Below are 60,948 nucleotides of genomic sequence, written 5' to 3' on the forward strand. Positions count from 1 at the left end.
ACTTTTGTGACAGTTGGGGAATCAAGATGATAACATCAACACCAGTTCATCCACAAGCCAATGGTCAAGCAGAATCATCCAATAAGATCATCATCAACAATCTGAAGAAAAAGCTAGGATCCAAGAAAGGGAAATGGGCAGAAGAATTGCCTTATGTGCTATGGGCTGATAGGACAACTCCCAAAAACGCCACTGGTCAAACACCTTTCTCTTTAGTATTTGGGGCAGAAGCAGTGATCCCAACAGAAATGGTGATCCCAACTGCTAGAACAAGTGCTCGTGATCCTGAAGAAAATGCTACAATCCTAGCTCAGGATTTGGATACTATTGAGGAAAACAGGGATCTAGCTAGGATAAGGATGGCAAGCTACCAACAAAGGATGGCTGGTGCCTACAACAAGAATGTCAGGATAAGGAAGTTCCAAGTCGGAGATATGGTGTTGAGAAAAGCATTTCAGAACACCATCAATCCTGCTGACGGGAAGCTAGCACCAAAATGGGAAGGTCCCTACTTGATTGAAGCTGAAGCAGGAAAGGGGGCATACAGGTTGCTAACCATGGAAGGAAACTTGTTACCAAGAGCCTGGAATGCTGTTCACTTAAAGAAATATTTCATGTGAACATGATCCTTCCTGCATGTGATCCTTACATTGAAATATCCTTGAAGGATCCTGGAGATATCGGTGATCCTTACTCAGGTAATATGCTTATCCTAAAACTATTGCATTTTCTAACTTTTTGCCTAAGGATAAGGATCATGTATCCTTCATCCTCTACTCACAAACCATTTGAGTTATGATAGTTCAGGTATCTTCAGCATATCATCAAAGATCTTCAAAAGCATCACAGATCCTCGGGTCCAACCCCAGTTATCCTTGGGATTATCCCCAGTTTCCGCCAGCAGCGCACGATGATCCTGATATAGTTCACGTCTTTGGGATCAGTACCCACTTTCGGGGCTGGCGACCTCATCGTACTGGCTATACTTGGGATCCTACGTATAATGGTGGACGCACCATACATCCGTTCCTAAGGTTTCTAACGTTTTCACGTTAGCTAAGGTTTTGACATTTTCATGTCACTAAGTTTGGATAGTTGCCAGAAAGGGCCATACTCCAGTTTACATACGATCCTTTGGGCTTGTCCCCAGTTATCCTTTGGGCTTGTCCCCAGTGATCCTCCGGGATCATCCCCAGTTATCCTTTGGGCTTGTCCCCAGTGATCCTCCGGGATCATCCCCAGTTATCCTTTGGGCTTGTCCCCAGTGATCCTCCAGGATCATTCTCAGTTATCCTTTGGGCTTGTCCCCAGTTACTAACTTATCTTTTATATTGGCTTAGTCCCAAGTTATATTCCATTTTTTCAGGTTTTCGAAGTTAAACGATTAAGGATCCTTAATCCTTATTATCCATTAAAGTTTTACCTACGGTTGTTCCAATTAAAGGTTAGGATCCAAACTTGGATCCTCAGGTATGATCCTTAACTACTTTTAATTTCATTATTCATTTGAATAACCTTTAGACCTTGACAACTGAACCTATGATCCTCAAAATAAACTATCTTGGAAACTTTCGATTATAGGATATTTGATCCAGGATCATATCCTAAATTTCTTAAACATAATTTGCTCAAACTTTTCAAACAAACATGTGTCAAAACAATTGAAAATCAAAAAGGATAACAATACAAGATAAGCCAGAAAGAGTAAAGTTATATTATTAAACCAAAGGATCATTAACCCTTTCAAAAAAAGTTGTCAAAATTACCTACCCAAAGCTTCTACCAGCAATACGTGGCCCGTCCGCTGGGGTAGGTAAAGGGTGTCCATGATAATAGGTTCAAAAGTATTGCAGGGAAATTAAAAGGCGGCAGGATCACAACGGCTTCATCCCCCAAACAGAGGATCCCTCCACCATGTGTAATCCTACCTATTGTTCAAAGGATCCAGGATCCTTAACCCTAAAGAAACTACTGTTCGGAAATTACAAACCATCAACCACAAACCACTACCAAAAAACCTAAAAAATTGGGCTCCGGCCTAGTCAACAATATCCATCATCGCCCAATCATGCAGCTTACTTCTCTGCTGCTCCATCTCCACCAGCATCTTCACCTTGATCCTTGCCAGCATCACCTCCCTCCAGCATTGGGATGTCCTCAGCATCATCGTCATCTTCCAATTCTGCTAGCCTTGCCTTCCAACCTTCAACATCCCATGTGCTCCTGTCAAAGGAAGGATCCTGAGCCTCCGTAGCCATCTGCAGTTGTATCTTGTACATGGTTACCGCAGCAGAGACCTTAGCGTCTTGGGTAATGTCATGCTTCTCATAATCAAACTTGATCAACGCTTTAACAGCCTCATCTTTGACTGCCCGGATCTCCTTCTCAAGATCGGCAATCTTAAGATCCTTCAGCCCACACGTCTGTTGAAGGTCAGCAATTTGACGATCCTGATCCTCAACCTGATTGACGTAAGTCTCCATTTCGGAGAATTTCTAAAGAAGACAACAGGAAAGCAACATCAGACACATGTGATCCTCGGACTTGTCGAAGACAATTAACAGGGGCAGTGATCCTAACCTCATCAAAATAGTCAAGGAATTGCTGACGAAGAAGAGGAAATCCTTGAAGGTCATCTGAAGCCTTCCTCTTTTTCCCTTTGCCTCGGGCAGGTGCTTTAGGGGCTGAGACTGAAGGGCTGGCAGCAGGAGCCTTCTTCTTCTTAGAAGACGTGACATTGGCAAGGTCACTTATCCCAAACATGGAGGCAGATTTAACAGACCTGGCAGACTTTCCGGCACCTACACCATTCAAAAACAAGATAAGTTCCCTTGTTAAATTAAATACTTTCACATAAAACTTATTTTCTATGAGGATACTTACTTGACATTGTGGCAGATGCAGAGGATATCTCTTGAGAATCTTGGATAATAACCTGGAAACTTCGAACTTCAGGATCAAGCTTCTTGAAAGCTAACACTCTCTCTTTGGCAGCAGGGGTCAAGTTTAAATGAGCAACGGAGATAGCTGCATAAAAAGACAAAAAAGAAAAGACATCAGTGATCCTCATCATACGAGACAGGACTGATAGTGATCCTTCAAGGATCCTCTACCCTACCATGAGTGACCCATTCCTCGGGCAGATCCTTCCCATCCGGGATGGAATCCCTCTTAACAAAGAAAAACCGACGTTTCCAGTTTTTATCATTCTTGGTAACTTTGAAGATAGGGTGATCCTCCCCAGATTTCCGTTTCAACAAGTACCGGTGAGAACCAAAGGTGGTGAGATCATAGAGCTCAGCTAACTCTGACATCCCCAAATCAATCCCTTCTTGCTCGATGATCCTCTCAAAGGTATATAGAACCCTCCAGATCATCGGCATAGCTTGGATAAATGAGATGCCGGTAAGAGAAAAGAAAGATTGGGTAAATGTCGGAAAAGGATATGAATACCCGATGAGGAAAGGAGTAGCAGGAAAGGCCACCCAAGTGTCCGAAACAAAATCACTCAGAGCAGTAGGGTCAAAAGGCTTAAAAACAACATTCGCCGGGAAGCAATGGCGAATCTTGTCTATCTGGATATCGGTAAAACAGCACCTCTCCATAGGAGAATCCTTGATAATCCCCTGGCTTTTCAAGGAACTATCCTTCTTAGAGCCTTTGAGCGGTGAATTCCGAAGAAGCATGTTCGAGACAAAAAACAGAGTAAAAGCAAGAAAGAACAGAGCAAAGAAGAGAAAGAGGAGGATGATACCTGATCAAGAGTCTTCAATGATGGTTATAAAGGGAGATACTTCGAATTTAAATACAAAATGATCCTAACCCTATCTCCTATTTATAATGATGATTTGCAGGGATCGTCACATCAGTGACGTAAATATCACAACGGCTAGTCCATATGTAACGGCTAGTAACCCGGAATTGTCCGTTAGAGATAAGCTCAAAACAAAATATAACTCATCTATTTACAATTAACTCCTTATATTTTGGGGGCAATTGTTAGGGCTGGATTTTTACTATGAATGATCCTTATACGTGATCCTAACCAGTGATCCTTATTTCTTTGGCAGGCAGTGATCCTCAGCCGGACCTCAGGATCAGGATCACGGGACATTGAGGTGATCCTTATACTAACGGTCATTTTCGATTACTACAATATTATTTTGCAGGAATATCTAGCAGGATATGCCCTACATATCATGATCCAGGGACGCGCTTTTACAAATATGGCAAGAGCTGAATTGAAGATGAACGTTGTGCCGGATATGGAAACATGGCTTGATCTAAGGGCAGCAATTTAGGCTAGATTATCTTTATTTCTAAAGGGGTAATGAGCTGATTAGTGGTCTATCTACCTAAAATAAGTTACCTACACATGTATAAATACCCATCTTCCTCATTCGGAAGAACACACACAACATACGACACAACTCTCAACACTTAGACACTCAGTGATCCTTGTACTCAGCTCATTATCATCCGAAGTTGTAACTACATTTTTATTATATTGAAGTTGGTGATCGGTAGTTGCCATCACCCGAGGTTTTTTATGCCGGAGATCATACATTGATCAAGGGCTTTTTCCTCGTATAAATCGTTGTGTCTTTGCATATTCATCACAGACGTGATCCTTTACTTTCATAGCTAACCAAGCATCATACCCCGTTTACATATAGTTTGGTTACATTATCCTTGTGTGATTTTTGACCAAAACAGTTCTATCGGCCCATAGCACATAAGGTAACTCCTCTGCCCATTTTCCCTTCTTGGATCCTAGCTTCTTCTTCAGATTGTTGATGATGATCTTGTTGGATGATTCTGCTTGGCCATTGGCCTGTGGATGAACTGGTGTTGATGTTATCATCTTGATTCCCCAACTGTCACAAAAGTTAGTAGTTCTGCTTCCAATGAATTGGGAACCATTATCACATACAATTTCAGAGGGAATGCCAAATCTAGTTATAATGTTTCTTTTGATAAAGGATATAACTTCTTTTTCTCTGACTTGAGCAAAAGCTTCAGCTTCTATCCATTTAGAGAAGTAGTCAGTCATGGCAAGCATAAATACTTTTCCACCAGGTGCTTTAGGGAGCTTGCCAACTATATCCATCCCCCATCTCATGAATGGCCAAGAGGATGGTATAGGGTGTAGCAGTTCAGCTGGTTGATGAAGGATATTGCTGTGTCTTTGACAAGGATCACATTTCCTAGCATATTCTACAGCATCCCTTTTCATGGTTGGCCAGTAGTATCCTGTTCTAAGGATCCTTGAGAACAATGCCCTGCCCCCAGTGTGGTTTCCACAATCTCCTTCATGGAAGTCTCTCAATACTTCTTCAATTTCAGGATCCTCGATACATCTTAAATATGGTCCTGCAAGAGATCGTTTATATAGCACATTATTTAAGATTGTGTATTGAGATACCTTAATCCTGAAAGCTCTAGGATTTTCTCCCATCGGAATCTCCCCGTATTGCAAGTATCTCATGATTGGTGAGATCCATGATCCTGAATAAGATTGAGCTTCTTCACTAGGGATTACTGCAGTATCCACTTCTATTTCCATGGCCACCTGATTTTCAATAGCAGGAGCCAGGATATGGATGATAGGGATACTTATGTCTTCTGGAATTTTTAAGGATGATCCTAAGTTGGCCAATGCATCAGCTTCCGTGTTATCCTCCCTTGGTACCTGTGTTAAGCTGAAAGAAACAAAAGAGAGTGCCAATTCTTTGACTATCTCTAAATATTTGGTTAGTTTTTCACCTTTAACAGCATAGGATCCATTAAAGTGATTGGTGATCAATAATGAGTCTACATATACTTTAAGATATTTTACCCCCATATCCTTAGCAATTTGCAAGCCAGCAATTAAGGCTTCATATTCAGCCTCATTGTTAGTTGCTTGGAACTCACAGGCTATGGAGTGGGGTATTATGTCCCCCTGTGGCGATTTTAGTAGTATCCCGAGCCCTGTGCCCTTGACATTTGAGGATCCATCAGTGTGTAGTATCCAAGGATCCTTGGTCTCATCCAGCTGTTGGACTTCCAATTCTGCTTCTTTTTGTAGATCACTACTGCAATCAGCCACAAAGTCAGCTAGTGCTTGGGATTTAATGGTTGTTCTTGGCTCATATCTTATATCATGGGCACTAAGCTTTACTGCCCACTTAGCCATTCTTCCTGACATCTCTGGTTTCCTGAGGACATTCTTAATTGGAAAGTTAGTTCTAACAACGATAGTATGGGTTTCAAAATAATGCCTTAGCTTAGTTGATGCCATGATTAATGCAAGAATAAGTTTTTCGAGGTGTGAGTACCTGGATTCGGCATCAAGTAAACTCTTACTTACATAGTAGATAGGGTATTGTGTACCTTCGTGATCCTTAACAAGGACAGCACTTACAGCGGTTGAGGATACCGCCAAATATAAGGATAACACATCTCCTTTTTCGGGCTTTGATAATGCTGGTGCTGAGGACATATATTCTTTAAGGGCTTGTAAAGCATTCTCATGTTTCTCAGTCCATTCAAACTTCTTGTTCTTCCTTAGGATATCGTAAAATTCTTTACATTTTTCTGAGGATTTTGATATGAACCTGTTCAGAGCTGCTATCCTGCCTGTTAGCCTTTGCACATCCTTAGCATTGGCAGGGGACTTGATGTTTACTAGTGCTTTAATTTGCTCCGGACTTGCCTCAATGCCCCTCTGGGTTACCATATATCCTAGGAATTTACCTGCCTTAACACCAAAATGGCATTTTGAAGGATTAAGCTTCATGTTGTAATTATCCAGGATATCGAATGCTTCTTCCAAGTCCCTTAGGTGATCCTCAGCTTTCTTTGATTTGACTACCATATCATCTATGTATACTTCCATAGTTTGTCCAATTTGATCTTTGCACATCATATTCACCAGCCTTTGATATGTTGCACCTGCATTTCTTAATCCAAAAGGCATGGCAATATAACAATACAAACCTGTTGGGGTCATAAAGGCTGTATCCTCTTGGTCAGATGGTTCCATCTGAATTTGTTGGAATCCAGATGATGCATCCATAAAGGTTAACAGTTCATGCCCCGCTGTTGCATCCACCATGGAGTCAATGTGGGGTAATGGGAAAGGATCCTTGGGACATGCCTTATTTAAATCAGTGAAATCGACACATACCCTCCACTTTCCGTTTTTCTTTTGGACAACGACCACATTGGCTAACCATTTTGGATACTTTACCTCTCTGATCATACCTGCTCGAAGTAGTCTCTCTACTTCTTCTTGGATAATGGCATTCCTTTCCGGTGCAAACTTCCTCCTTTTTTGATGGATTGGTTTGATAGACCTGTCAATGCCAAGTTTGTGAGTAATAATATCCTTAGATATACCTGTCATATCTTCATGTTTCCAAGCAAAGGTAGATTTTCTTCTTTTGAGGAAGGATATTAAGTCTTCTTTCATCTTGCCAAGGATCCCTGATCCGATATAGATTTTTGATTCAGGGTCACTAGGATCCAAGAGGATTTCGTCCACATCTTGTTCCCTTGCCTCCAAGACATTCCTCGGAGGATACTGTAATTGTTATTGCTCCCTTGGCTTCGAGGTTGGCTTCATGGATGAGGTATAACAATCCTTAGCCTCCTGCTGATCACTGTCGATCTTGATTATTCCCCATGGGCTAGGGAGCTTCTCACATTGATGGTAGGTGGATGGGACTGCTTTCATATCATGTATCCAGGGCCTGCCAAGGATAACATTGCAACAAGATAAACAGTCAATAACGCAAAATTTTTGATAATTATGTAATCCTTCCACGTAGATTGGGAGTTTGATGTCCTCCAGAGTTTTCTTCGTTTCTCCACTGAATCCTACAAGCACGGAGGATCTTGGTGTGATGTCTGATTCTGGGATACCCATTTTCTTCAGAACATCAAGCTGGATAATGTTCACTGAGCTTCCTCCATCGATAAGGATCCTGCGGACAAAATGGTTAGAGATGAAGAGAGTAATAACTAAACTATCATGATGAGGATCCTGAATGTTAATGCGATCATCCTCATCAAACGTTATCATCTTCCCCTCTGAGACACTTGATGTTCTAACAGGTCTTTCTCCATTATCCATTTTTGACTCCTTTGCATGCCTTTTGGCCGCCGAGAAGGATGTACCACAGATGTCTGATCCTCCGGAAATAAAGTTGATCACTTGTGCATTTGCCGGAGGTGCTGGAGCCTTTTCAGGGATCCTTTCAGGATCCTGAGTCCTTTGCTTTTTTCTTCCCAACAGTTCTTTTAGGTGCCCCTTGCTTAACAGATATCCAATCTCTTTTCTTAAAGCTATGCATTCTTTGGTTAGATGCCCGAAATCCTCATGGTATGCACACCATTTTGACTTGTCTTTAGTTCCGGATGGTTTATCATTCTTCCTGGGCCACCTAGCTTTTTCACCTAGATTCTGCATTGCAAGGATTAGTTCCTGATTATCAACGGAAAAACAATATTCTGAGATTGGAGGATAATCTTCATCATCCTCTTCTTGGTCAACAGCATGCACATTCTGGTTCTCATTTCTATGGTAGGATTTGAATTTGTTGTTCTTGAAGGAGGATCCTTGCTTCTCCTGTTTTGAGGATCCTACTTGTCTCTCCTGGATCCTCTTGTCATCCTCTAGCTGGATGAACCTGAGTGCCCGAGTTCTTACTTCATCTAGGTTCCTGCACGGTGTCATAACAAGATCATCATAGAATAATGAATCCTTAAGCAGTCCCATTTTGAAGGCTTCGACAGCCGTAGCCATATCCAAGTTGGGAATGTCCAAGGATTCTTTACTAAATTTAGTTATGTAATACCTTAATGATTCATTATGACTTTGAGTTACTCTATATAAATCACTGGTTAATCTTTCAAATTTTCTACTACAAGAGAATTGGTTATTGAATAAATTAACTAAATTAGCAAATGAAGTAATAGAGTAAGGGGGAAGACTTAGCAGCCACTTAAGAGCTGATCCAGTAAGAGTGGATCCAAATCCTTTACATAGGCATGCTTCCTTCAGCTTTTCTGGGATAGGATTGATCTCCATCCTCTCCCTGTATTGTGCTATGTGCTCCTCTGGATCCGTTGTACCATCATACAGCTTCATAGTAGGGATATGGAACCTTTTGGGTACCTCTGCATCACAAATTGGTGGTGCAAAGCGAGATACCTTGTGGCTTCCATCTGCAATCTCTGGGATAGGTTTGACTACCCCTGGAACACTTGAGATCATATCTTTTAGCTTCTGCAATTCCCTGGCCATAGCATGATTGACACCTGTATCCTGCATGAATCCATGGTTAGTAGTAAGATGATTATTTAAAGTGTTACCTCCCATTGAGTTCAAGTTAGTGAATCCATATTGCTGGGATTCGGGGACAACGGAGGGACCAGTGGAAGCAATGGTTTGCATTGGAATGAAGTCCCCTTGATGGACATCTAGACTTCCTGTTTGCAAACTTTTTAGGGATCCTGGCATCTGGAAGGATCCTGGTATCTGGAAGGATCCTGGTATCTGGGATGATCCTGGAACGAAGGGGGATCCTTGAACCTGGGATGATCCTGGAACAAAGGAGGATCCTTGACCCTGGGATGATCCTGGAACAAAGTAGGATCCTTGAAACTGCTGTGTTCCCGGATAGGCTCCTGAATTCATGAAGGATCCCATATGCTGGGGATAGGATCCTGCCGGCTGAAAGTGTGAGCTTGATGCCTGACTCATTGCTGTCGATCTGAGGTGCAATCCTCTTGATTCTCCCACAATTTGCACGTCTGGAATTCCCGATGGCTGAGAAGTGATCATTGGAGTATCAAAGCTCAAGGATTTGGGCATCAGTGGGGAATGATCCTCTGCCGTTCTCTTTTGTCTTTTGAAATCTCCAATTTCCCTGAGGATCCTATCATTAGTTTCATCCTGCCGCTGCATACGATCCTTCATCTGCAAAATCAAAGTAAATACATCACTAGTACTGGGAATATAGGAATTCATAGCAGAAGGAGATGGAGGTTTAGAGTTAGTAGGAGTTTGTCTCTTCTCAGCATTCTTCTGGGATCCTGCCGGTGGAGGAGGCAGAGTGTTCTGAGACGAGGTGACTGCAGACATTGCCGTGGACATGTTTTTCAATGATGAAGCCATGTAATTCTTTGAAATGATTTCGAACAAAAGGTTTTCTTATGAATGAAGCACCAATGGCCCCACGGTGGGCGCCAAACTGTTTTGGTCAAAAATCACACAAGGATAATGTAACCAAACTTTATGTAAACGGGGTATGATGCTTGGTTAATTATAAAAGTAAAGGATCACTTTTATGAGAAATATGCAAAGACACAATGATTTATACGAGGAAAAAGCCCTTGATCAATGTATGATCTCCGGCATAAAAAACCTCGGGTGATGGCAACTACCGATCACCAACTTCAATATAAGAAAAATATAGTTACAACTTCGGATGATAATGAGCTGAGTACAAGGATCACTATAGTTTCGAGTGTCTAAGCGTGTGAGAATTGTGTTGTGTGTTCTTCCGCATGAGGAAGAGTGTTATATATACAAGTGTAGGTGACCTATTTTAGGTAAAAAGACTAATAATCAGCTCATTACCCTTTAGAAATAAAAGTAAATCTAGCCTAAATTATCGCCCTTAAATCATGCCAAGTTTCCATATCCTTCACAACGTCCATCTCCGATTAAGCACATGCCATAGTTGTTGTTTTGGTCAAAAATCACACAAGGATAATGTAACCAAACTTTATGAAAACGGGGTATGATGCTTGGTTAACTATGAAAGTAAAGGATCACTTCTGTGATGAAGATGCAAAGACACAATGATTTATACGAGGAAAAAGACCTTGATCAATGTATGATCTCCGGCATAAAAAACCTCGGGTGATGGCAACTACCGATCACCAACTTCAATATAATAAAAATGTAGTTACAACTTCGGATGATAATGAGCTGAGTACAAGGATCACTGAGTGTCTAAGTGTTCGAGAGTGGTGTCGTATGTTGTGTGTGTTCTTCCGAATGAGGAAGAGTGGTATTTATACATGTGTAGGTAACTTATTTTAGGTAGATAGACCACTAATCAGCTCATTACCCCTTTAGAAATAAAGATAATCTAGCCTAAATTGCTGCCCATTAATCAAGCTAAGTTTCCATATCCGGTACAACGTCTATCTCCAATTTTGCTCTTGCCATATTTGTGAAAACGCGTCCCTGGATCATGATGTGTAGGGCATATCCTGCTAGGTGTTCCTGCAAAACAATTTTGTAATAAGTGGAAGTGACCGTTAGTGTAAGGATCACCATATCGTCCCATGATCCTGATCCTGAAGTCTGGCTGAGGATCACTATCTGCCAAAGAAACAAGGATCACTGGTCAGGATCACGTATAAGGATCATTTATAGTAAAATCCAGCCCCAACAATTGCCCCCAAAATATAAGGAGTTAATTGTAAATAGATGAGTTATATTTTGTTTTGAGCTTATCTCTAACGGACGACTCCGGGTTACTAGCCGTTACATATGGACTAGCCGTTGTGATATTTACGTCACTGATGTGACGATCCCTGCAAATCATCATTATAAATAGGAGATAGGGTTAGGATCATTTTGTATTTAAATTCGAAGTATCTCCCTTTATAACCATCATTGAAGACTCTTGATCAGGTATCATCTTCTTCTTTCTCTTCTTTGCTCTGTTCTTTCGTGCTTTTTACTCTGTTTTTTGTTCGAAATATGCTGCTCCGTAATTCTCCGCACAAGAGTCCCAAGAAGGAGAGTTCCTTAAAGAGCCAGGGAATTATCAAGGATTCTCCCGTGGAGAGATGCTGCTTTACTGATGTCCATATAGACAAGATTCGCCATTGTTTCCCAGCGAATGTTGTTTTCAAACCCTTTGATCCTACTGCTTTGAGCGATCTTGTCTCAGATGTCTGGGTGGCTTTTCCTGCTACTCCCTTCCTCATTGGGTATTCATATCCTTTTCCGATGTTTACCCAATCTTTCTTTTCTCTTACCGGCATCTCATATATCCAAGCTATGCCGATGATCTGGAGGGTTCTTTATACCTTCGAGAGGATCATCGAGCAAGAAGGGATTGATCTGGGAATGGCAGAGCTGGCCGAGCTCTATGATCTTACTACGTTTGGTTCCCACCGGTATCTGCTGAAACGGAAAGCTGGGGAGGATCACCTTATTTTCAAAGTGACCAAGAATGATACCAACTGGAAACGTCGATTTTTCTTTGTTAAGAGGGATTCCATCCCGGATGGGAAGGATCTGCCCAAGGAATGGGCCACTCATGGTAGGATAGAGGATCCTCGAAGGATCACTGTCAGTTCTGTCTCATATGATGAGGATCACTGATGTCTTTTCTTTTTTTGTCTTTTTACGCAGCTATCTCCGTTGCTCACTTAAAGTTGACCCCTGCTGCCAAAGAGAGAGTGTTAGCCTTCAAGAAGCTTGATCCTGAAGTTCGAAGCTTCCAGATTATTATCCAAGATTCTCAAGAGATATCCTCTGCGTCTGCCACAATATCAAGTAAGTATCCTCATAAAAAAAATAAGTTTTATGTGAAAGTATTTAATTTAACAAGGGAACTTATCTTGTTTTTGAATTGTGTAGGTGCCGGAAAATCTGCCAGGTCTGTTAAATCCGCTTCTAAGTTTGGGATAAGTGATCTTGCCAATGTCACGTCTTCAAAGAAGAAGAAGGCTCCTGCTGCCAGTCCTTCAGCATCAGCTGCTAAAGCATCTATCCGGGGCAAGGGAAAAAAGAGGAAAGCTTCTGATGAACTCCAAGGATTCCCTCTCCTTCGTCAGCAATTTCTTGATTATGTGAACGAGGTGAGGATCACTGCCCCTGTTGGTTATCTGTCTCTAGTATCCTTCTTGAGGATCACCTGATTCTGAGCTTGTCTTTTTTTTTTTTGTTGCAGAAACTTGCTGAGATTGAAACTTATCTTGGCCACGTTGAAAATCAGGAGAGCCAGATTGCCGACCTTCAGCAAATGGGTGTATTAAAGGATCTTACGATAGCGGATCTTGAGAAGGAACTCCGGGCCATGAAGACTGAGGCTGCTCAAAGGTTGATTGATATGGATAACGAGAAGCAGGAGATCACCCAAGATGCTAAGGTCTCCGCGGCAATCGCTATGTATAAGATACAACTTCAGATGGCCGAGGAAGCTCAGGATCCTACCTTTGACAAAAGCTCGTGGGATGTTGAAGGTTGGAAGGCAAGGCTGGCAGACCTGGAGGATGAAGATGATGCTGAGGAGATCCCCATGCTGGAAGGTGGTGATGCTGAGAAGGATCAAGGTGGAGATGCTGGTGGTGATGAAGCAGCGAAGGTGTAGGCTGCATGATTGGGCGATGATGGATATTGTTGACTAGGCCGGAGCCCAATTTTTTTTAGGTTTGTTTGTGGTTGTGGTATTTGGAACAATTTATGGTCTGTAACTTAAACAATAGTTTCTTAGGGTTAAGGATCCTGGATCCTTTTAGACAATAGGTAGGATTACAAAAGGTGGAGGGATCCTCTGTTCGGGGGATGAAGCCTTTGTGATCCTGCCGCTTTTACTTTCCTGCAAAAATGCTAAGACCGCATAGACAATGGACACCCTTTGCCAACCCATGTGGACGGGCCACGTTTTGCTGGTAGAAATGTGGGTTGGCAATTTTGACAACTTTTTGAAAGGGTTAATGATCCTTTTGTTTAATAATATAACTTAACTTTTCTGGCTTATCTTGTGTTGTTATCCTTCAATAATCCTCTTATTTCTTAATTGCTATATTTGTTAAAATAACGAGAGTTGAAAAAGTGTTTGATAAACTTAGGATATGATCCTAGATCAAATATCCTCATATTGGAATTATTCAAAGTATTTTAGTTCAAGGATCATAGGTTCGGTTGTCAAAGTATCAGGGTTGGTTATGATAATGAATAATGAAATTAAAAATAGTTAAGGATCATACCTGAGGATCCAAGTTAGGATCCTAACCTTTAATCGGAATCACCATAGGTAAAACTTTAATGGATAATAAGGATTAAGGATCCTTAATTGTTTAACTTCGAAAACCTGAAAAAATGGAATACAACTTGGGACTAAGCCAATATAAAGGATAAGTTAGTAACTGGGGACAAGCCCAAAGGATAACTGAGAATGATCCCAGAGGATCACTGGGGACAAGCCCAAAGGATAACTGGGGATGATCCCGGAGGATCACTGGGGACAAGCCCATAGAATAACTGGGGACAAGCCCAAAGGATCGTATGTAAACTGGAGTATGGCCCTTTCTGGCAACTATCCAAACTTAGTGACATGAAAATGTCAAAACCTTAGCTAACGTGAAAACGTTAGAAACCTTAGGAACGGATGTATGGTGCGTCCACCATTATACGTAGGATCCTGGGTATAGCCAGTACGATGAGGTCGCCAGCCCCGGAAGTGGGTACTGATCCCAAAGGCGTGAACTATATCAGGATCATCGTGCGCTGCTTGGCGGAAACTGGGGATAGTCCCAAGGATAACTGGGGTTGGACCCAAGGATCTTTGGTGCTTTTGGAGATCTCTGAAGATTTGCTGAAGATACCTGAACTATCATAACTCAAATGGTTTGTGAGTAGAGGATGAAGGATACGTGATCCTTATCCTTAGGTAAAAAATAGGAAAATATAATAGTTTCTAGGATAAGCATATTACCAGAATGAGGATCATCGATGGCACCGGGATCCTTCAAGGATACTCCAATGTAAGGATCACATGCATGAAGGATCATGTTCATATGAAATATTTCTTTAAGTGAACAGCATTCCATGCTCTTGGCAACAAGTTCCCTTCCATGGTTAACAGCCTGTATGCCCCCTTTCCTGCTTCGGCTTCAATTAAGTAGGGACCTTCCCATTTTGGTGCTAGCTTCCCGTCAGCAGGATTAATAGTATTTTGAAATGCTTTTCTTAATACCATGTCTCCAACTTGGAACTTCCTTATCTTGACATTTTTGTTGTAGGCACCAGCCATTCTTTGTTGGTAGCTTGCCATCCTTATTCTGGCTAGATCCCTGATTTCCTCAATAGTATCCAAATCCTGAGCTAGAATTGCAGCATTTTCTTCAGGATCACGAGCACTTGTTCTAGCAGTTGGGATCACCATTTCTGTTGGGATCACTGCTTCTGCCCCAAATACTAAAGAGAAAGGTGTTTGACCAGTGGCGTTTTTGGGAGTTGTCCTATCAGCCCATAGCACATAAGGCAATTCTTCTGCCCATTTCCCTTTCTTGGATCCTAGCTTTTTCTTCAGATTGTTGATGATGATCTTATTGGATGATTCTGCTTGACCATTGGCTTGTGGATGAACTGGTGTTGATGTTATCATCTTGATTCCCCAACTGTCACAAAAGTTAGTGGTTCTCCTTCCAATGAATTGAGAACCATTATCACATATAATTTCAGAGGGAATGCCAAATCTGGTTATAATGTTTCTTTTGATAAAGGATATAACTTCCTTCTCTCTGACTTGAGCAAAGGCTTCAGCTTCTATCCACTTGGAAAAATAGTCAGTCATGGCGAGCATAAATACTTTTCCACCAGGTGCTTTAGGAAGCTTGCCAACTATATCCATCCCCCATCTCATGAATGGCCAAGAGGATGGTATGGGGTGTAGTAATTCAGCTGGTTGGTGAAGGATATTGCTATGTCTTTGGCAAGGATCACATTTCTTAGCATAGTCTATAGCATCCCTTTTCATGGTTGGCCAGTAGTATCCTGTTCTGAGGATCCTTGAGAATAATGCCCTGCCCCCAGTGTGGTTTCCACAATCTCCTTCGTGGAAGTCTCTCAACACTTCTTCAATTTCAGGATCTTCAATACATCTTAAATATGGTCCTGCAAGGGATCGTTTATATAGCACATTATTTAAGATTGCAAATTGAGATACCTTAATCCTGAAAGCTCTAGGATTTTCTCCCGTTGGAATCTCCCCATGTTGCAAGTATCTCATGATTGGTGAGATCCATGATCCTGAATAAGATTGGGCTTCTTCACTAGGGATCATTGCAGTATCCTCTTCTATTTCCATGGCCACCTGATTTTCAATAGCAGGAGCCAGGATATGGATGATGGGGATACTTATATCTTCTGGAATCTTCAAGGATGATCCTAGGTTGGCCAATGCATCAGCTTCCGTGTTATCCTCCCTTGGTACCTGTGTTAAGCTAAAAGAAACAAAAGAGAGTGCCAATTCTTTGACTATCTCTAAATATTTGGTTAGTTTTTCACCTTTAACAGCATAGGATCCATTAAAGTGATTGGTGATCAATAATGAATCTACATATACTTCGAGATATCTTACCCCCATATCCTTAGCAATCTGTAAGCCAGCAATTAAGGCTTCATATTCAGCCTCATTGTTAGTTGCTTGGAACTCACAGGCTATGGAGTGGGGTATTATGTCCCCCTGTGGCGATTTTAGTAGGATCCCTAGCCCTGTGCCTTTGATATTTGAGGATCCGTCAGTGTGCAGGATCCAAGGATCCTTGGTCTCATCCAGCTGCTGGACCTCCAATTCTGCTTCCTTTTGTAGATCACTACTGAAATCAGCCACAAAATCTGCTAGTGCTTGAGATTTAATGGCTGTTCTCGGTTCGTATCTTATATCATGGGCACTAAGCTTCACTGCCCACTTAGCCATTCTCCCTGACATATCCGGTTTCCTGAGGACATTCTTAATTGGAAAATTAGTTTTAACAACAATAGTATGGGTTTCAAAATAGTGCCTTAACTTAGTGGATGCCATGATTAATGCAAGGATAAGTTTTTCGAGGTGTGAGTACCTGGATTCGGCATCAAGCAAACTTTTACTTACATAGTAGATAGGATATTGTGTACCTTCATGATCCTTGACGAGGACTGCACTTACAGTGGTTGAGGATACCGCCAGATATAAGGATAACACATCTCCTTTTTCCGGTTTTGCTAAGGCTGGTGCTGAGGACATATACTCTTTTAGGGCTTGTAAAGCATTTTCATGCTTCTCAGTCCATTCGAACTTCTTATTCTTCCTTAGGATATCGTAGAATTCTTTGCACTTTTCTGAGGATTTCGATATGAACCTGTTCAAAACTGCTATCCTGCCTGTTAGTCTTTGAACATCCTTGGCATTGGCAGGAGATTTGATATTTATTAATGCTTTGATTTGTTCCGGACTTGCTTCAATGCCCCTCTGGGTTACCATGTATCCTAAGAACTTTCCTGCCTTAACACCAAAATGGCATTTTGAAGGATTTAGTTTCATGTTATAATTATCAAGGATATCGAATGCTTCTTCCAAGTCCCTTAGGTGATCCTCAGCTTTCTTTGACTTGACCACCATATCATCTATGTACACCTCCATAGTTTTTCCAATTTGATCTTTGAACATCATATTTACCAGCCTTTGGTATGTTGCACCTGCATTTCTGCTCGAAGTAGTCTCTCTACTTCTTCTTGGATAATGGCATTCCTTTCTGGTGCAAACTTCCTCCTTTTTTGATGGATTGGTTTGATAGACCTGTCAATGCCAAGTTTGTGAGTAATAATATCCTTAGATATACCTGTCATATCTTCATGTTTCCAAGCAAAGGTAGATTTTCTTCTTTTGAGGAAGGATATCATGTCTTCTTTCATGTTGCCAAGGATCCCTGATCCGATATAGATTTTTGATTCTGGATCACTAGGATCCAAGAGGATTTCATCTACATCTTGTTCCCTTGCCTCCAAGACATTCCTCGGAGGATACTGTAATTGCTATTGCTCTCTTGGCTTCGAGGTTGGCTTCATGGATGAGGTATAGCAATCCTTAGCCTCTTGCTGATCACTGTCGATCTTGATTATCCCCCATGGGCTAGGGAGCTTCACACATTGATGGTAGGTAGATGGAACTGCTTTCATGTCATGTATCCAAGGCCTGCCAAGGATAACGTTGCAACAAGATAAACAGTCAATAACACAAAATTTTTGGTAATTATGTAATCCTTCCACGTAGATTGGGAGTTTGATGTCCCCCAGAGTTTTCTTCGTTTCTCCACTAAATCCTACAAGCACGGAGGATCTTGGTGTGATGTCTGATTCTGGGATACCCATTTTCTTCAGTACATCAAGCTGGATAATGTTCACTGAGCTTCCTCCATCGATAAGGATCCTGCGGACAAAATGGTTAGAAATAAAGAGAGTAATAACTAAACTATCATGGTGAGGATCCTGAACATTGACGCGATCATCCTCATCAAATGTTATCATCTTCCCTTCTGAGACGCTTGAGGTTCTAATAGGCCTTTCTCCATTATCCATTTTTGATTCTTTTGCATATCTTTTGGCCGCTGAGAAGGATGTACCACAGATGTCTGATCCTCCGGATATAAAGTTGATCACTTGTGCATTTGCCGGAGGTGCTGGGGCCTTTTCGGGGATCCTTTCAGGATCCTGGGTCCTTTGCTTTTTTCTCCCCAGCAATTCTTTTAGATGCCCCTTGCTTAGCAGGTATCCAATTTCCTTTCTTAAGGCTATGCAATCTTCAGTCAGATGGCCGAAATCCTCATGGTATGCACACCATTTGGACTTGTCTTTAGTCCCGGATGGTTTATCATTCTTCCTGGGCCACCTAGCCTTTTCACCTAGATTCTGCATTGCAAGGATTAGTTCATGATTATCAACGGAAAAACAATATTCTGAGATTGGAGGATATTCTTCATCATCCTCTTCTTGGTCGACAGCATGCACATTCTTGTTCTCGTTTCTATGGTAGGATTTGAACTTGTTGTTTTTGAAGGAGGATCCTTGCTTATCTTGTTTTGAGGATCCTACTTGTCTCTCCTGGATCCTCTTGTCATCCTCTAGCCGGATAAACCTGAGTGCTCGAGTTCTTACTTCATCTAAATTCCTGCAAGGTGTCATAACAAGATCATCATAAAATAATGAATCCTTAAGAAGTCCCATTTTGAAGGCTTCAACAGCCGTAGCCATATCCAAGTTGGGAATATCCAAGGATTCTTTACTAAATTTAGTTATATAATCCCTTAATGATTCATTATTATTTTGAGTTATCCTGTACAAATCACTAGTTAATTTTTCAAATTTTCTACTACAAGAGAATTGGTTATTGAATAAATTAACTAAATTAGCAAATGAAGTAATAGAGTAAGGGGGAAGACTTAGCAGCCACTTAAGAGCTGATCCAGTTAGAGTGGATCCAAATCCTTTACATAGGCATGCTTCCTTCAACTTTTCTGGGATAGGATTGATTTCCATCCTTTCCCTGTATTGTGCTATATGCTCCTCTGGATCCGTTGTGCCATCATACAGCCTCATGGTAGGGATATGGAACCTTTTGGGCACCTCTGCATCACAAATTGGTGGTGCAAAGCGAGATACCTTGTGGCTTCCATCTGCAATCTCTGGGATAGGCTTGACTACCCCTGGAACACTTGAGATCATGTCCTTTAGTTTCTGTAATTCCCTGGCCATAGCGTGATTGGTACCTGTATCCTGCATGAATCCATGGTTAGTGGTAGGATAATTATTTAAAGTGTTACCTCCCATTGGGTTCAAGTTAGGGAATCCATATTGCTGGGATTCTGGAACAACGGAGGGACCAGTGGAAGCAATGGTCTGCATTGGAATGAAGTCTCCTTGATGGACATCTAGACTCCCTGTTTGCAAACTTTTTAGGGATCCTGGCATTAGTTTCATCCTGCCGCTGCATACGATCCTTCATCTGCAAAATTAAAGCAAACACATCACTAGTACTGGGAATAGAAGAATTCATAGCAGAAGACGATGGAGGTTTAGAGAAAGAAGGGGTTGGTCTCTTCTCAGCATTTCTCTGGGATCCTGCCGGTGGAGGAGGTAGAGTGGTTTGTGCTGAGGTGACTGCAGACATCGCCGTGGAGGTGTTCTTCAATGATGAAGCCATGTAACTCTTTGAAATGATTTCGGACAAAAGATTTTCTTTATGAATGAAGCACCAATTGCCCCACGGTGGGCGCCAAACTGTTTTGGTCAAAAATCACACAAGGATAATGTAACCAAACTTTATGAAAACGGGGTATGATGCTTGGTTAACTATGAAAGTAAAGGATCACTTCTGTGATGAAGATGCAAAGACACAATGATTTATACGAGGAAAAAGCCCTTGATCAATGTATGATCTCCGGCATAAAAAACCTCGGGTGATGGCAACTACCGATCACCAACTTCAATATAATAAAAATGTAGTTACAACTTCGGATGATAATGAGCTGAGTACAAGGATCACTGAGTGTCTAAGTGTTCGAGAGTGGTGTCGTATGTTGTGTGTGTTCTTCCGAATGAGGAAGAGTGGTATTTATACATGTGTAGGTAACTTATTTTAGGTAGATAGACCACTAATCAGCTCATTACCCCTTTAGAAATAAAGATAATCTAGCCTAAATTGCTGCCCATTAATCAAGCTAAGTTTCCATATCCGGTACAACGTCTATCTCCAATTTTGCTCTTGCCATATTTGTGAAAACGCGTCCCTGGATCATGATGTGTAGGGCATATCCTGCTAGGTGTTCCTGCAAAACAATTTTGTAATAAGTGGAAGTGACCGTTAGTGTAAGGATCACCATATCGTCCCATGATCCTGATCCTGAAGTCTGGCTGAGGATCACTATCTGCCAAAGAAACAAGGATCACTGGTCAGGATCACGTATAAGGATCATTTATAGTAAAATCCAGCCCCAACAGTTGTGAAGACGTGTCCTTTAATTGTGATGCTAAGAGCGGATCCTGCTAGTCATTCCTGCAAAACAACATTAAATTCGACGAAAGCAACTGTTAGCATGAGGATCCTATGATGGTCCGTGATCCTGATCCTGGGAGTCTGCTGAGGATCACTATCTGCCAAAGAAACAAGGATCACTGGTTAGGATCACATGTGAGGATCATGTATTGTAAAAATCCAGCCCTAACACCTATTGTCCAAAGGATCCAGGATCCTTAACCCTAAAAACTATTGTTCAAAAATTACAAACCATCAATTGTTTCAAATACCACAACCACAAACCACTACCAAGCTTAAAAAATTGGGCTCCGGCCTAGTCACAAATATCCATCATCGCCCAATCATGCAGCTTACACCTTTGCTGCTCCATCACCACCAGCTTCTCCGCCCTGATCCTTGTCAGCATCACCACCCTCCAGCATTGGGATATCATCAGCTTCATCCTCGTCCTCCAGTTCCGCCAGTCTTGCCTTCCAACCCTCAACATCCCATGTGCTTTTGTCAAAGGCAGGATCCTGAGCCTCCGCAGCCATCTGTAGTTGTATCTTGTACATAGCAATTGCTGCAGAAACCTTGGCATCCTGGGTGATCTCCTGCTTCTCGCCATCCATGTCAATCAGCCTTTGAGCAGCCTCATCCTTTGTAGCCCGGAGTTCCTTCTCAAGATCTGCAACCTTGAGATCCTTCAACACGCCCATTTGTTGGAGGTCAGCGATTTGGCTTTCCTGATCCTCGACATGTCCAAGATAGGTCTCGATCTCAGCAAGTTTCTGCAAAAGAGAAATAAGGTAGATTCAGGATCAGGTGATCCACAAAAAAGCAGGATATGCAAGCAGGATATTCAAGAAGGATAACCAACAGGGGCAGTGATCCTTACCTCATTAACATAGTCGAGAAACTGTTGGCGAAGCAGAGGAAATCCATGGAGATCTTCAGAAGTCTTCCTCTTCTTTCCCTTACCCCTAATGGGTGCTTTAGGGGCTGAAGCGGAGGGACTGGCAGCAGAAGTCTTCCTCCTCGAAGACTTGACGTTGGCGAGATCATCTATCCCAAACTTGGAGGCAGACTTGGCAGATTTGGCAGACTTTCCAGCGCCTACACAATCAAAAAACAAGATAAGTTCCCTTATTAATCAAACAATCTCACATATAACTTACTTTTTACAAGGATACTTACTTGACATAGTGGCAGATGCGGAGGATACTTCTTGTGAATCTTGGACGGTGACTTGGAAACTTCTAACCTCAGGATCAAGCTTTTTAAAGGCTAAAACTCTTTCTCTTGCGGCAGGGGTTAACTTAAGATGAGCAATGGATATAGCTGCACAAAAGATAAAAAGGACATTAGTGATCCTTATCATAAGAGACAAGTCTGATAGTGATCCTTCGAGGATCCTCTATCCTACCATGAGTGGCCCACTCCTTGGGCAGATCCTTCCCATAAGGGATGGTATCTATCCCTTCTGACAAAGAAGAAGCGTCGCTTCCAATTTGTATCATTTTTTGTAACCTTAAAAACAGGGTGATCCTCCCCAGCTTTCCGTTTCAACAAATATCGATAAGAGCCAAACGAGGTAAGATCATAAAGCTCGGCCAACTCCGCCATCCCTAGGTCAATCCCTTTCTGCTCGATGATCCTCTCGAAGGTATACAGAACCCTCCAGCTCATCGGCATAGCTTGGATATAAGAGATGCCGGTTAAGGAAAAGAAAGATTGGGTGAAGGCTGGAAAAGGATACGAATATCCTATGGAGAACGGAGTTGCAGGAAAAGCCACCCAGGTGTCGGAGATAAAATCACTTAGGGCGATAGGAGAAAAAGATTTAAAGACGGTATCCGCCGGAAAACAGTGACGGATCCTATCAATGAGAGCATCGGTGTAACAGCATCTCTCAGTAGGAGAGTCCTTGATGATCCCTTGGCTTTTTAGGGAACTACTCTTCTTGTGATCCTTATGAGGAGAATTTCGGAGCAACATCCTTGCGGGAGAATAGAAACAGGGGAGTAGAAAACAGAGTAATAGAAGAAAGAAAGAGAAGATAAGGGAAGGGAATACCTGATCAACCTTCGGTGGAGATTATAAAGGGAAGATATCTTGAATTTAAATGAGGATCGATCCCAACCCTATCTCCTATTTATAATCATGATTTGCAGGGATGTCACCTCAATGACGTAATGATCGCAACGGCTAGTCCGGTTGTAACGGCTAGTTATTCGGAGTCTCCCGTTGGAGATAAGATCAAAACAAAATACAACTCGTTAATTTACAATAAACTCCTTATATTTTGGGGGCAATTGTTAGGGCTGGATTTTTATATATATACATGATCCTTATATATGATCCTAACCAGTGATCCTTGTTTCTTTGGCAGATAGTGATCCTCGGCAGAACTTCAGGATCAGGATCACGGACTATTGTAGGATCCTTGTGCTAACAGTTACCTTCGATTAATTCAATATTATTTTGCAGGAACATCTAGCAGGATCCGCTCTTAGCATCATAATCAAGGGACGCGTCTTCATAATTATGGCATGAGCTTAATCGGAGATAGACGTTGCAAAGGATATGGAAACATAGCTTAATTTAAGGGCGGCAATTTAGGCTAGATTGTCTTTTATTTCTAAAGGGGTAATGAGCTGATTATTAGTCCTTTTACCTAAAATAGGTCACCTACACTTGTATATAAATCACTCTTCCTCATTCGGAAAAAACACACGACGACACACAACACAATTCTCACACGCTTAGACACTCGAAACTATAGTGATCCTTGTACTCAGCTCATTATCATCCGAAGTTGTAACTATATTTTTCTTATATTGAAGTTGGTGATGGGTAGTTGCCATCACCCGAGGTTTTTTATGCCGGAGATCATACATTGATCAAGGGCTTTTTCCTCGTATAAATCATTGTGTCTTTGCATATTTCTCATAAAAGTGATCCTTTACTTTTATAATTAACCAAGCATCATACCCCGTTTACATAAAGTTTGGTTACATTATCCTTGTGTGATTTTTGACCAAAACAATGTATATGATCATAACCTTGAATTGATCATTATATCATCACATTCACATCAAGGAATGGATTAGTACCACATAACTTTCATGCTTGTTGTTTCAAACTTTATATATATTCTTTAACAATCAATGATATTTGACGATGGAAATTGTTTTGCTCAATGGATTATGATATATATTTTTCTCATCACATGATATAAACTGAGATGTAGTCATATAACCGAGACATTTATACTTATCGGTTTAAAATCTTATAAGCTTCGATAAGTTCATAATAAGCTTTGAGGAGCTTGACACTTCAGGTGTCTTTTTATATATAACTTGACCACAATTCAATCGTGTTTATAACTTGTGATCATATACCACAACTATGGCCACTTTGATGTTCCCTTCCAAATATATAACATCAATTGAGAAGTAATTATATATCCGAGTAATATAAGATTCATCAATCTAACATGAGTATGACACTTCGGGTGTCATATCTAAACATATTCATATACTCTTTCATGAAAGTCATAACAAATCACAACTTTAGTTTAATTGTTCTACTCAATAGTATCCATACTACAAGGCATACTATAAAATCATATTATACAATATATCATTTGATCACTCGATATAATTAGTATCGTTATACTACCCTCGGTTATAAAGATATAACATTTTGATTGCGTATTGTATAAACTGAAAACATAATTATTTAAAACATATTATACCAAAACAAGAGCATAGAGAAACAAACAATCCACTCTTTTAATAAAGATCACAACCAACAAAGAGTTTTTGTTTTCTTTTTCCTTTTAATTTATGCTCTAACATACAACCATTCTCTTTGATTATAAACGTAAAGGTTTAAATTGTAGTTTTAGAAAATCAATAAATAAAAATATAAATTTGTAGTCAGGAAGTATAAGAAATATGATATTCAAATTGAATATGGTTAAATGCATGAGATTTAAAATAAGTGTCTTTATTCAATGAATTAACAAAACAAAATATAAACCAATACAAATAGTTTATTTAAGTGTATCTATTCATTTATATATTGAGATAAAATTTACTATTTAAAATGCTATTTACGAATGTGAATAAAATTAAATAAAGTAAGCATATCAATATACAACCCTATTAACCGAATTTCAGAAATATCTAGTCAACGATCGATTTACTCACCGTAAACTCATGTTTTTCGAATACAAAATCAAAACATATGTTATACAATTTTTTAGTATATTTTTTTTCATCTTCTTAGAAGCAAATATATAGTATTAACCTATTATGAGTTAATAAATCAGATGTATATCTTATATTTTATTTATCACTCTATATTGAAACATAAACAAATATTTGCATCAAATTTCCGTTATGGTAATTTAATAACATATGATGGTTGAAATATATCCATTACCACACACACATTTATATATTCGATTATTTTGCAATTTGTATATATATGTATAGAGAGCAACTATAATATGGAATAAAAAAAACCTATTTACTAAAACCAAATAATATGTGACAATACGATGTTCAATTATCAATATCTTGTTGAAAATTCAAATAACAAAACTAAATCACGCCGACGTATAACTTTACAATTAAGGAAATCAAAATAGTCATCTACTGATTCATAACTTTTGCATCTAAACTAATTTGAGCAGATGATTTCAAAATAAAAGAATTATATCAAAATATCCAAAGGTTCATGAAGTTTATTAACAGTCTTTTTAATATATCTAGAAACTGTGGGAATTAATTTTCCACAAATTATGAAGACATTAATTAAATTGTAGAAGTATAAAGTATCTTTGTAATTGTAATCTGTAATAATTTTGGCATGAGATAGATATTTGGGTTGAGATAATCTTTGGCAGGAAGAAAAGAAATAAAAAAAATCCCCATATCTAAATTCTAGGTTGATAATTTAAGTTATCAAAATAAAGAATTTCCCAAACCTAATTCCCAAGTTCCGGTTGTAAAATAATACTCAAAAGAATTTGAAGCTCTTACCTTAAGTTTGGAGACATGAAGAAACCGATTGGTTGTTGGAGAGTCGCGTGGGTCGCGGTTGGTGAGTGTATTGAACAACAACGGCGAGAAAAGAGATTACGTGCAACCTACCTCAAGTTTCGTGCTGATAACGTGTTGTGAAACAACCTAACCTATTAGCAATATGAAGGGAAGAATAAGAAAATGAGATTGTAAATCTTATTGATTGATCTCTATTCACCATACACAAATGCCATTATACATATAGGCACATACATTAATATTAAAGGAACTAAAGAGATATGAGTTAGATAAGTTATGTATGTGGAGAGTCACAATATAAATGATACATTCATAACAATATGTGAATTTATATGTTTAGATATTTTTCAGGTTCTAGATATAAAAACTCAAAACTAAATTATAATTTTTGTCCTTCATAAACCTGATAATTTGTTAGATATTTTAATGTAATCGGGATTGACTTGGTGATCAAAGTGAATAATAATACACATCAAACAAGTTAGGAGGTGCGCGAGTGCACGCTTGTTTGAGTTATTATAATTCAGAGTGTACGGACGGAGCCCGTACTCTACGGGGTTCCAAGGGGGCAACGCCCCCTTGACGGGGTCCGGGGGCAGCGCCCCTTGGAGCATGGTCCAAGGGGCGGCAGCCCCTGGCTGGGGTCGAGCTGCCAGATGCAGTTATCTGCAAAAACCACCCCAAATGAATATTCATAGACGGTTTTGATAATCTTCTTCCTGGTTCAAAATTCGCAGACACACTAACATACGCTGGTTTAATTTCTCGAAATCAGTGTTGTATCTGATTGAATTATTCGGGTGAACCACCGAAATAATTTGATCTGAGAGTGATTACACACCTCTCTAATCATCCGGTTTTCTGAAATTGCCCAACATAATTATGCATCAAGTACTTTAAAAGTTTTACTTTTACTTCATGTTTTTTTTTCAATAGTTTGCTACAGGTCTTATCATTTTTACCAACTGGGTTAGAAAATAGAAAATCTCAATTAAATAGGTGTGTGAGTGGGTCGGTTTGGTTCAGTTTTTACCATTAACTATAACAATAACCACTAATTTCAGTTATGGAATTTCCATAAACCTAACCAAACTTTGGTTACGGTTACGGTTAGTTGATTATGAATTCAGTTATTAACCAAAAACTTCAATTAAAACTAACTTTCGACTAAAGTTCAAAACTTTTAAGCCAATGGGTGTACAAAATAAAAAATAGAACCAATTGTTTTGGACTTAGGTTTGATTTTTTTTATATAAGACAACCAAGACTACGCTTTTTGGTTAAACTACCAATGTGAGGTCTCTTTTAATATTTCTCAAAAAAAAAAAAAAACGCTTAAGCCTTAGCCGATTAGATGTACAATTCTTTATCAAAATAAATGACATCTACATTAATATCATTTTGTACAAACATACTTTTATCTTTTTTTTTTTTTTGAACGACAATTTGGATCACTGACGGACCACTGAAGTATCATTGTGCCACCAACGGAACCACCCGATCATATCCATCTCCACTAGGCATAATGCCTATACACCAATTCAGGAGGAAACCCAATAAATATGGGAAAACCCCCTTTTTGAGAATTGAACCCAAGACCTATTGGTCCTAAAGTCTTATCCCATCTCTAAGATACCACTAAGCTATAAAGCCATAGACAAACATACTTTTATCGTAGTAAAAAACCTATGCATAGTTAGTGTTAAAAGAAAATCTATTACATACACTTAACATTATAAGTTCGATTCGGTTTTGGTTATATCAGTTGACCAAAGCTTCATAACCATAACCATATAATCACTCGGTCAGCTAAGCAAATTTCAACTGCACCCCATGGAAAAATTCCGACCGCACCCATTGGAAATTTTCGTCTGCACCCCTTTGGAATTTATATAAAAAGAATTGTTAACACTGATTGAAATCCGATCAAATTATGTAAACAAGTTAGCCCAGTAACCCCTTTAATAAAACTTAAATTCAATCCATCAAGCCCAATAACTTAATACCCATTCAAGCACAATCCAACTACTAGTTTTGTTAAACAAAATCAGTCCACATAATAAAAAAAAAAAAAAACCCAAATCGTTGCCACTTACCACCGACTCCCGCCCTCCCTCTGCCTCACTTCAGCGCCCAGCGACAACATAATTCCGGCCAGCGTCTACAAAATTCCAGCTGCAAACTGGTTAATTCAGGCCGCCCTTGACATGTACATGTTTTGTTTGTTTGTTTTTTTTTTTTTTAATTTTGATGTTTATGTGATTTTGTTCAAGAGTCATGAGATAATAGGATTTTAGGATGGGTTAAAGAAGTTTAAACTTTTATGTGTTTTGAGGTAATTTGAAGTTGTTCTGGTCTTTATAGGATGAGTTTATTGTTTCTTAATTTCTTATTGATTATATGATTCTAGTATAGGGTTTGAAAAGATGAAATTTAAAAAATTGAACTTAAAAGGTTTAAAATTTTATATGTTTTCATGTATGTTTGAGTTGTTCTAGTCTTTAGTTGGGTGGTTTTGTTGATTATATGACTGTTGGTTGGTAAATAACAATTATTAGGGCTTAAAATTCAAAATTTTAAATTGAAAATTAAGGAACATGGGCTATGGTTGAACACTTGAAGAGCCTTGTTTATTTTGTATGTGATAGGATTAGGAAGGAACAATGAATAGGGAAGTTATGTCGCGATTTCTCAAGAGAAAAGGGGTTGAACCATTTTTTTTTTGTCGGATTCTTCTAATTAAAGACCAATATATGTTTTAGATAAGTTTTTTTTGTTCTTTTATTTAATGATTAAGAGAAATAGACGTAGGGATGGTTTGAACTTTGATGCTTTTTTGTTTGTTAATTTGATAGGAAGTTAGGAACTAGGGTTTGACTGTTTGAAAATTGAAATGGACCCGACCCGATCTGATTCGACCCGCTATGAAACTTCGTTTGTTTGTGTTTACTTGTTTTACATGACCCGACCCGATCCGACCCGCTATGAACCGATTTTTTTTATAGCTAGGGGTCTAAAATCTTTAAAAAATTTTCACACCCCCAGAAAAAAAATCCTGGATCCGCCACTGTATACGGGGTTAAGCCGTAGCCCGTACTACATTATTACATTGGCTCCGCCCCTGCCTAATGGCTTAACTCTATCGGACTTAACCATTTAAGACACTTGCAATTTCAACCGAAGGAAAAGTATCATTCAAAGTGAAATGAAAATCAATAATTATAGATAACGACATCAACCGATGGAAAAGTATCATTTAAAGTGAAATGAAAATCTATAATTATAGATAACGACAAAAGATTTCTTCTTCTTCTTATTATTATTATTATTATTATTTATTAATTATTATTATTATTTTATTAAATTAATTTAAAACAAAAGGAACAATAGTATAGTTTAGGTGTTTCGGATTTTTGACACTTAACTTTACGACTTTCATTTTAACATTATATAAGTTGTTGGTGTTTTCTTTTTCTTGTGTTCTTGTTTAGTTAAGTTTTTTTTTTTTGGGTTTTGTCTTTTTTGTATGTAGCCCTCCAACTTTTAGCATTGACATTTACACGCTCTCAACTTTATAACCACTATGCAAAATGTCATTTTGAACTCCTCGGGGTTTACATGTTTATATTTATCTATGTATTGGTATAAATTTAAGTTGATTTACGTTCGACGTAAACTTATTTCGGAAATAAGTCGGGTGCTTATTTTATGTATGTTTTCAGTTGGTCTAGGTTTTGATTTTTTATCATTCATTTTTTTTTTCTTTAACCAGATTACTTTGATACCTTAACTTTTAGTAAAATTATCATAGAGACCTCTCTACCCCGTGAAGGCTTAACTTTAGTTATTATTACACATGGAAAGTGATAAATTATCGTAAAAACAAGATGTGATTTAAACCAAGTCTATCTACAAGACTTTTGATCAATAAAGTCTTTTCACCTACAACCTGTTTGTTGTTTTTCTTTTTTGGAAAAACCAATTGTCACCCTCAAATGTAACAAGTTGTGCGTAGAAAATGCACGACACCCTTTATGAAAGATAAAGAACAAAGTAGCATTGATGGTTAATAAGGTACAAGCCACCAATGTGAATGTACAATGTTTTGAACTGCAGTGCAGTGGAGTGGTTGGACCATTTGAGATTTGGTTAGATTAGATGGGGGTGGGGATCAAATACATACTTACCTTCCATTCACGTGCACAGTAGTGATTGATATTAACCCAAAACATATTGTCTTACCATTTACTATTCACAGAGATGAAAAAAGTAAAAGTAAAAAGTATGCAAAAAACCGTACACACTTCTCTCATGATCATGGCCACTGCCACTTTTGTCTGTCACCCTGTGCTGCTGTGGTTTCAGATACCAACTCTCTCCTCTCACACACACACACTCTTATTATTATTATTATTATTTTCTTTTTTTAAATACACACACATTCACACTCTCTCTCTTGAGCCTGCCCATTATCATGGGTTTCCGTATAAATTTTGTCAGAGACAATAGCTGCCATAAAGGCAGCATAGTTGCAGCAGATGCATCAGTGTTTGCAGTCTGCACAAGACACACACCATCTCTATAATAAAGGGTTTGTTCTGCTTTTCAATTTCTTTATCTGTCTTTACCCCTCAAGCACCCAAATTCAACTTCTTCTTCTTTTTTCTCTTTTTTGAGGTTAATTTCAGCCTGGGCAACCAAATTCTCAAGAATCAAGATGATGAGTACAACAGCAGGTGAAGGTGTAAGGAATCATAGTGGAAGGTATCCCTTCACAGCCACTCAATGGCAAGAACTTGAACATCAAGCACTTGTTTACAAATACATGATCTCTGGTATGCCTATCCCCCCTGATCTGCTTTTCACCATCAAAACAAGTCTAGATTCTTCTACAAAGCTCCTCCTTCACCACCAGCCACCTCATCCCTCCTCAAGTAATTCATTCTCTTACCTTCCTTTATTCCAACACCAAAAGATCAAACCCTTTTCAACATGTTAATAAGCTTCTACCATTTGTTAATTGAGTGTTTCTTGATGTCAAGAATCAAACTTTTTCCATTTTTACAACCAGGGCACATCAACAATTGCATAAAGATCAAAACTTTTTCAATATATATGCATGCTATGTTACTTTTCTTCATTAATCAGTGTTTTTTGATGATAAAATCAAGAATTCTCAAAGATGCATGTTAATTAAGAATCTTGATGTCAAAGATCAAGACTTATCTTGGGTATCGTCTCCGCGCGACCTGAGGTTGACTCGTATACCCCTTCAAATTCTCAAAGATGCATGTTAATTAAGAATCTTGATGTCAAAGATCAAGACTTTTCTCAAGTTTGAGAACCAGGGTATATGAATTAAGATGAATTAATGCATAAAGATTAAAACTTTTTGAATTTTTGATAAAAATTGCAGTTGGATGGAACTGCTTCCAGATGGGATTTGGGAGAAAAATAGATCCAGAACCAGGAAGATGCAGAAGAACAGATGGTAAGAAATGGAGGTGTTCAAAAGAAGCCTATCCTGATTCAAAATACTGTGAAAGGCACATGCACAGAGGCAGAAACCGTTCAAGAAAGCCTGTGGAAGTCAACATGTCGTCAACACCAACACCCAAAACACCACCAACCGCCATTCCAATGATCCCATCTTCCATCTGTACCAAATCCCCAAATTACCCTTCTCCCAATTCACATCCACTCTCTTCTTCTTCTTCTGACTATTACCATAATAATAACACCACCCACCTTCCATCTTATTCTAGACCTTCTTCTAATGTTTTCACACAAGACCACTTCTTGTTGGATTCTAGCCCATACATGAGGTTTCTATTTACTTTAATTATTGCTTGTACCTTTGTTCTTTTAACAATTCTGAAATCTGAATGAATAATGTTATATATAGCAGAAAGGGGTATGGGATGAAAGAGGTGATAGATGAGCACTCATTTTTCTCAGAATCTTCTGGAACCATCAAGACTGATTCTTGGCAATTGGAACCACTGGCTATGAACAATTCATCCTCAAAGCAAACAACTTTTTCTGATTATCATCAAAACAGATACTCATATCAACAACAGCAAGATCCAGGCTATTATGATCAACAACTGGCTTTGAAAATTGACAGAAATGATGAACCCCAGAAAGTAATGCACCATTTCTTTGATGAATGGCCACCAAATGATGATAATAACAAAGATTCTTCTTCCACTACTCAGCTCTCAATATCCATCCCCAGTTCTGCTCGTGATTTCTTCCTCTCACATAATGCTGGTGGTAATAATAATAATAATAATAATAATACCATTTAAAAAGATGTTTTCTTTTCTTTTCTTTTTTTTTTTTAGTTAAATGCCATTTTAGTCCCTGTGGTTTGGGCCATTTTGTCGGTTTTATTTTTAACCTGTAGGTCCAAAAAGGTTTCACAGTTGCCATTTTAGTCCATTGGGTTAACTTCATCCATTTTTTCTGTTAATGAGAAGGCCAATTTGATCATTTTGTATGTAATTCTGTTAACTAAAAAGGCAATTCAGCCATATAAAATGACCAAATTGGCCTTCTCGTTAACAGAAAAAACAGATGAAGTTAACCCAGTGGACTAAAATGGTAACTGTGAAACCTTTTTGAACCCAAAGGTTAAAAATGAAACATTTAGACTAAACTATCAAAATAGCCAAACCACAGGGACTAAAATGACATTTACCTTTTTTTTTTTTTTTTCACAGAAGAAAGTTACAAGATTTCTTGATATGATTATTAATACATTTAATGTTGTTTTGCAGATAAATGAGGGTAAAGGGTTGTTGAAACAGTTACCAAAGAAGCACTTCACTTGGTTAACAGTATCTAGTAATGAGAGCTTTTGCTGTGTTTACATTTTTTTTTTTTAATTTTTAGTTTGTTTTGTCTTTTTCTGATTGAGTTGGGTCAATCAAATCTCTGAAATTTTTGCAGCATATTTTGTATGTTTGCTGAAGTAGATTGACATCTTGAATATATAAATATTTGGTTTTTCTTTTTTGTTGTTTACTTGCCACTAAAATCTTAAGGTGAAATGATGCATATAAAAACGATACTGAAAACAAAAGGGTTGGAAATCATTTGGATTTTTTCTCTCTTACAACTAGTAGGGGCCGTCGCGCATTACGGCTAGGCATTGATAATATTCGAAACTTTATAAAAATAAAAGACAAAACCGTTAAAAAATAAGTGATGGTAAAAAAATAAGCACGTCGCAATGGTAAATTTAAACTTTTAAAAAGTTGAAACAGGAAAAAATCAGAACCGTATATTTGGAATCTTATAAACATATAAGCCATAAAAGAATAAACAAATAAAATCCAAAAAAAGAAAAAAAATAGATGAATATAGGGCTTAAAACGTAACTATGGTTAAGCTCCCAAGACTAAGTTGTAACTTTTGAAGGGCCACGAGAGTGAGACGCCACCAAATTGGTGCATTCATTACTATTGCTATTACTATTGAATATTCATTACTATTGAATGAATAATAAATCTTATAAGACTAAAGGGTATGCGGGCCGGTTAGAACCGGCGCCGGTCCCTTACACCGCCCCCTGGGGCTCGGCTCGGCACAACAGTTACCCCACAGCCGGGGTAGCCGTTCCTCTCTCACCTCTCTTAACCAGTGGCGGACCCAGCAAATTTTTCATGGGGGTGCGTAACATTTTTAAAAATTTTAGGCCCCAAGATATATAAGTAAAAATATTGGTTCGTATCGGGTCGGGTCATGTAAAACAAAATAACATCAAACTAAATGGTTGATATGGTCCTCTTAGTAGTAGATATGCCCTTCTAATCTCATCTCGTTGATTCATGTTATATGATTCAATCGGCTTGCGATTATAAGGATCCGAAGGAAGAGTATCCACATCAACGAATTCGGAAGATGTATCAACTTTCCTCTTGAGAAATCGCGCCATAACGTCCCTACTCATGGTTCCTACCGGCTATCACAAACAAATTGATCTATAAGTTCATGGCTGATTACGGTGGTATGCGGCTGCTGTTGTCGCTGATGTTCTGATCGCTGGCGTGCGTGCAGGGATGATAGAGAGCAGGAGAGAATATGTAAGGGTTTTGGGCTTGTTTATTTTATTTTAGTTTGAAATATTGTTGATTTGTTGGGTTTGTTTATTGGGCTAAGACTTAGTAGTGGGCTAGTTAAAGGTGTTGTGTATTTGAGTTTAGTTATTTAGGTATTAAAAGTTATATAATTTAGGTAGTGTTTCTAAAAAATAAGAGTTTACTAAAAACAATTTTAAAATATAAATTGATAACACTTTTTACCTATGGGGTGCAGACAAAAAATTTCAAGGGGTGCGGACGGGATTTTCGACGGAACTTAGCACTAAATTTTTTTTTCCCGGGGGTGCGCCCGCCCACCCTAGGGAAGACTTAAGTCCGCCCCTGCTCTTAACAGACACACATGTATACATACAGACATATATATACATAAAGGGGCTCATCCCCCACCCCCTAGGTCCATCCCCTCCAAGCCGAGCCTACGTGGCGCCTACGTGGCAGCCCATCCCCTTCGGGATGAGGCTCTCCATACCCTTTAGTCTAAGAGGTTAAACTTCAGAAACCTAAACATATTGGACTTAACCATTTAGTACACAGTTGCAATGACAATGGGAGGAAGAGTGACATTCAAATTGAAATGAAAATCAATAATCATAAACGATGACAGGCCATTGGTGAAGATATTAGCATATTGAAAGGTTGATGGAACACTAAGAACGTAAAGATGAACCATTTTCACCTTTTCTCTAATAAAGTGAATGTCAGTCTTGATATATTTAGTGTGTTTATGTTGTACTTGGTCAGTAAACAAATAGATGACGTTGATATCCCAATAGACATTGGTGGCACTTAGAGGATCAAGATAATGAGTTATCACTCTAAAACACAATACCCAGATGTGGATCGACGAGTATTTGGACAAACTCCCCAATCAACATCGGAATAAGAGACAAGACGAGCAGTGGACAAGACATATGGTTGTAGCATATGACCTAAAGTGCCTTTAATGTAACATGTACACTTAAGAGCATAAAATTGTGATTCTCGTAGATGAAGCATATATAGATAAACCTATTGAAATGTACACAAGATGTGTGGTCGAGTGAACACTGAACATTAAGTATTGAAAGGAAACAACAAGGCTTCAATACATGGAGCAATCCTTAGTTGCAGTTGTAAGAGTGACGTTAGAATGAGTTTTAACTCGAGTAGAAGATGGTGATCTGTTGCAAAACACACTCATTTATCTATGTATTTTGTACATTATTTCGATCCTTTTTATGTGTATTTTTGTCATTTTATGTATGTCATTTTATGTTTTTTTTTGTCATCTTCTTGTCACTATGTGTCTTCTTCCAGAAGGTTCTAGAACGAACCTTCTGGATACCTGTGTGTGACGAGGACGCCAGCTTGGAGTGGTGTGGTCCCTTTGACATGTGTTCACATGTGATTTGGGATCATACCTCTTTAAAGGATGATCTTGCTAGAGAAAATATTATATATATATATAGTTACGACAAGATTTGAAAAAGAGTAAATTGCCAAAATCGTCCCTAAGGTTTGGGCATGTTTGTCATTTTCAACTAAAACAACTTTTTTATACAATATAGTCCTTCACTTTTGGGATTTTTTGCTATTTTCATCCAAACATCTAATTTATTTTATTTTTTCTATCAAACATTTGGATGAAAATGACAAAAAATCTCAAATCTCAGGGAAGATTTTAGCAAAAAAGTCAGACGTTTGAATAAAAATGGTAAAAAAATCCCAAAAATGAATGACTATATTATATAAAAAATTATTTTGTATGAAAATGACAAACATGTCAAACCTCGGGGATGATTTTGGAAATTTACTCTTTGAAAAATAAATGGAAATCTTAGAAAGTTATTTGCATGTTTGGTTTGGTAATGGTGGGGAGTTATTTGACAGAAACACGCGTGTGACAGAAAAAATGAGATAATAATAATATGAAGAGGAGAATCTTCATTTATTCATCGGCTTTAAACACTTGTACCGTACCTTTTCATTCAAACCAACTTCTGCTCTGCTCTGCTCTTCTGAACACATAGTAAGTGAGTGTGGGGCCCTGGCACTGAACACATCTGCTTCTGTCAGATCACTCACTCACTACCTTTAGATCCAAATGGGATCTCATGTCACCACGACACCGTTTCATGGTTCAACCATTACTAGTAACATTTGTATGTATGGGGGTATGTATGGACAACCTGAATAGTGGAGGGGGGTTTTGGAACTATTGCCTCACTCACATGGGTGCACAAGAGGTGTACTAATTTGGATGCACGTGATACAACATTTTGATGCTATCAGTCAGTCTGTCTGTATGTCTGACAAAAAGTAGCTCCATTCACTCTACATATTCTCTTACGTGTAGGCATGGGCTTCTTAACTATGACCTATGCTTAAATTCAAATGATTCCCTCAAACTTACTCTCTTTTGTCACCCAGCCTAAACTTTAAATGACTAATCAACACAATGTAAATAACTTTTGTTTTATACTCCATTTATCATCTGATATGAATCAAAACACACAACCATATCTAGTAAATCTTACAAAACAGTAAACCTGTTGATAGAGTCTGATCATCAGATATAGATAAACATTACCTCTATCATGTGATAACTGATATGAATTATAAATGTTATATATATTTGTCTTTTTATCTGAAAATTCAATTTAGGTACTCCAACAAACAATTCAGTTTCATGGTTTTCTATAAAAATATTTTATGGTTGGTGATCATCAACAAGATGACAAAACATGTTATAGTTCATGTGGCTCTAGGATAGGGTCCGTGACTAATGCATGCTGTTAGTCCCACTAAACATATAAAGAAAGTGGTCTAGTTATACATGTATACTAGGCTAAATTTATTTAAATAAAAAAAGAAGGTAATTTTGTGGTCCCAAATTGTATGTCCTGCTAACATAGTTAATGCAAAATGACTATAATATATACATTTCCTTACTGACACCACTCCAAAGACAGACAACATATTCAATGCATCACCAAACTTCATACATGATTTGTCTTTCTAGTACCTGCTAACTAATTATTATCTACACTCTTATTCTTTCTTCGTACATTACATATATGATTCCCTAAACAAGTTTTGGTAAACAATTGTCAATATAATCCAGATACGTATCTATTTTGAAATTGAAAGAATGGACCACATCATTTAGGACGTCTGTCGAGATAAGAAATTCATAGTAAATAATAATATCCAAGATGTTGAAATCATGGTACACAAGTAAAGGGGAATAAGAAGATATCTAACATGAACTTCACACTTAAATTAGCCGTTTATAACTACTACCTGCTAACAGTTGCACAAATACAATGTGTTACAAGTAAACAAGAAACTAATCTCCATCACTTAGTTGCATATCCACTGAGTTGTCTCTAACGGGACTAGAGTTAGGTGGCCTCTTTTCTGGCTCGTCCTCTTCAGATTCTGACCACCCTCGTATTCTTCTACCGGCAGAAGGTGCACCCTTCACCACAAAGAGTAGAACAAATATCAGCAACGTTTCTTACTGTGGTTAGTTCTTGATGTTATTATGTATTTATGTGTGTGTAACTGTGTATGAGAGAGAGAGAGAGTGAGAGATTACGGGGTCGTCATCTGCATCAGAATCTTCAAGGCCAGCAGCTGCAAGGAGATCCTGTGGGTCATCCTCATCATTATTGACCTGGTTATTGACTTGATTCTCTGGTTCATAATAATTTGTGTTGGCGTTATCGTCATCATACTCATCTTGATCATCCATGTGAGTTTCTGTTTTCTTGTCTCTCTTCCTCTTTTTGCTGCTACCTTTTCTTCTCCTTCTCTCACCTTGTCCACCCTCCTCGTCCCCGCTTTGACCCCTATCTTTCCGCTTTGACCCACTACTCTTCCAATGTTCCTGTCGCCACAAGTTCAAAATTAATATTCATAATTAGATAATAAGGTAGATGCAGGACTTGCAGATGACTAACCTTAATACGCTCCAGATGTTGTTCCTGTTGCATCACCTTCTTCAGCTCATCCTCTTGTTTACGTTTTTCTAACTGCGTTTTCGTTTTCAACACAAGTCATAAAAATATATAGACACAAAGAAGAATCATAAATTCAATAAAAAAAACATAGCTAATTTAACTGACCTTGACTTTCTTCTGTTCTTCAGCCAATCGACTCTCTTCCTCACGTATCGCCGCTTGGCGAGCAAGCTCTAGTCTATGTCTATTTTGTTGATCTTCCAGCTCAGCAGCATCACAGTGAACTTTTGCAGCCTCAAGCAAATGCTTGCAATATCCAACATGAGTTTCAATTTTCTTTTCATCAAATCCATGGAACTGTAGATTTGAAGCTGCTGATAATAAACTAAATACACGAACAGCGTTCTTAAGCTCGGCAACCGTTGCACGCACCTATAAAAAAAACATTTGAACCATTCCATGTGTTTGAACTATGTATACAAATAAATAAAATTAAGATTATTATTCTAAAAATTTAATCAGTCACCTCATCAACAGTTCGTTTTGTTTTTTGCAATGTTGATGCTGAGAATTTCTGCAGAGCGACACCAGTGTCGAATCTTAATGTGTAATTTGATGGTGCTAGATGAATGGCTTTCAATAAAGTCTTTTTACAGTCTTGCCACTGTTCCGCTTCATAATGCGTACGTGCTAGATACAGAAGAATTTGACTGTCTGTGTTGTAATAAAACTTGCGCAAGCAATTTTGATACTGCAAAAACGGATATATTTATTATCAAATTCTAAAGATAATAGGAAAAGAAAATGCAGGGCAACGCGTGTAGACTATAGAGTACCATTTTAATGGCCAATGAAAAATTGCCTTGAGCGAAATGAACATGTGCCAAATTTATCCACACATCTGGCATCTGGACAAATACACTTCCACTTGCAGCTTCTTGAACCTACGATTTTCAAAAAAAAAAAAATGAAAAGTTACAGATAATAACTAAGTAACTAACTGCTTTTGTCAGCTGCAAAGCATTCGTAAAAGACTTAAGCTAACCTGTGTAAAAAGCTCTTTTGCAATATCAAATTGACCTTTTTCAGCTAACACCACACCAGCACCATTGGCAGCATACATATTAGCTGGATGCTCTATCAAAACCTGAAAATTGATGTCACAATAATTTTTTTTTTTATAATTATATATCAGAACTTATGAGTAATGATCAACGTGAACTTTTGTTTAATCTCATGAAATGGGCATACTGCCCCATTTTAGCAAGCAACCTCATTTTAATTGACGTTACATGTAGATTACTGATATGGCACTGGTTGATGCCATGTGATCCGCTACACCAAATCATAGTTGTTAATAGTGGTCGCTACGCTTGCTATAGCGAATAGCGTAGTGAACATAGTTGTTAATGGCGAATAGCGACAAATAGCGATAAGGTACCTATATGCTACATAGCGAATAACGATAAATAGCGGGTGGCTATTTTATAAATAGCGATACACCAGAAAAGGAATTTTCAAAAATTTTATATGTATATTATATAAAATCCTGGTATATATGCTATTTTACATGTATATTTAACAAAGACCTAAAAATCCACCTATTTTATAGCTATATTTAATTGCTATTTATATTTAAAAAATAAATAAATAAATAAATAAAGTGTCGCTATTCTCGCTATCCATCGCTACAACCCAAATAGCGACACTGGACCTATACGCTACGTAGCGCGCTATAGCGATCGCTACGATCGCTATTGACAACAATGGTAGTGAAGTAGGAGCTTCACGCTATAAGGTGTTTAGCGCCTAAAAGTGATAAAATAGCGATAAGATAGGTTTTTTATTTTTCCTTTTTAATAAATACAAGTATATACTGAAAAAATAAGCGTATTTTAGGGTTTTATGTTACAGGATTGAAATAAGAAGTGTATATTCTTCGATATTTACCTATTTTTCTTCTAGTGTACCGCCATTTATAAGATAGTGCCCGCTATTTCATCGCTATCACTATGTAGCGTATAGATAGCATGTCGCTATTTACCGTGATTTGCTATTAACAACTATGCACCAGATTGCCACATATGCAACAAATGCTTATGTGAAGAAAAAAAAACTTATTACAATTTTGAAAGAAATCGTTTTTTTAATATTTGTTCTTAAATTTAATAAACGTCACATCAGACGCACATGTGACGTGACACATACTATAACACTAAAATGAAAAAATAAGATGCCATGTCAGCAACTTTTGGAAAATCGACAAAAAGATGACCTGCTACTTGTTGAACAAGCCACTCGCTGCTACAATTAGCAACAAAATGCAACTTGCTTGCTAAATTCATTATTAAAATGTAAGTTATTCTGTCTATTTAAAAGTCGGTTGCTAAAATCTGGAAAAAGTGCAAGGCTATCAAACCTTTGTGTATAATTCCTTTGCTTTTTCCAGATGCGTTGCTTCCAACTTAGGAGCTCTTTTCTCAGATCTGACTGCTGCAAAGTAGTTCCAGTTCCCCTATAATATCCAACGCACATTTAACAAGAATTATTAGTTTAAAACTCCGCACATAATTAAAGCTGTCATAAAACTAATTCAATATACGTTTCTGAAAAAAATGTTACCAAACAAAGAGTAGCATAAGAATCTTTTCCATTAGATGCATCTTTTGCTGCACGAAAGGTATCTTTCGCCTTGAGCCAGTCATCATTTTTAAGCTCCAAATCACCCAGCATGCATAATGCATCCGGATTTTTGTCATCTACTTGCAGTGCATCATGGATCTACAGTAAAAAAATTCACATTGTTGACATTTAGACACAAAAAGAAGGAAAATAAATGTAAACACAGATGTTAAGAAAAGGTTAAGAACCAGTTCAATGCTTAACGGAACATTATTCCGTGATTTAGCAATAGCAGCAAGCCTTAAGTAAGCATCTACATACTCCGGAAACTGAGGCTCAAACAAAAAGGAAAAGGAACAGCATTTAGATATTAAAAAAAATGAAATAACAGCAGACTAATGCTCTCATAAAATTACCTTAAACAAGATCAAACGGTACAATAAGCTAGCAGTCTCAGTTTTATGCAACTGCTCAAACAGTCTAGCAAGGTTGGACAATGTTGTAATCTTATCCCATGGTAGATCCACCGAAATACCATCTTTCTCAAGATTATGAAACAATTGCATATCCTTGTATTTTCGGGCAGCTAAACTGGAATCAATCGGTTGATATAATGTGTTTCTAATAGGATCACCAATAGAGTCAGATTGTGGTTCAGTGTCCATTAATTTGAGCCATATTCCATCACCAAGAGCCTCTTTAAAAGTTTGTAGGGCAAGCTGATATAAAAAAAACACAAAGAATATTTCAAATACACGTACTTAAAATAAACTTGATATAGATGAACATATAGAAATGAACCTCAAATTCTCCTCTTTCAAAATGAAGTACACCAATATTGTTGAGAAGCTCGATTGATACTTCTTCATTTGCCTTTTTTAAAAGGTTGCGTGCCTATCAGAAGACATGAGAATATCAAGGATGAAGGACACGATAAACGATATTAGCATTTATCTAACAAAGGCTTATTCATTCTGAAAAGCAGGTGATTTATGCACACAAACATTTTTTACGTCATATAGAACCATAGTTGTTAATAGCGAACAGCGAAAAATAGCGACCGCTATTTTATATATAGCGATACACTAGAAAAAGAATTTTGAAATTTTTTATGTATATTATATAAAAAAAACGATGGTATATATGCTATTTTACATGTATATTTAACAAAAAACTATAAATCCAGCTATTTTATAGCTATATCTAATTGCTATTTACATCAAAAAAAATTAACGGTCGCTATTCACGCTATGACCCAAATAGCAACACTTGGTCGCTTCGCTACATAGCGCGCTATAGCGGTCGCTATAGCCGCTATTGACAACTATGTACAGAACAGCTGTAATTTAAATTTGGATAATTTTACCCTTATATGATTATAAATAAATAAAATAAATCGAATATTATATTCTTACAGTTTTAAATGCATCCAAAGCAGCTCCAGAGTCGGTTGCAATCAACAATTCTCCAAGGTCGAGAAAGGCCTGCACCTCAGTCGAAACAAATGAGAAAGTGCAAGTATGAAGTAACATAGCCTCAGAATCATGTGCTATTTTATACATAAAGGTTCATCAAAATTATAACGGTATGTAAATAGTAACCTAACCTCAGGATCTCGCGGATCAATTCTGGTGGCTTTTTTCAGAGCTTCATGAGCCTTGGTAGTCTGGTTAAGCTGAAGATAAATGTGAGCAACAGCCTGCATCAAACAAGTCCAAATGGACCAAATTCAGTCACTGTAATGTTGTAAAAAGCGGGAAATTGTGTAGAATTTAAGGCAAACTCGCTACGAATTCCGTCACTTGCCTTCAATGTCTCGCAATTCTCAGGATAAACTTCCAAGACTTTCTCGAAATTTGATAGAGAGCTCTTAAAATCCCCCAATTTTAGTTGTACTTGTCCGAGACCTGTTTGGCAAAAGGATCATCGTATCATAGTAACCTATAAAGTAAATAAATAACTTTGTGAGATTAATCAACAAACCGTAGAAAGGTAAAATGAACTCTTGTGGCTTATTGATTTCCTTTACAGATGCCATGTAGTACAGTCCAGCTTTTTCATAATCACCCTGCAAATAAGACATTTTACAGACACTAATTAGAAAATGTGTTGCTTTATGACATGTACAAATATCATGAAATGTAAATGGCACCTTGCTATGATATGACCGTGCGAGGTTATAATAAGAATGTGCCCTTGTTGAGCCATGAGTAGTTGCAGCAAGAGCCGTTTCAGTCAACTGCTCAACTAGAAAATGTTGACCAGTGAAAAAGAAATGATTTGCCAGATAATTTAGCGCCGTTGCACAGTACGGATAGATATCAAAGGCTCTTCGCATCTTTTCCATTGCCCCCCTAATACCATAAGCTACAACCAACAAGATGACAATAAACAAAAATAAATTAAAAATAAACAAGTAGATTAAATTTACTGCATAACAAGATAAGACCAACCTTCATTGGATTGTAAATCCATAATTCCAAGTGCCACAAGTGCCTCGACATTTTCTGGATCTAACTGCAGTCAATAAGTACCGGACATAATTAGACATTAAAAGCAGATGTCTATTGAACAATACTATTTATTTTTTAGGATGACTTGCCTGCAACACGCGCTCAAATGCTTGTTTGGCCCTATCAAACTGGCCTAATTTGTAGCGACAGAGACCTATGCCAAGCCGTACAGCTGCAGGACATCCAGGATACACTTGCAGGACCCTCTTTAAAAAGGGATCGCAAAATTAGAATAATATAATAGAAACCTAGTGGGACACAGGGGTGCAAAAAATTGACATATGAATTATATTAAGTTTAACGTTTGTCAATCTCCAAAAGGATTATACAATCTACAGAATCAAAATGACAAAGCATGCAAGAAAGTACAAGAACCTTGTACATCTCCAAAGAACTCGAGTATTTCCCACGGTTGAACTCAACACAAGCCTGCATTAACCAAGCTATGTGATCAGTTTATAACTACCAAAACATTAAATAGGCATTTGACACTTCTCAGTCACACTTAAAACAATTATCGAAATTTGTCATTATGAAAAAACTAAGAATTTGACTCGCCATAAAATTCTCAATACAGTGTTTCTTTCTATAATGACAACTCACACAGACCCCGGACCTTCATATAGCTTTGTATTTCCTTTTACAATACAACTCAATGGACAAAACCGGCATCCAACTTAATAAAAAAGAGTAATTCAATAGAAATATACCTGACCAAGAAGAGCAGGAATATTATCTCGGTCTCCATCTAATACAATCTTGAATGCAGCAAAAGCCTGATCCACGTCGCCCTTTGCTAGTAAAAGTTGTCCTGTAGCCAAACATATATGATAACTATAATTTTTATGGGACCCAGTGAAGTAGTACATATATAATAACCTAATTGGTCTGCTTAGATTAACAAGAAGAGCAATCTAGGACAATATTCCCACTTAAAAATTTGTTCACACCTTTATGGTTCTGTACCAAAAAAAAAAAGCTTAATATGTTACCTTTGCCAATCCAAGTAGAAGGCTCATGCATATCAATTCTAGAAGCTTTGTTGTAGTATTGAGTTGCCAATATAAAATGTTCTTCCTTTTCTCTTTGTTTTGTCTCAATTTTCCCAAGGTAGCTATAATAGGCCCCCAGTGCATTTAAGATGGCGATTCTTTCATATCTAACATCTGCATAATACTCATCAATCTCTGCAAAGCAAACAAGTCAGAACAACACCATTCCAAAGATCAACAAAAAGTTGAAGTAATAGAACAGTAATGTAACGTTCCGTACCAGGGCTGGATCCTTCTTCCAGAATTTGGCGGAACTGTTCGATCTTTCCCTGTTTAAAATACTCCCTCTGCGCCAAACCGAAATATTAAAATAACCACCAAACAACCGGTAAGATGCAAATTCACACAAGTCATTATGTCTACCTAATATTTGTATCCTAATTTCCTACATGAATCACTTTCTTAAGAAAAACATGTGTTTATGTAATTCTGGAGCTCATCAGGAGAATTTTATTTTTAGTGTAATGTAAAATCGAAAAACCCTAATAAGTTAAGAATTCTAAACCTACCTACCCAAATTATAAGGTTTCACACAACTTATTAGGTTTTTTTTCAATTTCACATTACAGTGAAAATAAAAACTTATTCTCTTAAACTAGAGCCACATGAAAGTTTGACCTAACCATGAAAATTCCATCTAGGGCCATCATGGCATAACAACCATAGCTAGCAACATCATATAATCATTGAATCCTCTTAGCAGATTACATTAGATGTAAGTAGAGAATGGAAACTAACCGCGATAATGAGCCAAAGATCGAGAGGAGCTTGTTCGGCTTTGAGAATGTCGAGAATATCAGTCGCATCTCGAGGAAGCTGGTCCAAAGCGACTCGTACTTCCTCCTCGGAGTTTTGAACCGGAATATAAACGCAGGCCATTAACTCATAAACTAGGGTTTGGCCTTTCGCCGGCGTCTGATTGCTCGTCGGAATTTCTTTTCAGGATCTAACAATGATATTATTTTCAAAAGATTACGATCGTTTTAAAGGATGATGGGTCTCTTATACGAGCGAGGGTTAAAAGGAGTCTTGTAAATTTTGTTAGATAGTTTTTTAATCCAAGTTTAAACTAGATAAGGTTTACTAATAGAAGGAAACAGTACGCTAATTTATTTTTCTCGAACGGCAACAGTACGCTAATTATTTGGTACAATTCTAAATAATTGGTATGTCAAACGTCCAAAGTATTGGTTTCTGTTGTGTTGGTTCGGATGATTCACCGGGTTGTTTTTTGGTGGAATCTTCGTTTCGAAGCTGATTGGGGTTGTGTTGCGAGTGGTGTGAGATTAGGATTGGGATTTGGTTGTGTTTCGAGTACCCAATCACTTTGAAACGACATTTCTCATCCACCCAAACCATATTGTTCTTATTGTATGAAGTTGAGTAGTCATTGGTATGATCTATGGTGAAGTTATTTCCAACAAAGCTAGTTGCAAAGAGTATAAAACTACTAACATTGTCTATGCGTTGCAGCAGAAATTCAGTCAGTATTGGTTTGGTTCATTATGGTACCGGCACTCACTATGGTAACCGAAAGAGAAACCTAAAAACTAAAGTCATGATATGTAAAAAAATGACACTTGTTTTACATCGATCAAAAACTATAATATCGGTACTAGTACAGTTTAGCACTCGTGTAAATTAAAATCATGATACGTGGATGCGTTTGATTTTTTTTCTCGATATTCCCATCGCCAATAGTTAGTTTTTTTTTTCTTTATTTTTTTTGCCTCTGACACCCATAGCTCACTCCGAGCCCCACCCTACGCCCCCCTTGACGCCACGTGTGCCAATGTTAACGCTAGTCGCTCTGTTGACGTGACAGGGGCGTGGCCCCGTTAACCCCCACAACATATGAACTATGGGAACAAAGTGAAGACAAATTTTATTTTACAATTATATTGAATTTTCACTATTTTGCTTCAAAAGTGAAAATACTATGCTTTCATTATAAAACAATAATGAGATATCTAACAAACATTTAGGTCATTTCATATGTTTCATCCACATCTACAATAATTTAAATTTAAATTTAATATATATAGAGGAAAAATAACTTGTTTGCATCTATCTCTTCACACATAAAAATCAGTTCAAACTAAAAAGTAGTTTCGCTTCTAGAAAAGCAAGAAAGTGTATGACATCTTCCATAAGAAAATTATATAATGATTCACTTACTTAGGGAAGAGATACTAACTAATTTGGGTTTTATTGTTAATGTAAATTTATCATATATGCCGCTTATACAAATGCAATCACAACTATACCCATAAACTTAACAATTTACAAAAAGAAAAGCCCAAACATCCCCCCTATATCAATCAAGACTTCACAGGCAACAAAACAATATTTCAAACACAGACTCAAGTGAAATCGGTTGAGGTTTAAAAACTGTGATCATTTTTCTTCTTCTTAAAGATTACATGCCAGAATCATGCACTTGTCGGTAATGCAGCCATAAATGAGTTATAAGACGATTCCAGGTCAAAATGAAGCTGCCTAGCCTGCTGCTCGGTCAACTCATCCGCAGCCCCCATCTTCGCTAACCGTCCAATCCACTCCTTCATCTTAGTCTTTCCTTCAAAATCCGGAGGTAAAATCGACAGTTTGTTTAGCGAACCTGACAGATCAGAAAGCAAAGGGAAAACTTGATCAACTGCAGTCATGTTCAGCTTCAAAGAATCCATTGCAGTAATGAAATTTTGCACGCATTCCGCCACAATCGCCGCAGAGTTCACCCCAGAGGCTGCGGCAGCTGCCCTGTGCTCCACTGTAGCAGGCACACCAGAGATTATCAGGCGGTTCATTGCCGCCGGGCAGTCCATTTTGTAAGTATCATGAAACCTTTCGATACTGGGGACAACATCTTTTAGTGTTGATGATAAAGTCTTAAAATGTGCTATGAGTTTCTGACACTCGAGTTCATAATCAGCTGATGGAATAATATCTCGAACATACGCTTTTTCGAGCTTTTCTGTAGCCTTGATGATGGCATACAGCTCAGCAAAATTATCGTACATCTCCCTCTCACGTTTGTCATTCCATAGTTTGACTTCCATCGGTTAGATGTGTTTTAGTCAACCTAAAACATGCAGACACAAGTCATGATGTCAATTTACCACCAGATTTTGCTTAATAAAGTAACGTTAATGTATCTGTACTAATAAAGCACCAACGGAATAATCTAAAGCAACCAACAAACATGAAGTTAATACATAGCAGCATTTGAAGAACCATCTGAATATAGATATATTTCAAACTAAAATTCTCTATTAACCATAATAAGTTTGCTTGGTTCCGAAATGCGCGCATCAGGAGTGCATAATGCGCAATGCGTTGATGAGCTCGCATCAGGTGATGCAATGCGCTGCGATTACATGATGCGCTCCAAAGATAATGAGCTCGCATGATGCGCCCTGATCTTTTTTCGGTCAATTCTTCCTGATAACAGTATGGGCGGGCCGTAGGCTTAAATCTAATTTCTTGTGAAGCTCTAGTTTATAGCCTCAGTTAAATATATGAGGTTACTTGAACAGAGTATTACTTACACTATAAAAACTATGAGTGACAGAATTGGGAGGTTGGGTTTATGGGTTCCGGTCAAACCCATCATTTCAAAAAAGGGTCGGGTCAAGTTGAACTACTGACGTTTTTTCATTTCTTTTAAATTTTATAATAGCCCATGTAATTATAACCATAGTTATTAAAGGCGCAAGGCGCACTCAGGGCGATTTGTTGGGCCCGGGGCTTTATTTGTGCCTAGGCGCTCGCTTTAATAACTATGACATGAACCATAGTTATTAAAGGTGTGAGGCGCACTCAGGGAGATTTGTTGGGCCCGGGGCTTTATTTGCGCCTAGGCGCGCCTGGGCGCTCGCTTTAATAACTATGATTATAACAACCATTGTTTATCACAAAAAAGATACAGGTGGCAACAAAAAGATTCAAAGTATAGATTCTAGGCTTTAACCCCAACACGAATCCTATTAACTTAAACCAAAAAAAAGCTATTTATATAGCACAGAACCAACAAAGTTGCAAATTTTCATGCCGTAAAGGCAAAACAAAACAAAATTGTAAAAAATAAATAAATAAATAAGCCACTGGTATACGATAACGTAATCGTTCATCACAAACAAATAAAGCAATCGGTTATCACAGAACAAAACAAGATCTAACTTGAATAAAGCAACATGTTAGGACTATGCATTTTCATGTTCAAAATAGTAAATTTACTTCAACCCACTGTCGTATACACTCATACTACAAAGTAAAGAAATCAAATGTTGGAGCACGACAAGGATATTAGTCAAAATAAAAGCAAAAGGGAAAGGGAAAGTCGTGGAGTAATAATATGTCAATATTCAATTATGGTATTCCGTGGTAGATCTAGAAAATACTTATAGGGGCAACGTCTCATATAAAAGGGGTAACGAAATCGAAAAAACATCAAATTTTTCCAAAATTTACACTACCGCTGGAGCGTCAAGGGGTAGCGGGGGCTACCCCTAGTAACATGCTCGGTCTGCCCCTAATGGTATTCCCTTTCAAGGAAAAAAAATAAGTTGGCTTTTATGCTATGCAAACATCATAGAAAACATGAATGAGGTATGTCTTCTTTTAATCTGGCTTTGTTTTCCTTAAAAAATTCTATAAATTCTATCTTCACTAATGACGCCCACATGTATACCTAGCAAAAAGGGTGCAAGGCGAAGTGGGCGGGGTAACTGGCCAAAACGGGTTCGGGTCATGACGGATCGTTTCAAAGATGGTCCTTTTGGTTCGGGTAAGAACCAGCTTTAAAAAGTAACGGGTACGGTCAAAACAAGCAGTTTTATAAAATAAAGAATATTATAAATCTGTTTCTATACCAAAATGGTGAACTCTAAAGAAGCTAACTATAAGTATAATAGAATGATATAATGATAATCAGTTTGCTTTTACCAAACACTGAATCATGCATCTGTTGTATGAACAAGATGTGTTGCATCAGGATTCAAAATGCAGTAAATAGTTGGAACAACAAGCAATCAAAATCAACTTGTAGAGTCTACACACAATTTACCTAAAAGGGTGTGCAAGAAAAGCTCCTAATGTACGAAAGAACTAATTGAAATCAATATTAGAATGTCAATAACATTCATGGAAGAGTAGAGTTATGAAAAAAGCATTAAATCATAATCAAGAATAATCAATTTACACAAACTCTGAATCATATCATAATCAAGAATCAAGGAAAAAACTTCCGATATTAACAAAGAACCCTAGATCAACGATGAAACACAGGGTGTGTGAGAACTGAGAAGACTTACGTAGAGGATAAACAACACACTTCCCCTGAAAACTCAGTTGGTCTTTCCGATATGACACAGAAAGTAATATTGTGATGTCGTCCTCCAAATTCTCTCTCGAACTAGGATTTTTACAGATTTATTGGAAGAATATCTAAATGAATATAGGGGGTGTTTGGCCTAGTTTTTTTAACAAAGCTTATAGCTTTTTTAGCTTTTTTTTACAAAATAAGCTTAATTTTGTGTTTGGTTTAGCTTTTTAAACTTATGCTTATTAGCTTATATAAGCTAATTTTAAGAAGCATACTTGAAGATGGTTTTTTAGCTTATTTTGAAAAAGCTTCTTTGTGTAAGGGTAAATGATATAAAAAAAGCTATAAGCTAATCCAAACACTTAAACAAGGCTTATCAAATGATAGAAAATAAGCTACAAGCTACTTAAAAATATAAGCATAAGCCAAAAAATAAAAGCTAGGCCATTTTTCGCATGTGGGTCCAAAAAGGTTTCATCGTTGCCGTTTTAGTCCACTTGGTTAACTTCATCCATTTTCTTTGTTAACGAGAAGCGCAATTCGGTCATTTTATATGTAAATATGTAATTTTGTGAACTTAAATACTATGAAGAAAGTTTTAAGGACTAAACAAAACTTAAATAACAAAAATAAAAGAAGATTAATACTAGAAGTTCTATACAAAAGTTTTCATATTAAAAGTGTTACAAAATTTTTCATAGCACTAAATTAACTTCAAAATGGAAGACTGTGAGATTGTTTGTGAAGTTGAAAAGATTTGAATGAAGTTTTGGCTATTAGAGACTAAGGGTAAATATGTTATTTATTATGATTTGTATTTTAGCACTTATAACAAACTTATAAATTATTGAATATGCTAATGACAAAGAATTTTGTCATGCAAATCAATGACATGACAAACTTCCATTGAAATTTTAATTTATTGAGTAAATTTCAAATTTCGTCCTTTATGTATGTCTAAAATATCAAAGTATATCCTTTGTCTTTAATATCTTCAAGAAACATACTTAATGTTTGAAAAACTATTCAGGTTATGTCCTTTACCCAAAACCTGGTTTGTTTTCCCAGTTAACTCAGGTCATGTGAGAGGCACATGAGGGTATATTGGTCATTTTACCTAAATGGGTCCGAAACACAATATTAAACATAAAAAAACTCAGATCCGATCCAACAAACATGTCTGTGTGCGAATTAGGTCAAAATTATCCCCACAAACTCTCAATCATCATCTTCTTCTTCTTAGCTCTCAAGCCCTCCATAGCCACACCTCACCCTAATTGTCTTGATTCTCCACCAAATCAAACCGATTTTGAATGATTTTTCACAAAGAACAGGATTCTAACCTTCGTTTGATCCGATTCGCACCCGATTGCAATAAATCAGAACATTGTGTGAAGAACCCTAATTTCCAAATTTGGGGTTTTTCGTTTTGGAGTGAAGTTTGTTGAATCTGAAGCATATTCTAGCATATCTAAACATAAAATGTACGTTTTATTCATTATTTTGCTAGTGTGTTGAAGGTAAGTGGTTATTTGTATGAGACATGAAGGACACTTGAATCTCTATATGCGAAACTGAGATTGTGAAGCATGTTATTGTGGTTTGTTGCAATCGTTGAACCGGCGTCGTCGAGAACTGGCCGGAACGGCGGTGTTGCAATCGTTGAACGTTGTGGAATCTTCGTTCAAGTTGCAGTGGTGTACGGAGCTATGGCAGTGGGTTTAGATCCAACAACTGGCGGAGCTATGACGGGGCGGTGGGCGGATCTGTGTCGACAAGGAAGCTGTGGCGGTGGTGTACGGAGCTATGGCAGTGGGTTTAGATCCGTTCGTCTCTTGGTTGGGGCTCGATTTTAGATCCGTTGATGTTGCAGGTGGTTCAGAACCATGACCGTGACGGTGGAGGTCGTGATGGTGTTGGTTTGATCAGAGGTGGATGGTGGCGATGGTGGGTTGGTGGCGGTGGTGGGTTGGTGGCGGTGGTGGGGTGGTGGTGGTGGTTCTAGAGGGAGAAAGAATGTGAAGAGAGAAGAGAGAAGACAAATCTTCTGATTATATCAAGTATATATACATATATAATTTTAAAATTATTTTATTATGTATATAAAATAATTTTATTAAAAAACAATAAATAAAATAATTTTATTTAGGTAAAATGACCAATATACCCTCATGTGCCTCTCACATGACCTGACTTAACTGGGAAAACAAACCAGGTTTTGGGTAAAGGACATAACCTGAATGGTTTTTCAAACATTAAGTATGTTTCTTGAAGATATTAAAGACAAAGGACATGATTTGATATTTTAGACATACATAAAGGACGAAATTTGAAATTTACTCTAATTTATTTGACAAGTTAAATGTTCTGAAAACCAACTTCTGTTTTGTACACACGGGCATGCCTATATCAATGTCACTAGCTTTTGTATTTTGAAAAATATTTGAAATTGAGTATTCAAAACATCCTCCTATTACTACTTGAAATGATGCATCATAATTTTGTAACATCAAAGTTAGACAGTTGATGACTATTTTAATGCTTGTAAATAAACCAAACATTATGTGGAAATTTCATATGTGGAAATTTCATATGTGTTTATTTAATAAGCGAACGAATACGAACATGATTATTTTGTTCATTTGAATAACAAAGGACATGAACACTTGTCCCATTTCTTCATTTATGTTCGTAAACATCTGTTTGTTTAAATTTGACTATGTTTGTTCATTTAAGTTCGACGATTTATTTTCCTTATATATTCATTTGGTTTACTGATCCTATTATCTGTGTCTAGTTTTATTATAAATATCAGGCCCTTTGCCCATCATCGGTTAGGCCCATTCCATAAGCGTCTTATCAATTAGCCCATAAAACATTTAACATTTGGAATCGGTGATTAGGTCAACCGGCAACCGCACAGTCAAATTGTTCGTGATTTGAAGGCTAATCTTGTTCTAGTTTTGGTTAGTTCGCATCCTTTTTCTCACAACTTGGTGTTCTTTTTTGTCATATATTTGGTGGAATAACCACATCACCATACGATGACTTGATTTGTTAATGTTTCTTAAACCCATTTTCATTAGAATAATCACTTGTCATTAGATGTTATGTGTCTTTGAACCGTAATTTTTATAGATTAATTGATTCTAGCTATATTCGTTTATATTGCTAAATTCGTTCAATATGTTCATTTAGTTACGTTCGTTCAATATGCTCATGTAGTTATGTTCGTCCAATTATACTATTAACGATTGAACAAACATAAATTAACACAAACACATCCATTTTTCTTATAAACGAAGATAAAAAGAAGAGTAAATTGCCATTTTAGTCCCTGAGGTTTGGTCCAAATTGTCATTTTAATCCAAATAGTTTTTTTTTCTCATATGGGTCCCTAACTTTTCAATTTTCTTGCCATTTTGATCACATTGCCTAATTCAGTCTAAAAATCTAGTTATAACCAGGGGTATTTTTGGCATAACTGCTGTGTAGTGATAACCAGGGGCAGTTTACAACATAATTTATAAACCTCATAATAATTTAATGCCAAAAATACCCCTGATTATAACCTGGTTTTTAGACTAAGTTAGGCAATGTGATCAAAATGGCAAGAAAAAAGAAAAGTCAGGGTCCTAGAGAAGAAAAAAAAACTATTTGGACTAAAATGGCAATTTGGGCAAAAAATCAAGGACTAAAATGGCAATTTACTCTAAAAAAAAAGGGAAAAAAAAGAAAAAAAAAAAACCCCCTCTCTTTCAATTGTTCCAGTTCGATAGATTGTTTGGAAAAATATATATACGAACATGTAGTCTCAAAGATACCCTCTCCTCGCCGCCACCACCGATCACCTCCGTCATCTCAGTTCGCCGGCACTCGGTATCTAACTATCTATCACCTTCACGACCTCTGTAATATTCATATTCATATTCTTCTTCATCCCCTAAAGTAAGACTTATAAATAATATCACCAAGTGAATACTCTCATTCAGACAGATTAAGTTTCCATTAATTGTTTCTTCATTCATTAGTAGGAATCAGTTGAAGCCTTTGTTTGCCAATGGTGATGGATGAGAAGAATGGCAATTGTGATTCAAAACCAAAACCTCAAAGAAAGGTCTCTTTTTTTATATATTATTAGGCTTTTATTTTATTAAACTGCAAACGAATAACGATTACATAATCGTTGATTTTCAGATGAAGTTTATGCCAAAAGCACCACCTCGCAGAGACCAGAAGCTAGTTTTGCCCAAACCGTGAGTTTTTATTTACAATTGCTGTATTCGAAAACCTATGTTTTTGTATGATGTTTATTGTTGTAAATAGTTAGAAAAAAGCCTCATTTAATTTTTAAGTAAATTGTTTTGTGTGTTTAGGGAGAAGGTTGAGGATACTGAAGTGGATGATATTAAGGAGCAAGAATTGTTGAGGCGTTTCAATGTACGTCTTTTTTTTTTTAAATAAAAAGTGTGTTTTTAGTATTTATTTGTTCTTCTGTGGTACAAAAGTTGCCATTCATTGATAACAAGTTATTGTTTCTGTTGTTGGTTTGCAGGAAGCTTCTAAAAGGCCGAAATTCAAACCTGAAATTAAGCGTAACGTCCTTTTTTCTTCTTCTTTGGCACTTTCTCAACTTTATTTCCCTCTCAGTTTTGGTGTTTAGCTTCTAAGCAAGTTACAGGCAAACACTTGTATAATTAAACATATAGGTTCTTCCATTACGAATCATATGCACTCATGCACATAACACAAAAAAGACTGCATGAAAAAGGAAATTTTTTTTCAGGACTAGGTGGTTAGAAGAAACAAGAGTGAATCTAGGTGGGCAATCCACTTGTGAGCGAAAATGGCCTGATCAGAAAAAATCTGCAACTTCTGCACTGTCCCTTAAAGCCGCTGTTTTGAATCACAACGTTCATTAAGATCACTGTTTGGGATCAATATATTCTTAAAGCTGCTGATTTGATCAACAATCTATGTGATCCGTCATCGGCTTCAATTCATCTGAAATTATCTCCTTATGTTCTTCAGTATGTTCTTCAATTTCAACCGCTTGTTCCCCAATGTTGTTGCTCATATCGTTGACAGTTATCTCGTTGAGTTGTTCTGTAACCCTAATTTCGTCATTTTCGACGTCCTTGCTGTGTCGTGTTCTGTGACCTTCTTCTTCATCATCGTCATCTTCTCTGTCGTTTCCAGAGCAATGCCGTTGCCACCGTGAGTCGATCAGTTGTTGAGAGTACAAGTGTCGTGGCGGTTTATTCTGGTGTGGATTGAAAATAGCGACCAGAGTGTGTTTCGTCCTCTTTTGTCACACGATTCCCGTTGAGGCTCGTACACACCGGCGTAGATTGATATAAACCGGCGGAGATCGACCAGTGTGATCCTTTTAAGCAGTCTTCAAGGTAGTTGTTCGTTTCAGCAATCTTCAAATAAGATTGTTATCTTGTTCAGCGATCGTCAAATAAGATTGTTATCTCGTTCAGCGATCTTCAAATAAGATTGTTATCTTGTTCGTTTCAGCAATCTTCAAATAAGATTGTTATGAAGGCTGTCATGATAATCAGTGACTTTTAATAAGATGGTGATCCCAATCAGCGGCCTTAAGGAAGACCACTATCAGAAACAGCGACTTTAAAGGGACATTGTAGGTTGCCTATAAACATCATGGAAGACCGCTGAATGGAACAGCAACTTACTTAGATTCACACCTAGAATCACTCCATTTTCCTCTAAAATTTTGATATTGTCTGTGCAAACATGCATCTTTTGTATTGTATCAAGGGTTGCTTAACAAATCGAAGCTTATGCATTGTGACGAATTACTTCCTATTATATGTTATTCACTTCTTCGACTAGGTAATTTAGGGTGTCTTCAATCTACTTGAGCGATCTCTCAATCATTTTGTGAATTTTAAATATTGAACAACCATGAATACCTCTGCTTCTACGTTTTCAATATACTTACGGACTGTTTGGGATTTTGCTAATTAAAACTGCTTATCTGATTGTTTGGGAGTGAAATAAGTTGTTTTGATTAAACAGTTTAAAGTCCCCTGTTACAAATTAGTTATTTAGAAAGGCAATAACTAGTGTTAATAAGCAATAATTCCAAACGACCCCATAGTTTGCCCTTTATGACATATCAAGTCTAATATCGTCTCTCTATGTACCATGATCACAGCCTCAGTCCCACAGAAACAGGTTTCATCATTCAACTTTGGCCCGACTGGTCCCAAATCCGAAGGTAACTAATTCATTCCTCTAACATGTTATCGCTTAATCTAGTTTTCAATAATTGCACACATTTCTTAATTTCACGTTCACCAAACATGTATTTATCCAGGTGGTGATGCTGCCACCTCAAGCATGGGGACTAAGGAATACAAAGAGCCATGGGTAGGTGAATTATCGCTAATTTGCTCAACTATTTCCATTTCAAAAGAGTATTCATAGCCCATATTAAAAACATGTAATTACCAACTCCCCCTTCTTATAATTGTTTTCTATTTTATATCATAATTCAGGATTATTACAAATACTATCCTGTTACTCTGCCTGTAAGGATGCCATACGCAGGAAATCCAGGTATGGTTCCTCTTTATTGCATTTTTTTAATCGGTTATTCAACTTACAGTAATATATTATTATTTCTTGCAACACCGGTAGAGCTTCTGGATGAAGAAGAATTCAAGGAGGATTCAGAAACCAATGCTTACAACGAGTCCTCTTCAATGGCAGCCAAAGAACTCGGTTTAATGGTCAGTTAATTTAGCTTATGAGCTTTATTTATCTCAAACTAGGTTGTAAACTAGATTGTTGTAACTTGACAGGAGGAAGACATCGAAAAGAAATTGATTTTCATCCAACTGCCAACAACATTGCCTGTACCGAAGCAATCTGTGGAGACAAACGGTGAGGGGAGCTCAAAGCCATCGAAAGATAAAGAGCCATTATCAAAAGGTTCCAATTTGAAAGAACTTCCTGCAGGCTTAATGGGTAAAATGTTGGTGTATAAGAGTGGTGCTGTAAAGCTGAAATTAGGCGACCATCTGTATGATGTGAGTACTGAACAAAAGTCTTGGAAGAAACTATTTTTGTTTGAATACGATATTTATAGCGTAAATCTGATGCAGGTTTCTGGAGGTCTAGATTGTAGTTTCGCGCAGGATGTCGTTGCCATTGATACCGAAGAGAAAAGTTGTTGCAATGTTGGAGTCCTGAATAAGCGTGCCATTATTACCCCGGATATCGACTCCATCCTAGACAAGATTAAAGACTTGTGATTTTTATTTATTTTTGCTATATATTTGTTCTTTTACATGATGAAATTTTGATGCGGACTTTGAGATTTATTACTTCTTTTTATGAATTGACCAACGTTTAATTATTTAATTCAACAGTGTATTCATTCATACGTTAGCTGTTAGCGCGTTTAATTCAAATCATTGGTACGTAATGGGTATCGTTTAAGTTTTATGGGTCATGGTATGTAATGGGTATCGTTTAAGTTTGTTTCTCTTTCAGTGTTTATCGGTATTCTAAGTTGTGGGTCGGTTGTAATTTGTTTGGCTATTTAAAGCCCTTTTCGTTTTAACGAAAAAGATAACTTGTGACGGCAATATACAAGTGTTTTGTTTGCTCTTGATCCAACATATGGTATTAGAGCTCCGGTTATGAATCAGTTCGTTTCTAGAAGCAATTCACTTGTCGAGTTCCCTTTTTCTCTCATGCCAAACCCCAACTCAAACAATCCCTTAACCCCACTGCCAAGGCGAGGGTTATGAATTCTGTAGTTCCTCTTGGAGTGAGCTTTGGGGATAGATTATACCGCTTTGGGTCGGGTTGTTTGGTGTGCGTTTTAACTGGGATGGTGCAGGGTCATAGTATGTTTGGTTACTGTTTATGTTTTCGCGTGTCTTAACTGGGATGGTGCAGAGACAGAGTTTGTTTGGTTACTGTTTATTAGGCGGTGTGGTATATTCTCTATTTTTTCCCGGCTTACCTCTGATCTGACATATGAGGTCTTGGTTCGGAATTTGCTGTCATCTTGAGGGGTGGGGGCTTGGGTTCTTTTTTTGGGGTGAGTACCAACTCCGCAACAGGGTGGGGATCGGCATTGTGTGTGTATTTACCTGCGTTCTGAGTCATTACCGTGTGTTGGTTGCGTCGATTCGTAAACATGGTAGATTAGGAGGCTCTGGTGCTCATCCTGTCCAAGGTAACAATGAGCTGGATTCTCAGTTGGCTGCTGGCTTTGTGGTACAAGGATGCTGCATGCATGTCTGAAGATTCTATGCGACCGATTGTGATGAATGCTTTGTTGGGTTCAAGTAATCCTATGTTTCAGATTCAAAGGCTACACGGTATGGTGATGGTCCTCCCTTGGAGTATGGTTCGCCACGTAAGCGCCACGTAGGATGGGACAAAGAGGATGGAGGTATGAAAATGGGAGGATGGACCTTATATTGTATGTATAGGTATGTGAGAGAGGGGGAGGGGTGGTTTTTGTCATTTTATGGATCGGCTCCAACGTCCAGAAGAGGACGCCAAGGACGAAGACTGGGGGGGGGGGTGTGGTGTTTGGTCCGGCGACGTTCCAGGACGGTGGAGGACGAACCTCCATACCGTCCAGCCTTATAACCATTGCTACATCTTTCATTCGATCGTGATGTTTTTCACACAAACAATGGAATGGAATGGAATGTTCTCTCAGATCATTCCAGGTTTCTGTTTGCTCGGATGGAACTTTGTAATCTCAGTTGTTTAATCAATGTTGTTGCTTTTATTTAACTAAAATATGCCACTGTTGTTGCTTAAGTCCATGTTTTTGGGCCACATTTCAACTTTGTAGTCAAGTTGACATATAATAATACGAAATGTTATACATAGATTAGGAATGATTTTGAGTGGGTTCCCCTCGCGGGCACACCACCATCAACCCTTCTTTAAGTGGGGTGATTGAATTGAAGCGGGGAGTAGTCACGGTGCAAGGGAAGATGAGAGAGAGAGGGGGTTAATGATGGGTCATTGAGCGTCACTCTCTTCCAACCAATCACATATTTATCTTTTTTTTAGAAAAAAAATGTTTGGGTGGAGCACCCCTTATGTTGAGTGCAAGAGGAGAGTTGACATTGCATGAGATGATTGACTGTGTGAAAAGTATGTCACTCCCCACGAGTGAGAACCACCCCTTACACCCTTATGTTTGTTACGTGTCCTCATCACCTGCTTTGAAACAATGCTAATCAACCCGCACCTAATTCAACCTTTAAATTAAGTTCGGATCTCTAGGGAATTTGTTATCGTTAAATGTGATGGACATATGCCTACTTGTCAATGTTTATAAATCTGGTAAAGACTATTGAATTTACTTTTTATTTATTTATGTTAAACGACCTCTCAAAGTTTTAACCCTCACCATTTTAGTAAGAAGTCGTCTTTACTACCATGAGGACACCCCCTTTGAGTGCTTATTGAATTTACTTGTTTTTTTATTTTTGAATGGCGTGTGGTTAAAATGTCGCTAACCGGGTTAGTAGTTACTATGCTAGTATCACCAAGTTAGTATTAAAACCCTCCTTGCCTGGATTTGAACCCAAGACCTCCAAGAGAAGCAGCTTCTCACCTCCTCTTGACCACTAGGCCAATAGATCGTTGGTTAACTTTAGTACTTGGTAAAGATAAAAGTAATGGTAGTAATATAATTATCTAAATAAAAGATAAAAAGAAATAGATGATAGCAAAAAAAGAAAAACGTATATATATTAAAAAGTGAATTAAAGATGATATTTTGAAATAGAGATAAGTATATCCATACCCAAATTGCAATCAATCGGCTTCCTTGTAACAATTCAGTGCATATTCTTCTCCCAAAGTCTTCAAATAAAACACAATATCTCATTTTCATGAAAGGTTCTTTTGATTGTCACCAGCTATGAAAACCCAAAAAAAAAACTATTATTCTGTATAATGCAAAATCCAAATTCACAAGAATATTCAGATCAAGTATAACGTCAAATACCCCGAAAAGTATTTGGGAATTAAACAAAAAAAAAAAAAAACAAATCATTTTCCAATATTAGGATGATCAAACTGAGATTCCATTTAGTGGTCCTACTTAGTCGATTAGGTTTCTTCAATTATTGTACGTAAACATGTCTAGACATTTGGATAGGAACAATAGAAAAGAGAAAATAATAAATATGATATTTTTAGGTTTAGTTATGTCTTATTATCCATTTAAAGAATTATCTACTACTTGATCGCAAAGCAAACTTATGTTGAAATACGCAAACATGACTGTTTTATATATATGCAATTTTTCATCAAGTGTATGGTTTTTTACGTGCATCTTATATTTTCGCATATATGCGCTATTTTTAGAAGTGTTTCATCTTTGTATACCTTCAATGCATTTATGATAAAAGCATATCAATGATAAAACGCAAACATAATATGAGTACGTGAAATTATAAACGTATCTAAAATCAATTATAATTAAAAAAGAAATAGGGAATATATATTGTAACTTGTAAGGTATATATGAAATTGTGTGGTGATACGGCGAAGGCACGTAATTACCATTTATAGAATAGAAAACCAATTGGAAAAGAACATGAGCTTTGTTAGAAGGTGAGTTCCAGCCTAAAAAGGAAGAACCCTTAATGGGCCCATTGTCACGTTATCGGGGTCGCTATTCACACAGACATCTATTTCTCAAATGCCACTAGAATGCCTTTTGATTATGTTATTGCAATTAATATATTTAGTTTTTCTTATGTTTTTGTAACTATCCTATTACAATACACAAAATCTAATTAAAATAAAAGCCTAACAACTTCACGTTGTGTTTAATTGTTGTTTAAGCCACATGATTAAAATTGATTTTTTGTGAAACTGAACCTAGGATTCGTATAGATGGTTAAATTCATATACGATTTATGAAATGAGATGAAAGAACGATCGTTATGACTAACTGGCTACTGAGTATGAATATATATGTATACCCGATATTGAACATGAACTTGGCTCAAGGTAATCTTATTGTTGCATGTAGCATGCGTTTATAAAATAAAATATCAAGCAAACACATTTTTGTTCGCTAATCCTACTTATAATAAACGATTTCAATTAATGTCACGTGACAACGGATTCAGTGGCATACCCAATAATTATTTGTTGGGAGTACAGATGAAGAGTTCAATCTTATTTTCAGGGTTGCAATCGGGGTTTTTGCCTAAAATATACACTACATTCATGTTTATTTTATTTCATAACATTGAGATTATTTAATCATTTAAACCCTCCTTGTTTAAATAAAATTTATAACCATACTTATCTTATAATATTAGTAGGGGTGTAAACGAGCCGAGCCCGAGCCCGACTAGGCTCGAGCTCGACTCGTTATGTTTATATGAAGCTTGAGCTCGAGCTAGGCTCCGAGCCTACTTCTCTGAGCTCGAGCTCGGCTCGCGAGTAAAACCCAAAGCTCGAGCTCAGCTCGACTCGGCTCGAGC

The 60,948-nt window shown here is 37.7% G+C and overlaps 4 protein-coding genes across 12 annotated transcripts; 2 read left to right on the forward strand and 2 right to left on the reverse strand.

Moving 5' to 3' along the window:
• Positions 1–30,187: 30,187 nt before the first annotated feature.
• Positions 30,188–32,887, forward strand: LOC110893666 (growth-regulating factor 1). Of its 4 annotated transcripts, XM_022140746.2 has the most exons (5): positions 30,268–30,458; positions 30,556–30,801; positions 31,284–31,692; positions 31,773–32,143; positions 32,650–32,887. In XM_022140746.2, exons 2-5 carry the CDS (start codon positions 30,585–30,587, stop codon positions 32,655–32,657), a joined length of 1,005 nt encoding a protein of 334 aa, XP_021996438.1. In that variant the 5' UTR covers positions 30,268–30,458; positions 30,556–30,584; the 3' UTR covers positions 32,658–32,887. The 4 variants fall into 4 exon arrangements, with proteins under 4 accessions (XP_021996439.1, XP_035836594.1, XP_021996440.1 ...); XM_022140747.2 differs by having other exon boundaries at positions 30,188–30,801; positions 31,776–32,143; XM_035980701.1 differs by having other exon boundaries at positions 30,189–30,801.
• A 4,231-nt stretch (positions 32,888–37,118) lies between these two features.
• On the reverse strand, positions 37,119–45,236 carry LOC110893667 (protein CTR9 homolog). Its single transcript, XM_022140749.2, has 24 exons — positions 44,845–45,236; positions 44,327–44,393; positions 44,047–44,241; positions 43,765–43,865; positions 43,430–43,483; positions 43,144–43,260; positions 42,995–43,058; positions 42,694–42,908; positions 42,525–42,609; positions 42,348–42,448; positions 42,148–42,240; positions 41,957–42,025; positions 41,343–41,435; positions 40,958–41,260; positions 40,790–40,870; positions 40,542–40,700; positions 40,339–40,434; positions 38,965–39,066; positions 38,756–38,863; positions 38,446–38,670; positions 38,085–38,351; positions 37,920–37,991; positions 37,556–37,846; positions 37,119–37,435 (listed from the first exon to the last, which is right to left on the reverse strand). Exons 1-24 carry the CDS (start codon positions 44,983–44,985, stop codon positions 37,304–37,306), a joined length of 3,231 nt encoding a protein of 1,076 aa, XP_021996441.1. The 5' UTR covers positions 44,986–45,236; the 3' UTR covers positions 37,119–37,303.
• A 1,063-nt stretch (positions 45,237–46,299) lies between these two features.
• Positions 46,300–49,563, reverse strand: LOC110893668 (vacuolar protein sorting-associated protein 28 homolog 2). The gene is made up of 2 exons (XM_022140750.2): positions 49,419–49,563; positions 46,300–47,188 (listed from the first exon to the last, which is right to left on the reverse strand). Exon 2 carries the CDS (start codon positions 47,163–47,165, stop codon positions 46,539–46,541), a length of 627 nt encoding a protein of 208 aa, XP_021996442.1. The 5' UTR covers positions 47,166–47,188; positions 49,419–49,563; the 3' UTR covers positions 46,300–46,538.
• A 3,623-nt stretch (positions 49,564–53,186) lies between these two features.
• LOC110893669 (DNA-directed RNA polymerase III subunit RPC4) lies at positions 53,187–56,844 on the forward strand. 6 transcript variants are annotated; one of them, XM_022140754.2, is made up of 11 exons: positions 53,187–53,308; positions 53,464–53,546; positions 53,627–53,685; positions 53,806–53,869; positions 53,985–54,024; positions 55,614–55,676; positions 55,776–55,828; positions 55,957–56,017; positions 56,099–56,190; positions 56,263–56,490; positions 56,566–56,844. In XM_022140754.2, the coding sequence occupies exons 2-11, from the start codon at positions 53,490–53,492 to the stop codon at positions 56,713–56,715; spliced, it is 867 nt and encodes a 288-aa protein (XP_021996446.1). In that variant the 5' UTR covers positions 53,187–53,308; positions 53,464–53,489; the 3' UTR covers positions 56,716–56,844. The 6 variants fall into 6 exon arrangements, with proteins under 6 accessions (XP_021996446.1, XP_021996445.1, XP_021996444.1 ...); XM_022140753.2 differs by having other exon boundaries at positions 53,193–53,308; positions 53,461–53,546; XM_022140752.2 differs by having other exon boundaries at positions 53,198–53,377; positions 53,461–53,546.
• The last annotated feature ends 4,104 nt before the right edge of the window (positions 56,845–60,948 follow it).

This window comes from Helianthus annuus, chromosome 12 (genome assembly GCF_002127325.2).
Source record: "Helianthus annuus cultivar XRQ/B chromosome 12, HanXRQr2.0-SUNRISE, whole genome shotgun sequence".
In the NCBI taxonomy this organism is placed as follows: Eukaryota; Viridiplantae; Streptophyta; class Magnoliopsida; order Asterales; family Asteraceae; genus Helianthus; species Helianthus annuus.

What these genes read in the sequence shown, in the direction of transcription:
- LOC110893666 (XM_035980701.1), top strand. Translation starts at nt 30,585, where the DNA reads ATGATGAGTACAACAGCAGGTGAAGGTGTAAGGAATCATAGTGGAAGG. An exon ending in GCCACCTCATCCCTCCTCAA is followed by an intron (nt 30,802 to 31,283) that starts GTAATTCATTCT and finishes TAAAAATTGCAG; the next exon opens with TTGGATGGAACTGCTTCCAG. An exon ending in GATTCTAGCCCATACATGAG is followed by an intron (nt 31,693 to 31,772) that starts GTTTCTATTTAC and finishes TGTTATATATAG; the next exon opens with CAGAAAGGGGTATGGGATGA.
- LOC110893667 (XM_022140749.2), bottom strand. Translation starts at nt 44,985, where the DNA reads ATGGCCTGCGTTTATATTCCGGTTCAAAACTCCGAGGAGGAAGTACGA. An exon ending in ACCGTTTGATCTTGTTTAAG is followed by an intron (nt 40,871 to 40,957) that starts GTAATTTTATGA and finishes TTTGAGCCTCAG; the next exon opens with TTTCCGGAGTATGTAGATGC. An exon ending in CAAAAGAGCTTTTTACACAG is followed by an intron (nt 38,864 to 38,964) that starts GTTAGCTTAAGT and finishes TGAAAATCGTAG; the next exon opens with GTTCAAGAAGCTGCAAGTGG.
- LOC110893668 (XM_022140750.2), bottom strand. Translation starts at nt 47,165, where the DNA reads ATGGAAGTCAAACTATGGAATGACAAACGTGAGAGGGAGATGTACGAT.
- LOC110893669 (XM_022140754.2), top strand. Translation starts at nt 53,490, where the DNA reads ATGGTGATGGATGAGAAGAATGGCAATTGTGATTCAAAACCAAAACCT. An exon ending in GACTGGTCCCAAATCCGAAG is followed by an intron (nt 55,677 to 55,775) that starts GTAACTAATTCA and finishes GTATTTATCCAG; the next exon opens with GTGGTGATGCTGCCACCTCA. An exon ending in AGGAATACAAAGAGCCATGG is followed by an intron (nt 55,829 to 55,956) that starts GTAGGTGAATTA and finishes ATCATAATTCAG; the next exon opens with GATTATTACAAATACTATCC.